Source organism: Oncorhynchus masou, chromosome 8, assembly GCF_036934945.1.
Source record: "Oncorhynchus masou masou isolate Uvic2021 chromosome 8, UVic_Omas_1.1, whole genome shotgun sequence".
Lineage (NCBI taxonomy): Eukaryota > Metazoa > Chordata > Actinopteri > Salmoniformes > Salmonidae > Oncorhynchus > Oncorhynchus masou.
This window is the reverse complement of record NC_088219.1, coordinates 390,592-447,995: the sequence shown is the minus strand read 5'-3', so window position 1 is coordinate 447,995 and position 57,404 is coordinate 390,592. Positions and strand designations below refer to the sequence as shown.

The 57,404-nt window shown below is 47.0% G+C and overlaps 2 protein-coding genes across 2 annotated transcripts; one reads left to right on the top strand and one right to left on the bottom strand.

Moving 5' to 3' along the window:
* The first annotated feature begins 7,067 nt into the window (after positions 1–7,067).
* Positions 7,068–36,086, top strand: LOC135543695 (DNA polymerase theta-like). Its single transcript, XM_064971062.1, has 9 exons — positions 7,068–7,102; positions 9,931–10,013; positions 10,293–10,394; positions 10,587–10,698; positions 10,992–11,112; positions 11,201–11,402; positions 18,217–18,346; positions 34,303–34,409; positions 34,925–36,086. Exons 1-9 carry the CDS (start codon positions 7,075–7,077, stop codon positions 35,036–35,038), a joined length of 999 nt encoding a protein of 332 aa, XP_064827134.1. The 5' UTR covers positions 7,068–7,074; the 3' UTR covers positions 35,039–36,086.
* Positions 36,087–37,361: 1,275 nt separating this feature from the next.
* Positions 37,362–47,097, bottom strand: LOC135543694 (inhibitor of apoptosis protein-like). Its single transcript, XM_064971061.1, has 5 exons — positions 47,033–47,097; positions 45,868–46,175; positions 45,273–45,425; positions 42,062–42,103; positions 37,362–37,634 (listed from the first exon to the last, which is right to left on the bottom strand). Exons 1-5 carry the CDS (start codon positions 47,095–47,097, stop codon positions 37,441–37,443), a joined length of 762 nt encoding a protein of 253 aa, XP_064827133.1. The 3' UTR covers positions 37,362–37,440.
* Positions 47,098–57,404: the final 10,307 nt, after the last annotated feature.

Here is a 57,404-nt window from a genome sequence, read left to right as displayed (position 1 = left end):
TGGGTGGGAATAACTATCTATAACTACTAACCCCAACCTTGACAAGATGGGTGCCGGACTGGGTGGGAATAACTATCTATAAATACTAACCCTAACCTTGACAAGATGGACGCTTCGGACTATGTATTGGGTACGTAACACAGGTGGGAAAAGTACCCAATAGTCCCACTGTAGTAGGGTCAGGTATAGGAACCATGTATTGGGTACGTAACACATTAGCAGTGGTGGGAAAAGTACCCAATAGTCCCACTGTAGTAGGGTCAGGTATAGGAACCATGTATTGGGTACGTAACCCATTAGCAGTGGTGGGAAAAGTACCCAATAGTCCCACTGTAGTAGGGTCAGGTATAGGAACCATGTATTGGGTATGTAACCCATTAGCAGTGGTGGGAAAGTACCCAATTGTCATACTGTAGTAAAGTAAAGATTCCTTAATAGAAAGTTACTCGTAAAAGTCACCCAGTAAAATACTACTTGAGTAAAAGTCCAAAAGTATTTGGTTCTAAATATATTTAACTATCAAAAGTAAATGTAATTGATAAAATCTACTTAAGTATCAAAAGTAAAAGTATAAATAATTTCAAAATCCTTATAATAAGCAAAGCAGACGGCACCATTTTCTTGTTTTAAAATGTACAGATAGTCAGGGGAACACTCCTACACTCAGATATCATTACAGATAGTCAGGGGCACACTCCTACACTCAGATATCATTACAGATAGCCAGGGGAACACTCCAACACTCCTACATCATTACAGATAGTCAGGGGAACACTCCAACACTCAGACATCATTACAGATAGCCAGGGAACACTCCAACACTCAGATATCATTACAGATAGTCAGGGAACACTCCAACACTCAGATATCATTACAGATAGTCAGGGGCACACTCCAACACTCCTACATCATTACAGATAGTCAGGGGAACACTCCTACACTCAGATATCATTACAGATAGCCAGGGGAACACTCCAACACTCCTACATCATTACAGATAGTCAGGGGAACACTCCTACACTCAGATATCATTACAGATAGTCAGGGGCACACTCCTACACTCAGATATCATTACAGATAGCCAGGGGACACTCCAACACTCAGATATCATTTACAGATAGCCAGGGTACACTCCAACACTCAGATATCATTACAGATAGTCAGGGGAACACTCAACACTCAGACATCATTACAGATAGCCAGGGAACACACTAACACTCAGACATCATTACAGATAGTCAGGGGAACACTCCAACACTCAGACATCATCTACAGATAGCCAGGGGAACACTCCAACACTCAGACATCATTACAGATAGTCAGGGGAACACTCCAACACTCAGCCAGGGGAGACACTCCAACACTCAGATATCATTACAGATAGCCAGGGGAACACTCAGATATCATTACAGATAGCCAGGGGAACACTCCAACACTCAGCCAGGGAACACTCCAACACTCAGATATCATTACAGATAGTCAGGGAACACTCCAACACTCAGATATCATTACAGATAGCACAGGGAACACTCCAACACTCAGACATCATTACAGATAGCCAGGGAACACTCCAACACTCAGATATCATTACAGATAGCCAGGGGAACACTCCAACACTCAGACATCATTACAGATAGCCAGGGGAACACTCCAACACTCAGACATCATTACAGATAGCCAGGGGAACACTCCAACACTCAGACATCATTACAGATAGCCAGGGGAACACTCCAACACTCAGACATCATTACAGACAGCCAGGGGCCACTCCAACACTCATATATCATTTGACAGATAGCCAGAGGAACACTCCAACACTCAGACATCATTACAGATAGCCAGGGAACACTCCAGCACTCAGACATCATTTACAGATAGCCAGGGGAACACTCCAACACTCAGACATCATTATAGACAGCCAGGGGAACACTCCAACACTCACATATCATTACAGATAGCCAGGGGAAACACTCAGACATCATTACAGATAGCCAGGGGAACACTCCAACACTCAGACATCATTACAGACAGCCAGGAGAACACTCCAACACTCAGACATCATTACAGATAGCCAGGGGAACACTCAGATATCACTACAGATAGCCAGGGGAACACGCCAACACTCAGATATCATTACAGATAGCCAGGGGAACACTCCAACACTCAGACATCATTACAGATAGCCAGGAGAACACTCCAACACTCAGACATCATTACAGATAGCCAGGGGAACACTCCAACACTCAGATATCATTATATTATTATCATTCCTGTCCTAAGCATTCAAAATGTAACGAGTACATGTCCACTCACTGACTCACCCAATGACATGTCCATTCACTGACTCACCTAATGACATGTCCACCCCACCCAATGAGCATGTCCACTGACTGACTTCACCCAATGACATGTCCACTGACTGACTCACCCAATGACATGTCCACTCACTGACTCACCCAATGACATGTCCACTTACTGACTCACCCAATGACATGCCCACTCACTGACTAACCCAATGACATGTCCATTCACTGACTCACCCAATGACATGTCCACTCACTGACTCACCCAATGACATGTCCACTCACTGACTCACCCAATGACATGTCCACTCACTGACTCACCCCTAATGACATGTCCACTCACTGACTCACCCAATGACATGTCCACCTCACTGACTCACCCAATGACATGTCCACTCACTGACTCACCCAATGACATGTCCACTGACTGACTCACCCAATGACATGTCCACTCACTGACTCACCCAATGACATGTCCACTCACTGACTCACCCAATGACATGTCCACTCACTGACTTCACCCAATGACATGTCCACCTTCACTGACTCACCCAATGACATGTCCACTGACTGACTCACCCAATGACATGTCCACTCACTGACTCACCCAATGACATGTCCACTCACTGACTCACCCAATGACATGTCCACTCACTGACTCACCCAATGACATGTCCACTCACTGACTCACCCAATGACATGTCCACTCACTGACTCACCCAATGACATGTCCACTCACTGACTCACCCAATGACATGTCCACTCACTGACTCACCCAATGACATGTCCACTCACTGACTCACCCAATGACATGTCCACTCACTGACTCACCCAATGACATGTCCACTCACTGACTCACCCAATGACATGTCCACTCACTGACTCACCCAATGACATGTCCACTCACTGACTCACCCAATGACATGTCCACTCACTGACTCACCCAATGACATGTCCACTCACTGACTCACCCAATGACATGTCCACTCACTGACTCACCCAATGACATGTCCACTCACTGACTCACCCAATGACATGTCCACTCACTGACTCACCCAATGACATGTCCACTCACTGACTCACCCAATGACATGTCCACTCACTGACTCACCCAATGACATGTCCACTCACTGACTCACCCAATGACATGTCCACTCACTGACTCACCCAATGACATGTCCACTCACTGACTCACCTAATGACATGTCCACTCACTGACTCACCCAATGACATGTCCACTCACTGATTCACCCAATGACATGTCTTAATGACATGTCCATTCACTGACTCACCCAATGTCCACTCACTGACTCACCCACATGTCACTGACTCACCCAATGACATGACTGACTGTCCACTCACTGACTCACCCAATGACATGTCCACTCACTGACTCACCCAATGACATGTCCACTCACTGACTCACCCAATGACATGTCCACTCACTGACTCACCCAATGACATGTCCACTCACTGACTCACCCAATGACATGTCCACTCCACTGACTCACCCAATGACATGTCCACTCACTGACTCACCCAATGACATGTCCACTGACTGACTCACCCAATGAATGTCCACATGACTCACCCAATGACATGTCCACTGACTCACCCAATGACATGTCCACTCACTGACTCACCCAATGACATGTCCACTCACTGACTCACCCAATGAATGACATGTCCACTCACTGACTCACCCAATGACATGTCCACTCACTGACTCACCCAATGACATGTCCACTCACTGACTCACCCAATGAATGACATGTCCACTCACTGACTCACCCAATGACATGTCCACTCACTGACTCACCCAATGACATGTCCACTCACTGACTCACCCAATGACATGTCCACTCACTGACTCACCCAATGACATGTCCACTCACTGACTCACCCAATGACATGTCCACTCACTGACTCACCCAATGACATGTCCACTCACTGACTCACCCAATGACATGTCCACCCAATCCACTCACCCAATGACATGTCCACTCACTGACTCACCCAATGACATGTCCACTCACTGACTCACCCAATGACATGTCCACTCACTGACTCACCCAATGACATGTCCACTCACTGACTCACCCAATGACATGTCCACTCACTGACTCACCCAATGACATGTCCACTCACTGACTCACCCAATGACATGTCCACTCACTGACTCACCCAATGACATGTCCACTCACTGACTCACCCAATGACATGTCCACTCACTGACTCACCCAATGACATGTCCACCACTGACTCACCCAATGACATGTCCACCACTGACTCACCCAATGACATGTCCACTCACTGACTCACCCAATGACATGTCCACTCACTGACTCACCCAATGACATGTCCACTCACTGACTCACCCAATGACATGTCCACTGACTGACTCACCCAATGACATGTCCACTCACTGACTCACCCAATGACATGTCCACTCCACACTGACTCACCCAATGACATGTCCACTCACTGACTCACCCAATGACATGTCCACTCACTGACTCACCCAATGACATGTCCACTCACTGACTCACCCAATGACATGTCCACTCACTGACTCACCCAATGACATGTCCACTCACTGACTCACCCAATGAATGACATGTCACCCAATGACATGTCCACACTGACTCACCCAATGACATGTCCACTCACTGACTCACCCAATGACATGTCCACTCACTGACTCACCCAATGACATGTCCACTCACTGACTCACATGTCCAATGACATGACATTTCCACTCACACATGACTCACCCAATGACATGTCCACTCACTGACTCACCCAATGACATGTCCACTCACTGACTCACCCAATGACATGTCCACTCACTGACTCACCCAATGACATGTCCACACTGACTCACCCAATGACATGTCCACTCACTGACTCACCCAATGACATGTCCACTCACTGACTCACCCAATGACATGTCCACTCACTGACTCACCCAATGACATGTCCACTCACTGACTCACCCAATGACATGTCCACTCACTGACTCACCCAATGACATGTCCACTCACTGACTCACCCAATGACATGTCCACTCACTGACTCACCCAATGACATGTCCACATGTCCACTGACTCACCCAATGACATGTCCACTCACTGACTCACCCAATGACATGTCACCCACATGTCCACCCACTGACTCACCCAATGACATGTCCACTCACTGACTCACCCAATGACATGTCCACTCTGACTCACCCAATGACATGTCCACTCACTGACTCACCTAATGACATGTCCACCACTCACTGACTCACCCAATGACATGTCCACTCACTGACTCACCCAATGACATGTCCACTCACTGACTCACCCAATGACATGTCCACTCACTGACTCACCCAATGACATGTCCACTCACTGACTCACCCAATGACATGTCCACTCACTGACTCACCCAATGACATGTCCACTCACTGACTCACCCAATGACATGTCCACTCACTGACTCACCCAATGACATGTCCACTCACTGACTCACCCAATGACATGTCCACTCACTGACTCACCCAATGAATGACATGTCCACTCACTGACTCACCCAATGACATGTCCACTCACTGACTCACCCAATGACATGTCCACTCACTGACTCACCCAATGACATGTCCACCCACTGACTCACCCAATGACATGTCCACTCACTGACTCACCCAATGACATGTCCACTCACTGACTCACCCAATGACATGTCCACTCACTGACTCACCCAATGACATGTCCACTCACTGACTCACCCAATGACATGACATGTCCACTCACTGACTCACCCAATGACATGTCCACTCACTGACTCACCCAATGACATGTCCACTCACTGACTCACCAATGACATGTCCACCACTGACTCACCCAATGACATGTCCACTCACTGACTCACCCAATGACATGTCCACTCACTGACTCACCCAATGACATGTCCACTCACTGACTCACCCAATGACATGTCCACTCACTGACTCACCCAATGACATGTCCACTCACTGACTCAATGACATGACTCACCCAATGACATGTCCACTCACTGACTCACCCAATGACATGTCCACATGTCCACTCATGACTCACCCAATGACATGTCCACCACACTGACATGTCACCCAATGACATGTCCACTCACTGACTCACCCAATGACATGTCCACTCACTGACTCATGACATGTCCACTCACTGACTCACCCAATGACATGTCCACTCACATGACTCACCCAATGACATGACATGTCACCCAATGACTGACATGTCCCCACTGACTCACCCAATGACATGTCCACCCACTGACTCACCCAATGACATGTGCTTAAAGACAATCCGCAGAATAAGCTCATCAAATCAAATCAAATGTATTTATATAGCCCTTCGTACATCAGCTGATATCAGGCAATGTGTGGTGGCCAGTCCTCTTCTGGCTTTACCTAGCTGAGCATTCAGAGTTAGACTGGGTGCTTAAAGACGATCTGCAGAATAAGCTCATCAAATCAAATCAATACTAGCTGAGCATTCAGAGTTAGACTGGGTGAATAAGCTCATCAAATCAAATCAATCCTAGCTGAGCATTCAGAGTTCGACTGGGTGAATAAGCTCCATCAAATCAAATCAATCCTAGCTGAGCATTCAGAGTTCGACTGGGTGAATACATGTCCACTCACTGTTCTTCCTTCTCAGTCGGGTCCGTTCCAGACTCCAGACATGTCCACTCACTGACCTCCTGAAGGGACGTGGCCTTCTCCGTCAGCATGAGACACGCCTTTGTACCTTTCACAGGTACCTCCTCCACCTAACACCTTTCACAAGTAACTCCTCCACCTAACACCTTTCACAGGTAACTCCTCCACCTAACACATTTCACAGGTAACTCCTCCACCTAACACCTTTCACAGGTCTACACTAATGGTACCATGTCAGACAGGCCACAGAGAGTCTATACTAATGGTACCATGTCAGACAGGCCACAGAGAGTCTATACTAATGGTACCATGTCAGACCGCTTACTGCCAGGCCACAGAGAGTCTATACTAATGGTACCATGTCAGACTGCTTACTGCCAGGCCACAGAGAGTCTATACTAATGGTACCATGTCAGACAGGCCACAGAGAGTCTATACTAATGGTACCATGCCAGACAGGCCACAGAGAGTCTATACTAATGGTACCATGTCAGACAGGCCACAGAGAGTCTATACTAATGGTACCATGTCAGACAGGCCACAGAGAGTCTATACTAATGGTACCATGTCAGACAGGCCACAGAGAGTCTATACTAATGGTACCATGCCAGACAGGCCACAGAGAGTCTATACTAATGGTACCATGTCAGACAGGCCACAGAGAGTCTATACTAATGGTACCATGTCAGACAGGCCACAGAGAGTCTATACTAATGGTACCATGTCAGACAGGCCACAGAGAGTCTATACTAATGGTACCATGTCAAACAGGCCACAGAGAGTCTATACTAATGGTACCATGTCAGACAGGCCACAGAGAGTCTATACTAATGGTACCATGTCAGACAGGCCACAGAGAGTCTATACTAATGGTACCATGTCAGACCGACTGCCAGGCCACAGAGAGTCTATACTAATGGTACCATGTCAGACCGCTTACTGCCAGGCCACAGAGAGTCTATACTAATGGTACCATGTCAGACAGGCCACAGAGAGTCTATACTAATGGTACCATGTCAGACAGGCCACAGAGAGTCTATACTAATGGTACCATGTCAGACAGGCCACAGAGAGTCTATACTAATGGTACCATGTCAGACAGGCCACAGAGAGTCTATACTAATGGTACCATGTCAGACAGGCCACAGAGAGTCTATACTAATGGTACCATGCCAGACAGGCCACAGAGAGTCTATACTAATGGTACCATGTCAGACAGGCCACAGAGAGTCTATACTAATGGTACCATGCCAGACAGGCCACAGAGAGTCTATACTAATGGTACCATGTCAGACCGCTTACTGCCAGGCCACAGAGAGTCTCTACTCCCTCTCTCTCTCATCTCTACCTCTCCCAAGAGAGTCTATACTCTCTCCTTACCTCTCCTCTCTCTTCTCTCTCCTCTCCTCTCTCTCTCCTTACCTCTCTTCTCTCTCCTCTCTCCTCTCTCCTTACTCTCTCCTCTCTCTCCTTACCTCTCCTCTCTCTGGTACCTCTCCATCTCCAGACAGGCCACAGAGAGTCTCTCCTCCTCCCCTTACCTCTCCTCTCTACCATTACCTCTCTCTCTCTCTCCTTACCATGTCAGACAGGCCACAGAGAGTCTCTCATGTCTCCTTACCAGAGAGTCTCCTCTCTCTCCCTCTCTCCTCTCTCTAATCTCTCCTTACCTCTCCTCTCTCCCCTTACCTCTCCTCTCTACCTCTACCTCCTCTCTCCTTACCTCTCTCTCCTCTCTCTCTCCTTACCTCTCTCTCCCCTTACTCTCCCTCTCTCTCCTTACCTCTCCTCTCTCTCCAGGCCTCTCCCTCTCTCCTCTCCTCTCTCCTCTCTCTACCTCTCTCCTCTCTCCTTACCTCTCCTCAGGCCTCTCTCCTCTCTCTCTCCTTACTACCTCTCTCCTCTCTCTCCTCTCTCCTCTCTCTCCTTACCTCTCAGACAGGCCACTCTCTCTCCTCTCTCTCTCCTTACCTCTCCTCTCTCTCCTTACCTCTCCTCTCTCCCCTTACCTCTCTCTCTCTCCTTACCTCTCTCTCTCCTCCTTACCTCTCCTCTCCTCTCTATCCTCTCTCTCCTTACCTCTCTCTCTCTCTCCTCTCTCTCCTTACCTCTCCTCTCTCTCCTAATGGTACTCTCCTCTCTCTCCTTGCCTCTCCTCTCTCTCCCCTTACCTCTCCTCTCTCTTCTCTCTCCTCTCTCTCTCTTCTCTCTCCTCTCCTCTCTCTCCTTACCTCTCTCTCTCTCTCTTCTCTCTCCTCACCTCTCCTCTCTCCTTACCTCTCTCTCTCTCCTTACCTCCTCTCCTCCCTTACCTCTCCTCTCTCTCCTTACCTCTCCTCTCTCCCTCTCCTCTCTCCTTACCTCTCTCTCTCCTTACCTCTCTCTCTCTCTCCCTTACCTCTCTCTCTCTCTCCTTACCTCTCCCTCTCTCCTTACCCTCCTCTCTCTCCTTACCTCTCCCTCTCTCTCCTTACCTCTCCCTCTCCTCTCTCTCCTTCCTCCTCTCTCTCTCTCTCCTTACCTCTCCTCTCTCTCCTTACCTCTCCTCTCTCTCCTTACCTCTCCTCTCTCTCCTCTCCTCTCTCTCCTTACCTCTCCTCTCTCTCCTTACCTCTCCTCTCTCTCTCCTTACCTCTCCTCTCTCCTTACCTCTCCTCTCTCTCCTTACCTCTCCTCTCCTCTCTCTCTCCTCTCTCTCCTTACCTCTCCTCTCTCTCCTTACCTCTCCTCTCTCTCCTCTCCCTCTCTCTCTCCTTACCTCTCCTCTCTCTCCTTACCTCTCCTCTCTCTCCTTACCTCTCCTCTCTCTCCCTCTCCTCTCTCTCTCCTTACCTCTCCTCTCTCTCCTTACCTCTCTCTCTCTCCTCTCTCTCCTTACTCTCTCTCTCTCTCTCCTTTCTCCTCTCCTCTCTCTCCTTTCTCCAGGAGGGATGGTATTAGCAGCAGATTATTCCCAGTTGGAGCTCAGAGTGTTGGCTCACCTCTCTAAGGACCGACGTCTGCTACAGGTCACACACACATGGACACACACGGACACACACGGACACACACACGGACACACACACACACACGGACACACACACGCACACATGGACACACACGGACACACACACACGGACACACGGACACACACACGGACACACACGGACACACACACGGACACACACGGACACACACACGGACACACACACAGACACATGGACACACACGGACACACACACACGCACACACAGACACACGGACACACACACACTACTTTCATCTGACCTTGTCCAAACGTGTGTCAGGTGTTGAATGGAGGAGCTGATGTGTTCCGCTGCATCGCTGCTGAGTGGAAGAACATTGAACTGGAGACTGTAGACGACACCCTGAGACAGCAGGCTAAACAGGTACACACAACATGTGTTTTACCTTGTGGGGACCTAACATTGTGGACATTCATCCTGTTTCCATTAAACCCAACCCCAAAGCAGCCATTGTGGGCATCTGGGAGATGTCCCCACTAGGGTAGTAACACGCACTGCATTTGTTTCCAACTTGATGTTTGTTCATTATATGTGTGTGTGTGTGTGTGTGTGTAGATATGTTATGGTATAATCTATGGGATGGGAGCCAAATCTCTGGGGGAGCAGATGGGGATCGAGGAGGACGATGCAGGTGCTTATATCGAGAGCTTCAAGGACCGATACACAGGTACACACACTGATCTGGCTGGGTGAGTGAGTGTGTGAGAGTGAATGTGTGAGTGTGTGTGTGTGTGAGAGTGTGTGTGACTACAGCAACATACATATTTCCATGTATATTAGCTTTTCTGCTTGATGAAAATGGAGCTGTGTGATTTACTGTGTGTCTGTCCAGGTATCCACAGGTTCCTGAAGGAGACAGTGTGTAGCTGTGTGTGATTTACTGTGTGTCTGTCCAGGTATCCACAGGTTCCTGAAGGAGACAGTGCGTAGCTGTGTGTGATTTACTGTGTGTCTGTCCAGGTATCCACAGGTTCCTGAAGGAGACAGTGCGTAGCTGTGTGAAGAAGGGTTTTGTCCAGACTCTACTGGGGAGGAGGGATACCTACCTAACATCAACAGCAACGGCTACAACAGGAAACAGGTAGTTAACATCACACACTAGGAAACAGGTAGCTAACATCACACACTAGGAAACAGGTAGCTAACATCAACAGCAACGGCTACAACAGGAAACAGGTAGTTAACATCAACAGCAACGGCTACAACAGGAAACAGGTAGTTAACATCAACAGCAACGGCTACAACAGGAAACAGGTAGTTAACATCAACAGCAACGGCTACAACAGGAAACAGGTAGTTAACATCAACAGCAACGGCTACAACAGGAAACAGGTAGTTAACATCAACAGCAACGGCTACAACAGGAAACAGGTAGCTAACATCACACACCAGGAAACAGGTAGTTAACATCACACACCAGGAAACAGGTAGCTAACATCACACACCAGGAAACAGGTAGCTAACATCACACACCAGGAAACAGGTAGCTAACATCACACACCAACACCAGGAAACAGGTAGTTAACATCACACACCAGGAAACAGGTAGCTGACATCACACACCAGGAAACAGGTAGCTAACATCACACACCAGGAAACAGGTAGCTGACATCACACACCAACACCAGGAAACAGGTAGCTAACATCACACACCAGGAAACAGGTAGCTGACATCACACACCAGGAAACAGGTAGCTAACATCACACACCAACACCAGGAAACAGGTAGCTAACATCACACACCAACACCAGGAAACAGGTAGCTGACATCACACACCAGGAAACAGGTAGTTAACATCACACACCAACACCAGGAAACAGGTAGCTAACATCACACACCAGGAAACAGGTAGCTAACATCACACATCAACACCAGGAAACAGGTAGCTGACATCACACACCAGGAAACAGGTAGTTAACATCACACACCAACACCAGGAAACAGGTAGCTAACATCACACACCAGGAAACAGGTAGCTGACATCACACACCAACACCAGGAAACAGGTAGCTAACATCACACACCAGGAAACAGGTAGTTAACATCACACACCAGGAAACAGGTAGCTAACATCACACACCAGGAAACAGGTAGCTAACATCACACACCAACACCAGGAAACAGGTAGCTGACATCACACACCAACACCAGGAAACAGGTAGTTAACATCACACACCAGGAAACAGGTAGCTAACATCACACACCAGGAAACAGGTAGCTAACATCACACACCAGGAAACAGGTAGCTGACATCACACACCAACACCAGGAAACAGGTAGCTGACATCACACACCAGGAAACAGGTAGCTAACATCACACACCAGGAAACAGGTAGCTAACATCACACACCAGGAAACAGGTAGCTAACATCACACACCAACACCAGGAAACAGGTAGCTAACATCACACACCAGGAAACAGGTAGCTGACATCACACACCAACACCAGGAAACAGGTAGTTAACATCACACACCAGGAAACAGGTAGCTAACATCACACACCAGGAAACAGGTAGCTAACATCACACACCAGGAAACAGGTAGCTAACATCACACACCAGGAAACAGGTAGCTGACATCACACACCAGGAAACAGGTAGCTAACATCACACACCAGGAAACAGGTAGCTAACATCACACACCAACACCAGGAAACATGTAGCTAACATCACACACCAGGAAACATGTAGCTAACATCACACACCAGGAAACAGGTAGCTGACATCACACACCAGGAAACAGGTAGTTAACATCACACACCACACCAGGAAACAGATAGCTAACATCACACACCAGGAAACAGGTAGCTGACATCACACACCAGGAAACAGGTAGCTAACATCACACACCAACACCAGGAAACAGGTAGCTAACATCACACACCAACACCAGGAAACAGGTAGCTGACATCACACACCAGGAAACAGGTAGCTAACATCACACACCAACACCAGGAAACAGGTAGCTAACATCACACACCAGGAAACAGGTAGCTAACATCACACACCAACACCAGGAAACAGGTAGCTAACATCACACACCAGGAAACAGGTAGCTAACATCACACACCAACACCAGGAAACAGGTAGCTAACATCACACACCAGGAAACAGGTAGCTAACATCACACACCAGGAAACAGGTAGTTAACATCACACACCAGGAAACAGTAGCTAACATCACACACCAGGAAACTAACATCACACACCAGGAAACAGGTAGCTAACATCACACACCAGGAAACACTAACCAACACCAGGAAACAGGTAGCTGACATCACACACCAACACCAGGAAACAGGTAGTTAACATCACACACCAGGAAACTAGCTAACATCACACACCAGGAAACAGGTAGCTAACATCACACACCAGGAAACAGGTAGCTAACATCACACACCAACACCAGGAAACAGGTAGCTAACATCACACACCAGGAAACAGGTAGCTGACATCACACACCAACACCAGGAAACAGGTAGCTGACATCAACATCACTAACATCACACACCAGGGTAGCTGAAACATCACACACCAACACCAGGAAACAGGTAGCTAACATCACACACCAGGAAACAGGTAGCTAACATCACACACCAACACCAGGAAACAGGTAGCTGAAATCACACACCAGGAAACAGGTAGCTAACATCACACACCAGGAAACAGGTAGTTAACATCACACACCAACACCAGGAAACATGTAGCTAACATCACACACCAGGAAACATGTAGCTAACATCACACACCAGGAAACAGGTAGCTGACATCACACACCAGGAAACAGGTAGCTAACATCACACACCAACACCAGGAAACAGGTAGCTAACATCACACACCAACACCAGGAAACAGGTAGCTGACATCACACACCAACACCAGGAAACAGGTAGCTGACATCACACACCAGGAAACAGGTAGCTAACATCACACACCAGGAAACAGGTAGTTAACATCACACACCAACACCAGGAAACAGGTAGCTAACATCACACACCAGGAAACAGGTAGCTAACATCACACACCAGGAAACAGGTAGCTGACATCACACACCAGGAAACAGGTAGCTGACATCACACACCAGGAAACAGGTAGCTGACATCACACACCAGGAAACAGGTAGTTAACATCACACACCAGGAAACAGGTAGCTAACATCACACACCAGGAAACAGGTAGCTAACATCACACACCAGGAAACAGGTAGTTAACATCACACACCAGGAAACAGGTAGTTAACATCACACACCAGGAAACAGGTAGCTAACATCACACACCAAGAAACAGGTAGCTAACATCACACACCAGGAAACAGGTAGCTAACATCACACACCAACACCAGGAAACAGGTAGCTGACATCACACACCAGGAAACAGGTAGCTGACATCACACACCAGGAAACAGGTAGCTGACATCACACACCAGGAAACAGGTAGCTAACATCACACACCAGGAAACAGGTAGCTAACATCACACACCAGGAAACAGGTAGCTAACATCACACACCAGGAAACAGGTAGCTAACATCACACACCAGGAAACAGGTAGTTAACATCACACACCAGGAAACAGGTAGCTAACATCACACACCAGGAAACAGGTAGCTAACATCACACACCAGGAAACAGGTAGCTAACATCACACACCAACACCAGGAAACAGGTAGCTAACATCACACACCAGGAAACAGGTAGCTAACATCACACACCAACACCAGGAAACAGGTAGTTAACATCACACACCAGGAAACAGGTAGCTAACATCACACACCAGGAAACAGGTAGCTAACATCACACACCAGGAAACAGGTAGCTGACATCACACACCAGGAAACAGGTAGCTGACATCACACACCAGGAAACAGGTAGCTGACATCACACACCAGGAAACAGGTAGCTAACATCACACACCAGGAAACAGGAAACAGGTAGCTGACATCACACACCAGAAAACATTAATCTCTATTGATATCACATTATCAAGCATTTCATACATGTTATCCAGATACTGACTGTTAGCACTTGGTGGTCTATAGCAGCTTCCCACCAGAATGGGCTTTAGGTGAGGCAGAGGAACCTGTAACCAGATTACTACAACAGTATTTAACATTATCCAGATAGTGACTGTCTATAGCAGCTTCCCACCAGAATGGGCTTTAGGTGAGGCAGAGGAACCTGTAGCCATATTACGACAACAGGATTTGACATAAGTTGTGTGTAGTTCTAAGTTGTGTGATACTAAGTTGTGTGTTACTACAGTAGAAGTCAGAAGTTTACATACATCTTAGCCAAATACATTTAAACTCAGTTTTTAAAAATTCCTGACATTTAATCATCGTAAAAATTGCCTATTTTAGGTCAGTTAGGATCACCACTTTATTTTAAGAATGTGAAATGTCTAAATAATAGTAGAGAGAATGATTTATTTCAGCTTTTATTTCTTTCATCACATTCATCACTGTATACATCAATGATGTCGTTCTTGCTGCTGGTGATTCCCTGATCCACCTCTACGCAGACGACACCATTCTGTATACTTCTGGCCCTTCTTTGGACACTGTGTTAACAACCCTCCAGACAAGATTCAATGCCATATAACTCTCCTTCCGTGGCCTCCAATTGCTCTTAAATACAAGTAAAACTAAATGCATGCTCTTCAACTGATCACTGCCCACACCTGCTCGCCCATCTAGCATCACTACTCTGGACGGTTCTGATTTATAATATGTGGACTACAACTACAAATACTTAGGTGTCTGGTTAGACTGTAAACTCTCCTTCCAGACCCATATCAAATATCTCCAATCCAAAGTTAAATCTAGAATTGGCTTCCTATTTCGCAACAAAGCATCCTTCACTCATGCTGCCAAACATACCCTTGTAAAACTGACCATCCTACCAATCCTCGACTTTGGCGATGTCATTTACAAAATAGCCTCTAATACCCTACTCAACAAATTGGATGCAGTCTATCACAGTGCAATCCGTTTTGTCACCAAAGCCCCATATACTACCCACCACTGCAACCTGTACGCTCTCGTTGGCTGGCCCTCGCTTCATACTCGTCGCCAAACCCACTGGCTCCATGTCATCTACAAGACCCTGCTAGGTAAAGTCCCCCCTTATCTCAGCTCGCTGGTCACCATAGCATCTCCCACCTGTAGCACACGCTCCAGCAGGTATATCTCTCTAGTCACCCCCAAAACCAATTCTTTCTTTGGCCACCTCTCCTTCCAGTTCTCTGCTGCTAATGACTGGAACGAATTACAAAAAGCACTGAAACTGGAAACACTTATCTCCCTCTCTAGCTTTAAGCACCAACTGTCAGAGCAGCTCACAGATTACTGCACCTGTACATAGCCCACCTATATTTTAGCCCAAACAACTACCTCTTTCTCTACTGTATTTAATTTATTTATTTATTTTGCTCCCCATTATTTTTATTTCTACTTTGCACTTTCTTCCATTGCAAATCTACCATTCCAGTGTTTTACTTGCTATATTGTATTTACTTTGCCACCATGGCCTTTTTTTTGCCTTTACCTCCCTTATCTCACGTCATTTGCTCACATCGTATATAGACTTGTTTATACTGTATTATTGACTGTATGTTTGTTTTACTCCACGTGTAACTCTGTGTCGTTGTATGTGTCGAACTGCTTTGCTTTATCTTGGCCAGGTCGCAATTGTAAATGAGAACTTGTTCTCAACTTGCCTACCTGGTTAAATAAAGGTGAAATAAAAATAAATAAAATAAAATCACCCAGTGAGTCAGAAGTTCACATACACTCAATTAGTATTTGGTAACATTGCCTTTAAATTGTTTAACTTGGGTCAAACATTTCGGGAAGCCTTCCACAAGCTTCCCACAATAAGTTGTGTGAATGTTGGCCCATTCCTCCTGGCAGAGCTGGTGTAACTGAGTCAGGTTTGTAGGCCTTCCTGCTCACACACACTTTTTCAGTTCTGCCCACAAATTTTCTATAGGATTGAGGTCAGGGCTTTGTGATGGCCACTCCAATACCTTGACATTGTTGTCCTTAAGCCATTTTGACACAACTTTGGAAGTATGCTGGGGTCATTGTCCATTTGGAAGACCCATTTGCGACCAAGCTTTAACTTCCTGACTGATGTCTTGAGATGTTGCTTCTGTATATCCACCTAATTTTCCAGCCTCATGATGCCATCTATTTTGTGAAGTGCAACAGTCCCTCCTGCAGCAAAGCACCCCCACAACATGATGCTGCCACCCCTGTGCTTCATGGTTGGGATGGTGTTCTTCAGCTTGCAAGCCTCACCTTTTTCCTCCAAACACAACGATGGTCATTATGGCCAAACAGTTCTATTTTTGTTTCATCAGACCAGAGGACATTTCTCCAAAACGTACGATCTTTGTCCCCATGTGCAGTTGCAAACCGTAGTCTGGCTTTTTTATGGCGTTTTTGGAGCAGTGGCTTCTTCCTTGCTGAGCGGCCTTTCAGGTTATGTCGATATAGGACTCGTTTTACTGTGGATATAGATACTTTTGTACCTGTTTCCTCCAGCATCTTCACAAGGTCCTTTGCTGTTGTTCTGGGATTGATTTGCACTTTTCTCACCAAAGTACATTCATCTCTAGAAGACAGAGCGCATCTCCTTCCTGAGCGGTATGACGGCTGCGTGGTCCCATGGTGTTTATACTTGCGTACTATTGTTTGTACAGATGAACTTGGTACCTTCAGGCGTTTAGAAATTGCTCCCAAGGATGAACCAGACTTGTGGAGGTCTACACATTTTTTTCTGAGGTCTTGGCTGATTTCTTTGGATTTTCCCATGATGCCAAGCGAAGAGGCACTGAGTTTGAAGGTAGGCCTTGAAATACATCTTCAGGTTCACCTCCAATTGACTCAAATTATGTAAATTAGCCAATCAGAAGCTTCTAAAGCCATGACATCATTTTCTGGAATTGTCCAAGCTGTTTAAAGGCACAGTCAACTTAGTGTATGAAAACTTCTGACCCACTGGAATTGTGATATATTATTTAATTTATAATTCACTGTGTCTCTTAGCAATTGTTGGAAAAATTGTTTGTGTCATGCACAAAGTAGATGTCCTAACCGACTTGCCAAAACTATAGTTTGTTAACAAGACATTTGTGGAGTGTTTGTACATTTCTGCCTCCAACTGTAAGTTGTGTGTGTCTTCAGGCGGAGCGGCAGGCTGTTAACACGACAGTCCAAGGGTCAGCCGCTGACATCGTTAAACTGGCTACTGTCAACATCCAGCAATGTCTTAGAAACACCTACCCTGCTGCTCCTCTCTCACACCAACACACAGGTAACACACACACCTACCCTGCTGCTCCTCTCTCACACCAACACACAGGTAACACACACACCTACCCTGCTGCTCCTCTCTCTCACCAACACACAGGTAACACACACACCTACCCACACACACACACAGGTAACACACACACCTACCCTGCTGCTCCTCTCACACCAACACACAGGTAACACACACACACCTACCCTGCTGCTCCTCTCTCACACCAACACACAGGTAACACACACACCTACCCTGCTGCTCTCTCTCACACCAACACACAGGTAACACACACACCTACCCTGCTGCTCCTCCTCTCACCAACACACAGGTAACACACACACCTACCCTGCTGCTCCTCTCTCACCAACACACAGGTAACACACACACTACCCTGCTGCTCCTCTCTCACACCAACACACAGGTAACACACACCTACCCTGCTGCCTCTCACACCAACACACAGGTAACACACACACCTACCCTGCTGCTCCTCTCTCACACCAACACACAGGTAAACACACACACCTACCCTGCTGCTCCTCTCTAACACCAACACACAGGTAACACACACACCTACCCTGCTGCTCCTCTCTCACACCAACACACAGGTAACACACACACCTACCCACACACACACAGGTAACACACACACCTACCCTGCTGCTCCTCTCTCTCACCAACACACAGGTAACACACACCTACCCTGCTGCTCCTCTCTCACCAACACACAGGTAACACACACACCTACCCACACACACACACAGGTAACACACACACCTACCCTGCTGCTCCTCTCTCACACCAACACACAGGTAACACACACCTACCCACACACACACACAGGTAACACACACACCTACCCTGCTGCTCCTCTCTCACACACACACAGGTAACACACACCTACCCTGCTGCTCCTCTCTCACACCAACACACAGGTAACACACACACCTACCCACACACACACACAGGTAACACACACACCTACCCTGCTGCTCCCCTCTCTCACCAACACACAGGTAACACACACCTACCCTGCTGCTCCTCTCTCACACACACACACAGGTAACACACACACCTACCCTGCTGCTCCTCTCTCACACCAACACACAGGTAACACACACACCTACCCTGCTGTTCCTCTCTCACACCAACACACAGGTAACACACACACCTACCCTGCTGCTCCCTTCTCACACCAACACACAGGTAACACACACCTACCCTGCTGCTCCTCTCTCACACCAACACACAGGTAACACACACACCTACCCTGCTGCTCCTCTCACACCAACACACAGGTAACACACACACCTACCCTGCTGCTCCTCTCTCACCAACACACAGGTAACACACACACCTACCCACACACACACAGGTAACACACACACCACCCTGCTGCTCCTCTCACACCAACACACAGGTAACACACACACCTACCCCACACACACAGGTAACACACACACCTACCCTGCTGCTCCTCTCTCACCAACACACAGGTAACACACACACCTACCCACACACACACAGGTAACACACACACCTACCCTGCTGCTCCTCTCTCACCAACACACAGGTAACACACACACCTACCCACACACACACAGGTAACACACACACCTACCCACACACACACAGGTAACACACACACCTACCCTGCTGTTCCTCTCTCACACCAACACACAGGTAACACACACACCTACCCCTGCTGCTCCTCTCTCTCACCAACACACAGGTAACACACACACCTACCCTGCTGCTCCTCTCTCACACCAACACACAGGTAACACACACACCTACCCCACACACACACAGGTAAACACACACCTACCCTGCTGCTCCCTCTCTCACCAACACACAGGTAACACACACACCTACCCTGCTGCTCCTCTCTCTCACCAACACACAGGTAACACACACCTACCCTGCTGCTCCTCTCTCACCAACACACAGGTAACACACACACCTACCCTGCTGCTCCTCTCTCACACCAACACACAGGTAACACACACACCTACCCACACACACACACAGGTAACACACACACCTACCCTGCTGCTCCTCTCTCTCACCAACACACAGGTAACACACACCTACCCTGCTGCCCTCTCACCAACACACAGGTAACACACACACCTACCCACACACACACACAGGTAACACACACACCTACCCTGCTGCTCCTCTCTCACCAACACACAGGTAACACACACACCTACCCACACACACACACAGGTAACACACACACCTACCCTGCTGCTCCTCTCTCACCAACACACAGGTAACACACACCTACCCTGCTGCTCCCTCTCTCACACACACACAGGTAACACACACCTACCCTGCTGCTCCTCTCTCACACCAACACACAGGTAACACACACACCTACCCACACACACACACAGGTAACACACACACCTACCCTGCTGCTCCCTCTCTCACCAACACACAGGTAACACACACCTACCCTGCTGCTCCTCTCTCACACACACAGGTAACACACACACCTACCCTGCTGCTCCTCTCTCACACCAACACACAGGTAACACACACACCTACCCACACACACACACAGGTAACACACACGCCTACCCTGCTGCTCCTCTCTCACCAACACACAGGTAACACACACACCTACCCTGCTGCTCCTCTCACACCAACACACAGGTAACACACACACCTACCCACACACACACACAGGTAACACACACACCTACCCTGCTGCTCCTCTCTCACACCAACACACAGGTAACACACACCTACCCTGGAGCACCAGTGCGACTATAAGAAAATGGCCCAGATAATTGTTGTAATAACTGTACCACAGCCTCTAGGTATCATAGTGAATACACTGAGCTCTGGGTGTCATAGTGAAAACACTGAGCTCTGGGTGTCATAGTGAAAACATTGAGGGAGGGGTATCATAGTGAAAACATTGAGGGAGGGGTATCATAGTGAAAACACTGAGCTCTGGGTGTCATAGTGAATACATTGAGCTCTGCTGTACCACAGCCTCTAGGTGTCATAGTGAATACACTGAGCTCTGGGTGTCATAGTGAATACACTGAGCTCTGGGTGTCATAGTGAATACACTGAGCTCTGGGTGTCATAGTGAATACACTGAGCTCTGGGTGTCATAGTGAATACACTGAGCTCTGGGTGTCATAGTGAATACACTGAGCTCTGGGTATCATAGTGAATACACTGAGGGAGGGGTACATATTGATGTATATATTATATATTATAGAGAGTCATGACATTGAGGAGTACATATTGGTGTATATATTATAGAGAGTCGTGGTAGTGAGGGGTACATATCGGTGTATATATTATAGAGTCGTGGTAGTGAGGGGTACATATTGATGTATATATTATATATTATAGAGAGTCATGGTAGTGAGGGGTACATATTGATGTATATATTATATATTATAGAGAGTCATGGTAGTGAGGGGTACATATTGATGTATATATTATATATTATAGAGAGTCATGGTAGTGAGGGGTACATATTGATGTATATATTATATATTATAGAGAGTCATGGTAGTGAGGGGTACATATTGGTGTATATATTATAGAGAGTCATGGTAGTGAGGGGTACATATTGATGTATATATTATAGAGTCATGGTAGTGAGGGGTACATATTGATGTATATATTATATATTATAGAGTCATGGTAGTGAGGGGTACATATTGATGTATATATTATAGAGAGTCATGGTAGTGAGGGGTACATATTGATGTATATATTATATATTATAGAGAGTCATGGTAGTGAGGGGTACATATTGGTGTATATATTATAGAGAGTCATGGTAGTGAGGGGTACATATTGATGTATATATTATAGAGTCGTGGTAGTGAGGGGTACATATTGATGTATATATTATAGAGAGTCATGGTAGTGAGGGGTACATATTGATGTATATATTATATATTATAGAGAGGCATGGCAGTGAGGGGTATATATTGATGTATATATTATATATTATAGAGAGTCATGGTAGTGAGGGGTACATATTGATGTATATATTATATATTATAGAGAGTCATGGTAGTGAGGGGTACATATTGGTGTATATATTATAGAGAGTCATGGCAGTGAGGGGTACATATTGATGTATATATTATATATTATAGAGAGTCATGGTAGTGAGGGGTACATATTGGTGTATATATTATAGAGAGTCATGGCAGTGAGGGGTACATATTGATGTATATATTATATATTATAGAGTCATGGTAGTGAGGGGTACATATTGATGTATATATTATATATTATAGAGAGTCATGGTAGTGAGGGGTACATATTGATGTATATATTATATATTATAGAGAGCCATGGTAGTGAGGGGTACATATTGATGTATATATTATATATTATAGAGAGCCATGGTAGTGAGGGTTACATATTGGTGTATATATTATAGAGAGTCGTGGTAGTGAGGGGTACATATTGATGTATATATTATATATTATAGAGAGTCGTGGCAGTGAGGGTTACATATTGGTGTATATATTATAGAGAGTCGTGGTAGTGAGGGGTACATATTGATGTATATATTATATATTATAGAGAGTCGTGGTAGTGAGGGGTACATATTGATGTATATATTATATGTGGTAGTGAGGGGTACATATTGATGTATATATTATATATTATAGAGTCGTGGCAGTGAGGGGTACATATTGATGTATATATTATATATTATAGAGAGTCATGGTAGTGAGGGGTACATATTGATGTATATATTATAGAGTCGTGGCAGTGAGGGGTACATATTGGTGTATATATTATATATTATAGAGAGTCGTGGTAGTGAGGGGTACATATTGATGTATATATTATATGTGGTAGTGAGGGGTACATATTGATGTATATATTATATATTATAGAGTCGTGGCAGTGAGGGGCACATATTGGTGTATATATTATATATTATAGAGAGTCATGGCAGTGAGGGGTACATATTGATGTATATATTATATATTATAGAGAGCCGTGGTAGTGAGGGGTACATATTGATGTATATATTATAGAGAGCCGTGGCAGTGAGGGGTACATATTGATGTATATATTATATATTATAGAGAGTCGTGGCAGTGAGGGGTACATATTGATGTATATATTATAGAGAGTCATGGTAGTGAGGGGTACATATTGATGTATATATTATATATTATAGAGAGTCATGGTAGTGAGGGGTAGATATTGATGTATATATTATAGAGAGTCATGGCAGTGAGGGGTACATATTGATGTATATATTATATATTATAGAGAGCCGTGGCAGTGAGGGTTACATATTGGTGTATATATTATATAGAGTCATGGTAGTGAGGGGTACATATTGATGTATATATTATATGTGGTAGTGAGGGGTACATATTGATGTATATATTATATATTATAGAGAGTCATGGTAGTGAGGGGTACATATTGATGTATATATTATATATTATAGAGAGCCGTGGCAGTGAGGGTTACATATTGGTGTATATATTATAGAGAGTCGTGGTAGTGAGGGGTACATATTGATGTATATATTATAGAGAGTCGTGGTAGTGAGGGGTACATATTGATGTATATATTATATGTGGTAGTGAGGGGTACATATTGATGTATATATTATATATTATAGAGTCGTGGCAGTGAGGGGTACATATTGATGTATATATTATATATTATAGAGAGTCATGGTAGTGAGGGGTACATATTGATGTATATATTATATATTATAGAGAGCCATGGTAGTGAGGGGTACATATTGATGTATATATTATATATTATAGAGAGTCATGGTAGTGAGGGGTACATATTGATGTATATATTATATATTATAGAGAGTCGTGGCAGTGAGGGGTACATATTGGTGTATATATTATAGAGAGTCATGGCAGTGAGGGGTACATATTGATGTATATATTATATATTATAGAGAGTCGTGGCAGTGAGGGGTACATATTGGTGTATATATTATAGAGAGTCATGGTAGTGAGGGGTACATATTGATGTATATATTATATATTATAGAGTCATGGTAGTGAGGGGTACATATTGATGTATATATTATATATTATAGAGAGTCATGGTAGTGAGGGGTACATATTGATGTATATATTATAGAGAGTCATGGTAGTGAGGGGTACATATTGATGTATATATTATATATTATAGAGAGTCATGGTAGTGAGGGGTACATATTGATGTATATATTATAGAGAGTCATGGTAGTGAGGGGTACATATTGATGTATATATTATAGAGAGCCATGGTAGTGAGGGGTACATATTGATGTATATATTATATATTATAGAGAGTCGTGGTAGTGAGGGGTACATATTGATGTATATATTATATATTATAGAGAGCCATGGTAGTGAGGGGTTACATATTGGTGTATATATTATAGAGAGTCGTGGTAGTGAGGGGTACATATTGATGTATATATTATATATTATAGAGAGTCGTGGCAGTGAGGGTTACATATTGGTGTATATATTATAGAGAGTCGTGGTAGTGAGGGGTACATATTGATGTATATATTATATATTATAGAGAGTCGTGGTAGTGAGGGGTACATATTGATGTATATATTATATGTGGTAGTGAGGGGTACATATTGATGTATATATTATATATTATAGAGTCGTGGCAGTGAGGGGTACATATTGATGTATATATTATATATTATAGAGAGTCATGGTAGTGAGGGGTACATATTGATGTATATATTATAGAGTCGTGGCAGTGAGGGGTACATATTGGTGTATATATTATATATTATAGAGAGTCGTGGTAGTGAGGGGTACATATTGATGTATATATTATATGTGGTAGTGAGGGGTACATATTGATGTATATATTATATATTATAGAGTCGTGGCAGTGAGGGGCACATATTGGTGTATATATTATATATTATAGAGAGTCATGGCAGTGAGGGGTACATATTGATGTATATATTATATATTATAGAGAGTCGTGGTAGTGAGGGGTACATATTGATGTATATATTATAGAGAGTCGTGGCAGTGAGGGGTACATATCGATGTATATATTATATATTATAGAGTCGTGGTAGTGAGGGGTACATATTGATGTATATATTATAGAGAGTCATGGTAGTGAGGGGTACATATTGATGTATATATTATATAGAGTCATGGTAGTGAGGGGTACATATTGATGTATATATTATATAGAGTCATGGTAGTGAGGGGTACATATTGATGTATATATTATATATTATAGAGAGCCGTGGCAGTGAGGGTTACATATTGGTGTATATATTATAGAGAGTCGTGGTAGTGAGGGGTACATATTGATGTATATATTATATGTGGTAGTGAGGGTACATATTGATGTATATATTATATATTATAGAGAGTCATGGCAGTGAGGGGTACATATTGATGTATATATTATATATTATAGAGAGCCGTGGCAGTGAGGGTTACATATTGGTGTATATATTATAGAGAGTCGTGGTAGTGAGGGGTACATATTGATGTATATATTATAGAGAGTCGTGGTAGTGAGGGGTACATATTGATGTATATATTATATGTGGTAGTGAGGGGTACATATTGATGTATATATTATATATTATAGAGTCGTGGCAGTGAGGGGTACATATTGATGTATATATTATATATTATAGAGAGTCATGGTAGTGAGGGGTACATATTGATGTATATATTATAGAGTCGTGGCAGTGAGGGGTACATATTGATGTATATATTATATATTATAGAGAGTCGTGGCAGTGAGGGGTACATATTGATGTATATATTATATATTATAGAGAGTCATGGTAGTGAGGGGTACATATTGATGTATATATTATATATTATAGAGAGCCGTGGCAGTGAGGGGTACATATTGATGTATATATTATATGTGGTAGTGGGGGGTACATATTGATGTATATATTATAGAGTCGTGGCAGTGAGGGGTACATATTGATGTATATATTATATATTATAGAGAGCCGTGGTAGTGAGGGGTACATATTGATGTATATATTATATATTATAGAGAGCCATGGTAGTGAGGGTTACATATTGGTGTATATATTATAGAGAGTCGTGGTAGTGAGGGGTACATATTGATGTATATATTATATATTATAGAGAGTCGTGGCAGTGAGGGTTACATATTGGTGTATATATTATAGAGAGTCATGGTAGTGAGGGGTACATATTGATGTATATATTATATATTATAGAGTCATGGTAGTGAGGGGTACATATTGATGTATATATTATATGTGGTAGTGAGGGGTACATATTGATGTATATATTATATATTATAGAGAGCCGTGGTAGTGAGGGGTACATATTGATGTATATATTATATAGAGTCATGGTAGTGAGGGGTATATATTATATATTATAGAGAGTCGTGGCAGTGAGGTGTACATATTGATGTATATATATATATGTGGTAGTGGGGGGTACATATTGATGTATATATTATATATTATAGAGAGCCGTGGTCATGGCAGTGAGGGGTACATATTGATGTATATATTATATATTATAGAGAGTCATGGCAGTGAGGGGTACATATTGATGTATATATTATATATTATAGAGAGCCGTGGTCATGGCAGTGAGGGGTACATATTGATGTATATATTATATATTATAGAGAGCCGTGGTAGTGAGGGGTACATATTGATGTATATATTATATAGAGTCATGGTAGTGAGGGGTATATATTATATATTATAGAGAGTCGTGGCAGTGAGGTGTACATATTGATGTATATATTATATGTGGTAGTGAGGGGTACATATTGATGTATATATTATATGTGGTAGTGAGGGGTACATATTGATGTATATATTATATATTATAGAGAGCCGTGGTAGTGAGGGGTACATATTGATGTATATATTATATATTATAGAGAGTCATGGCAGTGAGGGGTACATATTGGTGTATATATTATATATTATAGAGAGCCGTGGTAGTGAGGGGTACATATTGATGTATATATTATATATTATAGAGAGTCATGGTAGTGAGGGGTACATATTGATGTATATATTATATATTATAGAGAGTCATGGTAGTGAGGGGTACATATTGATGTATATATTATACATTATAGAGAGTCATGGTAGTGAGGGGTACATATTGATGTATATATTATATATTATAGAGAGCCGTGGTAGTGAGGGGTACATATTGATGTATATATTATAGAGAGTCGTGGCAGTGAGGGGTACATATTGATGTATATATTATATATTATAGAGAGTCATGGTAGTGAGGGGTACATATTGATGTATATATTATATGTGGTAGTGAGGGGTACATATTGATGTATATATTATATATTATAGAGAGTCGTGGCAGTGAGGGGTACATATTGATGTATATATTATATATTATAGAGAGTCGTGGCAGTGAGGGGTACATATTGATGTATATATTATATATTATAGAGAGCCGTGGTAGTGAGGGGTACATATTGATGTATATATTATATGTGGTAGTGAGGGGTACATATTGATGTATATATTATATATTATAGAGAGTCATGGTAGTGAGGGGTACATATTGATGTATATATTATAGAGAGTCATGGCAGTGAGGGGTACATATTGATGTATATATTATATATTATAGAGAGCCGTGGTAGTGAGGGGTACATATTGATGTATATATTATATATTATAGAGAGCCGTGGTAGTGAGGGGTACATATTGATGTATATATTATATATTATAGAGAGTCGTGGTAGTGAGGGGTACATATTGATGTATATATTATATATTATAGAGAGTCATGGTAGTGAGGGGTACATATTGATGTATATATTATATATTATAGAGAGCCGTGGTAGTGAGGGGTACATATTGATGTATATATTATATATTATAGAGAGCCGTGGCAGTGAGGGGTACATATTGATGTATATATTATAGAGAGCCGTGGTAGTGAGGGGTACATATTGGTGTATATATTATATATTATAGAGAGCCGTGGTAGTGAGGGGTACATATTGATGTATATATTATATATTATAGAGAGTCATGGTAGTGAGGGGTACATATTGATGTATATATTATATATTATAGAGAGTCATGGTAGTGAGGGGTACATATTGATGTATATATTATACATTATAGAGAGTCATGGTAGTGAGGGGTACATATTGATGTATATATTATATATTATAGAGAGCCGTGGTAGTGAGGGGTACATATTGATGTATATATTATAGAGTCGTGGCAGTGAGGGGTACATATTGATGTATATATTATATATTATAGAGAGTCATGGTAGTGAGGGGTACATATTGATGTATATATTATATGTGGTAGTGAGGGGTACATATTGATGTATATATTATATATTATAGAGAGTCGTGGTAGTGAGGGGTACATATTGATGTATATATTATATGTGGTAGTGAGGGGTACATATTGATGTATATATTATATATTATAGAGTCATGGTAGTGAGGGGTACATATTGATGTATATATTATAGAGAGTCATGGGAGTGAGGGGTACATATTGATGTATATATTATATATTATAGAGAGCCGTGGTAGTGAGGGGTACATATTGATGTATATATTATATATTATAGAGAGCCGTGGTAGTGAGGGGTACATATTGATGTATATATTATATATTATAGAGAGTCGTGGTAGTGAGGGGTACATATTGATGTATATATTATATATTATAGAGAGTCATGGTAGTGAGGGGTACATATTGATGTATATATTATATATTATAGAGAGCCGTGGTAGTGAGGGGTACATATTGGTGTATATATTATATATTATAGAGAGTCATGGTAGTGAGGGGTACATATTGATGTATATATTATAGAGAGTCATGGCAGTGAGGGGTACATATTGATGTATATATTATATATTATAGAGAGCCGTGGTAGTGAGGGGTACATATTGATGTATATATTATAGAGAGCCGTGGCAGTGAGGGGTACATATTGATGTATATATTATATATTATAGAGAGCCGTGGTAGTGAGGGGTACATATTGGTGTATATATTATATATTATAGAGAGTCATGGTAGTGAGGGGTACATATTGATGTATATATTATAGAGAGTCATGGCAGTGAGGGGTACATATTGATGTATATATTATATATTATAGAGAGTCATGGCAGTGAGGGGTACATATTGATGTATATATTATATATTATAGAGAGCCGTGGTAGTGAGGGGTACATATTGATGTATATATTATATATTATAGAGAGCTGTGGTAGTGAGGGGTACATATTGATGTATATATTATATAGAGTCATGGTAGTGAGGGGTATATATTATATATTATAGAGAGTCGTGGCAGTGAGGTGTACATATTGATGTATATATTATATGTGGTAGTGAGGGGTACATATTGATGTATATATTATATGTGGCAGTGAGGGGTACATATTGATGTATATATTATATATTATAGAGAGCCGTGGTAGTGAGGGGTACATATTGATGTATATATTATATATTATAGAGAGTCATGGCAGTGAGGGGTACATATTGGTGTATATATTATATATTATAGAGAGCCGTGGTAGTGAGGGGTACATATTGATGTATATATTATATATTATAGAGAGTTATGGTAGTGAGGGGTACATATTGATGTATATATTATATATTATAGAGAGTCATGGTAGTGAGGGGTACATATTGATGTATATATTATACATTATAGAGAGTCATGGTAGTGAGGGGTACATATTGATGTATATATTATATATTATAGAGAGCCGTGGTAGTGAGGGGTACATATTGATGTATATATTATAGAGTCGTGGCAGTGAGGGGTACATATTGATGTATATATTATATATTATAGAGAGTCATGGTAGTGAGGGGTACATATTGATGTATATATTATATGTGGTAGTGAGGGGTACATATTGATGTATATATTATATATTATAGAGAGTCGTGGCAGTGAGGGGTACATATTGATGTATATATTATATATTATAGAGAGTCGTGGCAGTGAGGGGTACATATTGATGTATATATTATATATTATAGAGAGCCGTGGTAGTGAGGGGTACATATTGATGTATATATTATATGTGGTAGTGAGGGGTACATATTGATGTATATATTATATATTATAGAGAGTCATGGTAGTGAGGGGTACATATTGATGTATATATTATAGAGAGTCATGGTAGTGAGGGGTACATATTGATGTATATATTATATATTATAGAGAGCCGTGGTAGTGAGGGGTACATATTGATGTATATATTATATATTATATGTGGTAGTGAGGGGTACATATTGATGTATATATTATATATTATAGAGAGTCGTGGTAGTGAGGGGTACATATTGATGTATATATTATATATTATAGAGTCATGGTAGTGAGGGGTACATATTGATGTATATATTATATATTATAGAGAGCCGTGGTAGTGAGGGGTACATATTGATGTATATATTATATATTATAGAGAGCCGTGGCAGTGAGGGGTACATATTGATGTATATATTATATATTATAGAGAGTCATGGCAGTGAGGGGTACATATTGATGTATATATTATATATTATAGAGAGCCATGGTAGTGAGGGGTACATATTGATGTATATATTATAGAGAGCCGTGGTAGTGAGGGGTACATATTGGTGTATATATTATATATTATAGAGAGCCGTGGTAGTGAGGGGTACATATTGATGTATATATTATATATTATAGAGAGTCATGGTAGTGAGGGGTACATATTGATGTATATATTATATATTATAGAGAGTCATGGTAGTGAGGGGTACATATTGATGTATATATTATATATTATAGAGAGTCGTGGCAGTGAGGGGTACATATTGATGTATATATTATATATTATAGAGAGCCGTGGTAGTGAGGGGTACATATTGATGTATATATTATATGTGGTAGTGAGGGGTACATATTGATGTATATATTATATATTATAGAGAGTCATGGTAGTGAGGGGTACATATTGATGTATATATTATAGAGAGTCATGGCAGTGAGGGGTACATATTGATGTATATATTATATATTATAGAGAGCCGTGGTAGTGAGGGGTACATATTGATGTATATATTATATATTATAGAGAGCCGTGGTAGTGAGGGGTACATATTGATGTATATATTATATATTATAGAGAGTCGTGGTAGTGAGGGGTACATATTGATGTATATATTATATATTATAGAGAGTCATGGTAGTGAGGGGTACATATTGATGTATATATTATATATTATAGAGAGCCGTGGTAGTGAGGGGTACATATTGATGTATATATTATATATTATAGAGAGCCGTGGCAGTGAGGGGTACATATTGATGTATATATTATATATTATAGAGAGTCATGGCAGTGAGGGGTACATATTGATGTATATATTATATATTATAGAGAGCCATGGTAGTGAGGGGTACATATTGATGTATATATTATAGAGAGCCGTGGTAGTGAGGGGTACATATTGGTGTATATATTATATATTATAGAGAGTCATGGTAGTGAGGGGTACATATTGATGTATATATTATAGAGAGCCATGGTAGTGAGGGGTACATATTGATGTATATATTATATATTATCGAGAGTCGTGGTAGTGAGGGGTACATATCGGTGTATATATTATAGAGCCGTGGTAGTGAGGGGTACATATTGATGTATATATTATATATTATAGAGAGTCGTGGTAGTGAGGGGTACATATTGATGTATATATTATATGTGGTAGTGAGGGGTACATATTGATGTATATATTATAGAGTCATGGTAGTGAGGGGTACATATTGATGTATATAATATATATTATAGAGAGTCATGGCAGTGAGGGGTACATATTGATGTATATAATATATATTATAGAGAGCCGTGGTAGTGAGGGGTACATATTGATGTATATATTATATATTATAGAGAGCCGTGGTAGTGAGGGGTACATATTGATGTATATATTATATATTATAGAGAGTCGTGGTAGTGAGGGGTACATATTGATGTATATATTATATATTATAGAGAGTCATGGCAGTGAGGGGTACATATTGATGTATATATTATATAGAGTCATGGTAGTGAGGGGTATATATTATATATTATAGAGAGTCGTGGCAGTGAGGTGTACATATTGATGTATATATTATATGTGGTAGTGAGGGGTACATATTGATGTATATATTATATGTGGCAGTGAGGGGTACATATTGATGTATATATTATATATTATAGAGAGCCGTGGTAGTGAGGGGTACATATTGATGTATATATTATATATTATATAGAGTCATGGCAGTGAGGGGTACATATTGGTGTATATATTATATATTATAGAGAGTCATGGTAGTGAGGGGTACATATTGATGTATATATTATATATTATAGAGAGTCATGGTAGTGAGGGGTACATATTGATGTATATATTATACATTATAGAGAGTCATGGTAGTGAGGGGTACATATTGATGTATATATTATATATTATAGAGAGCCGTGGTAGTGAGGGGTACATATTGATGTATATATTATAGAGAGTCGTGGCAGTGAGGGGTACATATTGATGTATATATTATATATTATAGAGAGTCATGGTAGTGAGGGGTACATATTGATGTATATATTATATGTGGTAGTGAGGGGTACATATTGATGTATATATTATATATTATAGAGAGTCGTGGCAGTGAGGGGTACATATTGATGTATATATTATATATTATAGAGAGTCGTGGCAGTGAGGGGTACATATTGATGTATATATTATATATTATAGAGAGCCGTGGTAGTGAGGGGTACATATTGATGTATATATTATATGTGGCAGTGAGGGGTACATATTGATGTATATATTATATATTATAGAGAGCCGTGGTAGTGAGGGGTACATATTGATGTATATATTATATGTTATAGAGAGTCGTGGTAGTGAGGGGTACATATTGATGTATATATTATATATTATAGAGAGCCGTGGTAGTGAGGGGTACATATTGATGTATATATTATATATTATAGAGAGCCGTGGTAGTGAGGGGTACATATTGATGTATATATTATATATTATAGAGAGCCGTGGTAGTGAGGGGTACATATTGATGTATATATTATATATTATAGAGAGTCATGGTAGCGAGGGGTACATATTGATGTATATATTATATATTATAGAGAGCCGTGGTCATGGCAGTGAGGGGTACATATTGATGTATATATTATATATTATAGAGAGTCATGGCAGTGAGGGGTACATATTGATGTATATATTATATATTATAGAGAGCCATGGTAGTGAGGGGTACATATTGATGTATATATTATATATTATAGAGAGCCGTGGTAGTGAGGGGTACATATTGGTGTATATATTATATATTATAGAGAGTCATGGTAGTGAGGGGTACATATTGATGTATATATTATAGAGAGTCATGGCAGTGAGGGGTACATATTGATGTATATATTATATATTATAGAGAGCCGTGGTAGTGAGGGGTACATATTGATGTATATATTATAGAGAGCTGTGGCAGTGAGGGGTACATATTGATGTATATATTATATATTATAGAGAGCCGTGGTAGTGAGGGGTACATATTGATGTATATATTATAGAGAGCCGTGGTAGTGAGGGGTACATATTGATGTATATATTATATATTATAGAGTCATGGTAGTGAGGGGTACATATTGATGTATATATTATATATTATAGAGAGTCATGGTAGTGAGGGGTACATATTGATGTATATATTATATTTGGCAGTGAGGGGTACATATTGATGTATATATTATATGTGGTAGTGGGGGGTACATATTGATGTATATATTATATATTATAGAGAGTCATGGTAGTGAGGGGTACATATTGATGTATATATTATATATTATAGAGAGTCATGGTAGTGAGGGGTACATATTGATGTATATATTATATATTATAGAGAGCCGTGGTCATGGCAGGGCTGTTAAACGTCATCGTGGGGCGTTTTTCATCCTGCAGCTTCATGATGAACTCATCTATGAGACCGCAGAGGAGGACCTCATACAGGTAACACTCTGACCTTTAACCCCTGACCTCATACAGGTAACACTCTGACCTTTAACCCTTGACCTCATACAGGTAACACTCTGACCTTCAGCCCCTGACCTTATACAGGTAACACTCTGACCTTTAACCCTTGACCTCATACAGGTACCACTCTGACCTTCAACCCTTGACCTCATACAGGTAACACTCTGACCTTTAACATCATACAGGTAACACTCTGACCTTCAGCCCCTGACCTTATACAGGTAACACTGACCTTTAACCCCTGACCACATACAGTGTTAGGTTCTAAACAAACAGTAAAAACTACCGGACAACTAGGACAAGCTCAAACCAAGTGTATTCACCCAATGGGCCAGACATGCTCCCTCCAGCACCAGTATATAAACCCCCCTTCTTCCCTCTAAACCTGACATCTGTGTTGCTAGACAGGAAGTTAAGTGATGTGGGTAATAAACTGTTCCTTCAATGGGGAGGTCTGGTAAATTCTGTGTTTGTACTGTCTTTCTGTCTAGGTGGCTCAAATAGTGAAAAGAGAGATGGAGAGTGCTGTGAAGCTCTATGTTAAGCTGAAAGCCAAGGTCAAGGTGGGACCCAGCTGGGGGAACCTGCAGGACCTGGACATCTGAACAATGTCCCAATGATCTCCCCTTCCTCCCAATGATCTCCCCTTCATCCAAAAGGGCCTGAACAACGTCCCAATGATCTCCCCTTCCTCCCAATGATCTCCCCTTCATCCAAAAGGGCCTGAACAACGTCCCAATGATCTCCCCTTCCTCCCAATGATCTCCCCTTCCTCCCAAAGGGCCTGAACAACGTCCCAATGATCTCCCCTTCCTCCCAAAGGGCCTGAACAACGTCCCAATGATCTCCCCTTCCTCCCAAAGGACCTGAGCAATGTCCCAATGATCTCCCCTTCCTCCCAAAGATCTCCCCTTCCTCTCAAAGGGCCTGAACAACGTCCCAATGATCTCCCCTTCCTCCCAAAGATCTCCCCTTCCTCTCAATGATGTCCCCTTCCTCTCAAAGGACCTGAACAACGTCCCAATGATCTCCCCTTCAAGAGGAAGGAGGTGTTATTGGGACCTGTTGGTGACAGAGCAGAGGCACAGTATTTATGAATATCTCAAGGAGTTCCACAGTGTGTGACTTTGTGGGTTTAATGTTTGTCTTGAACATATTTTTTAACCAGCGTACTGAATTTAATGTAACGAGGAGGACTTTAGTGGGTCCACATCAACCTGCTGAGATGAAGGGGAAATGTGATGTTTTGATCCCAATAATATTGATATAACGGTGTGGTTACTGTCCACTATAAATACTATTGATAACATGGTGTGGTTACTGTCCACTATATATACTATTGATAACATGGTGTGGTTACTGTCCACTATAAATACTATTGATAACATGGTGTGGTTACTGTCCACTATAAATACTATTGATAACATGGTGTGGTTACTGTCCACTATATATACTATTGATAACATGGTGTGGTTACTGTCCACTATATATACTATTGATAACATGGTGTGGTTACTGTCCACTATATATACTATTGATAACATGGTGTGGTTACTGTCCACTATATATACTATTGATAACATGGTGTGGTTACTGTCCACTATATATACTATTGATAACATGGTGTGGTTACTGTCCACTATATATACTATTGATAACATGGTGTGGTTACTGTCCACTATATATACTATTGATAACATGGTGTGGTTACTGTCCACTATAAATACTATTGATAACATGGTGTGGTTACTGTCCACTATAAATACTATTGATAACATGGTGTGGTTACTGTCCACTATAAATACTATTGATAACATGGTGTGGTTACTGTCCACTATAAATACTATTGATAACATGGTGTGGTTACTGTCCACTATATATACTATTGATAACAGTGTGGTTACTGTCCACTATAAATACTATTGATAACATGGTGTGGTTACTGTCCACTATAAATACTATTGATAACATGGTGTGGTTACTGTCCACTATAAATACTATTGATAACAGTGTGGTTACTGTCCACTATAAATACTATTGATAACATGGTGTGGTTACTGTCCACTATATATACTATTGATAACATGGTGTGGTTACTGTCCACTATAAATACTATTGATAACATGGTGTGCGTTATAGTAGAGATAAACCAATATTACTGTTATGAAGAATAAATGACTTCTTCTGTGAAATTGTAACTTAAGATGTTTGGTTTCTACAGTGGGCTGTTACCCTGACTGAGAATGGTTTCTACAGTGAGCTGTTATCCTGACTGAGAATGGTTTCTACAGTGGGCTGTTACCCTGACTGAGAATGGTTTCTACAGTGGGCTGTTATCCTGACTGAGAATGGTTTCTACAGTGGGCTGTTATCCTGAGAATGGTTTCTACAGTGGGCTGTTATCCTGACTGAGAATGGTTTCTACAGTGGGCTGTTATCCTGACTGAGAATGGTTTCTACAGTGGGCTGTTATCCTGACTGAGAATGGTTTCTACAGTGGGCTGTTATCCTGACTGAGAATGGTTTCTACAGTGGGCTGTTATCCTGACTGAGAATGGTTTCTACAGTGGGCTGTTATCCTGACTGAGAATGGTTTCTACAGTGGGCTGTTATCCTGACTGAGAATGGTTTCTACAGTGGGCTGTTATCCTGACTGAGAATGGTTTCTACAGTGGGCTGTTATCCTGACTGAGAATGGTTTCTACAGTGGGCTGTTATCCTGACTGAGAATGGTTTCTACAGTGGGCTGTTACCCTGACTGAGAATGGTTTCTACAGTGGGCTGTTACCCTGACTGAGAATGGTTTCTACAGTGGGCTGTTATCCTGACTGAATGGTTTCTACAGTGGGCTGTTATCCTGACTGAATGGTTTCTACAGTGGGCTGTTAATGTCACGTTTGAGTTGAAGAAAATGGTTCTAATTACATCCTGAGGAGAATGATATTTTTATTTTATTTCACACACATCTACCAGTGCCTAACATCAAGCCTGGTTCCTCTTCGGTCTTCTAGGAGAGGAAGGTTCGGACGGTGCCCTTCACCAGTCCTCTGCAGATGGGGCATTTCCTCAGAGAGGGAGCACACTCCTTACAGACCACCAGGTGACCACACGGGATGAAGACAATGTTCACCTCCTTGTCCATACACACCTTACAGGTCCGCTCCTCCTGCAGGCGCCGTAGCTGCTCCTCCATCGGCAGTTCTGGAGGGGAGGAGGGGGAGAGGAGGAGGAGAGGAGAGAAGGAGGAGGGGGAGTGGGGGAAGAGGAGGAGGAGAGGGAGAGGAGGAGGAGGGGGAGGAGAGGAGGAGGGGGAGAGGAGTGGGGGAAGAGAGGAGGAGGGGAGAGGAGTGGGGGAAGAGAGGGAGGGGGGGAGGGGAGGAGGAGGAGGGGGAGAGGAGTGGGGGAAGAGAGGAGGAGGGGAGAGGAGTGGGGGAAGAGAGGAGGGGGGAGGAGAGGAGGAGGAGGGGGAGGAGAGGAGGAGGGGGAGAGGAGGAGGGGGAGAGGAGGAGGGGGGAGAGGAGGAGGAGTGGGGGAAGAGGAGGAGGGGGAAGAGAGGAGGGGGGAGGAGGAGAGGAGGGGGAGAGGAGGAGGGGGAGAGGAGTGGGGGAAGAAAGATGCAAAGTGAAAAACAACAGTAGACGAAACAGGATGCCTCAGCAGTTCAACTGAAATGTGTCTTCCTGAATCAGGGGCCAGAATCAACGTCATCGGCGCCCAGGGAACAGTTGTTGTTGGTTAACTGCTCCCCTTGGGGCCATCAGTGATGCAGCGCTCCCCCTTGGGGCCATCAGTGATGCAGCGCTCCCCTTGGGGCCATCAGTGATGCAGCGCTCCCCCTTGGGGCCATCAGTGTAATTTTGTAAATGATGGCGCTGGTGCATAAAACCAATTCAGACAGAGGTGAACCTACCTGAGGTGAACCTACCAATTCAGACAGAGGTGAACCTACCAATTCAGACAGAGGTGAACCTACCAATTCAGACAGAGGTGAACCTACCAATTCAGACAGAGGTGAACCTACCAATTTAGACAGAGGTGAACCTACCAATTCAGACAGAGGTGAACCTACCAATTCAGACAGAGGTGAACCTACCAATTCAGACAGAGGTGAACCTACCAATTCAGACAGAGGTGAACCTACCAATTCAGACAGAGGTGAACCTACCAATTTAGACAGAGGTGAACCTACTAATTCAGACAGTGGTGAACCTACCTGAGGTGAACCTACCAGTTCAGACAGAGGTGAACCTACCAATTTAGACAGAGGTGAACCTACTAATTCAGACAGTGGTGAACCTACCTGAGGTGGACCTACCAGTTCAGACAGAGGTGAACCTACCTGTTCAGACAGAGGTGAACCTACCTGAGGTGAACCTACCAGTTCAGACAGAGGTGAACCTACCTGAGGTGAACCTACCAGTTCAGACAGAGGTGAACCTACCTGAGGTGTAATGGGTTCGCACTCAAGTATGTCGCAGAAATCTGTCTTTATTATTTTAAAAATAGTTTTTACTGCATCTTGGATATTGTACATAGATGCATTATTCATCCAAGTTTTGTCAAAATCGGGCAGTGGTGTCTGTGATATCACGTGGGTTAGCTGGACTCATATCCTGAGAATGTGCCAAATGTAATTACTGAGAAACTGGTACAGAGCATTCATAAGATATTCAGACCCCTTCACTCTTTCCACATTTTGTTACGTTACAGCCTTATTCTAAAACGGATTAAATAAATACAAATCCTCAGCAATCTACACACTATCACATAATGACAAAACAAAAACAAGTTTTTGGAAATTTTAGCAATTGTATTAAAAATAAAAAACCGATACATTAAGTACACAGACCCTTTGCTATGAGACTCGAAATTGAGCTCAGGTGTATCCTGTTTCCATTGATCGTCCTTGAGATGTTTCTACAACTTGATTGGAATCCACCTGTGGTAAATTCAATTGATTGGACATGATTTGGAAAGGCACACACCTGTCTATATGAGGTCCCACAGCTGACCGTGCACATCAGAGCAAAAACCAATCCATGAGGTCGAAGAAATTGTCTGTAGAGCTCAGAGACAGGATTGTGTCGAGGCACAGATCTGGGGAACGTTGCCAAAAAACGTCTGCAGCTTTGAAGGTCCCCAAGAACACAGTGGCCTCCATCATTCTTAAATGGAAGAAGTTTGGAACCACCAAGACTCCTAGAGCTGGCCGCCCGGCCAAACTGAGCAATCGGGGGAGAAGGGCCTTGGTCAGGGAGGTGACCAAGAACCCAATGATAGACACTGATAAAACTCCAGAGTTCTTCTGTGGAGATGGGAGAACTTTCCAGAAGAACAAACATCTCTGCAGCACTCCACTAATCAGACCTTTATGATAGAGTGTTCACACAGAAGTTGCTCCTCAGTAAAAGGAACATGACAGCCCGCTTGGAGTTTGCCAAAAGACACCTAAAGACTCTCTGGAAGAATCCTTACGGTGAAGCATGGTGGTGGCATGTCCAGCTTCAAAGTATCTCCCCAAATACAGCAGAAGAAAAGAAAGTCCAATAAGACACATATACTGGTCGGGTCCATCCCTGAGCTCGCTCTTTTGAGAAGGACAAAAATAACAGGAGTGACAAAAAAAATTCAGCAGCAGGGAGACTAGTCAGGATTGAAGGAAAGATGAACAGAGCAATGTATAGAGAGATCCTTGATGATAAACCTGCTCAAGAACGCTCAGGACCTCAGACTGGGGCGAAGGTTCACCTTCCAACAGGACAATAATCCTAAACACACAGCCAGGACAATAATCCTAAACACACAGCCAGGACAATAATCCTAAGCACACAGCCAAGACAATGCAGGAGTGGCTTCGGGACAAGTCTCTGAATGTCCCAGCCAGAGCCCGGACTTGAACCCAACATCTCTGGAGAGAACTGAAAATAGCCGTGCAGCGACGCCTCCCCCCATCAAACCTGACAGAGTTTGAGAAGATCTACAGAGAAGAATGGGTGAAACTCCCCAAATACAGGTGTGCCAAGCTTGTAGCATCATACCCAAGAAGACACGAGGCTTTAATCGCTGCCAAAGGTACTTCAACAAAGTACTGAGTAAAGGGTCTGAATACTTATGTCAATGTGATCTTATTTTTTTTTTATAAATTAGCAAACATGTCTGAAGACCTGTTTTTGCTTTGTCATTGTGGGGTATTTTGTGTAGATTGAAGGTAAAAAAAAATGATTTAATCCATTTTAGAATAAGGCTGTAACGTAACAAAATGTGGAAAAAGTCAAGGGGTCTGAATACTTTACGAAGGCCCTGTATATAAGAGATACGCATGTGGCTATTATAGCGCCACCGTGTGGTCGATATCAATGTCCTCGCATATGTTGAGTCTTGACAGTGGTTGCAGCATGTGTACCAAATTTAGTTACAATACGAATATCGTTGACTGATTTATATGCCAGCCCACGTCGTTTTAGGGACTAGTCTGGAAAGTATTGCGTTGAGAGACCATTATCCATAGATGCCGCAGATCATTAATTCGGTGCCAGATGAGTAGTGTTGTCATTTTTATTTCCCCAAATTCTAAATTCCGTTGAATCCATCTTGGTGGACCCGAGGAAAATGTGTTCCTTGTGAAGAGAGGGTCCTATGTGCTGAATTTCACGATTTTGGATCAAACTGGGTTAGGGGCGTCGCCTTTCAAAGTTAGCATTTTCAACTGATGGTTATAGCGCCACCATCTGGCAAATGAGTGTAATTTTCTAAATGACAGATCTCTATGGCAAACGCATCTCTCACCCTTGTTTCATCAAAAATCAGACCAGTGCTGTCTGACATATCGCGTGTGTTGAGCATACAAACGGACGGAGACAAATCCACACAAACACCGACTGACACATGGTAACACCTCTCTCTTACTAGTGCAGGGTAGAGCAAGGTAATGAGGCCTCAGGACCACCCACTCAATCACTGCTGACAGCCAATAGCAGCTCTCAGGAGATTAAACCCCTCCCATAGGATGACACTTCTGACCCCGCCCATCCATCCCAGTTCCAAGGCCTCATTCCACAGGCCAGCAGGTCTCCAAGCCAAAGCAACAAGCAGAAAAAAGCCCTGTATGTAGAGATGTGTGTGTGTGTATATAGCCAGGCAGAGTGTGTGTGTGTCTATAGCCAGGCAGAGTGTGTGTGTCTATCGCCAGGCAGAGTGTGTGTGTGTGTCTATAGCCAGGCAGAGTGTGTGTGTCTATCGCCAGGCAGAGTGTGTGTGTGTGTGTCTATAGCCAGGCAGTGTGTGTGTGTGTGTGTGTGTGTGTGTGTGTGTGTGTGTGTGTGTGTGTGTGTGTGTCTATAGCCAGACAGTGTGTGTGTGTGTGTCTATAGCCAGGCAGTGTGTGTGTGTGTGTGTGTGTCTATAGCCAGGCAGTGTGTGTGTGTGTGTGTGTGTCTATAGCCAGGCAGTGTGTGTGTGTGTGTGTGTGTGTGTGTGTGTGTGTGTGTGTGTGTGTGTGTGTGTCTATAGCCAGGCAGTGTGTGTGTGTGTGTGTGTGTGTGTGTCTATAGCCAGGCAGTGTGTGTGTGTGTGTGTGTGTGTGTGTGTCTATAGCCAGGCAGTGTGTGTGTATATATATATATATATACCTGAGAGATCTTGACTTGGTGATGAGGCTTCATTTGCCTGGGCTGAAAGGGTCATTGAGAACAAGAATTAAACATATGTTTGAAATTAAACTGAACTGAGCTGGGTGAAGTGGGACTAACTGAACTGGGTGAAGTGGGACTAACTGAATTGAGCTGGGTGAAGTGGGACTAACTAGACTGAACTGAGCTGGGTGAAGTGGGACTAACTAGACTGAGCTGGGTGAAGTGGGACTAACTGAACTGAGCTGGGTGAAGTGGGACTAACTAAACTGAGCTGGGTGAAGTGGGACTAACTGAACTGAGCTGGGTGAAGTGGGACTAACTAGACTGAGCTGGGTGAAGTGGGACTAACTGAACTGAACTGTGTGAAGTGGGACTAACTGAACTGAGCTGGGTGAAGTGGGACTAACTAGACTGAGCTGGGTGAAGTGGGACTAACTGAACTGAGCTGGGTGAAGTGGGACTAACTGAACTGGGTGAAGTGGGACTAACTGAACTGAACTGGGTGAAGTGGGACTAACTAGACTGAGCTGGGTGAAGTGGGACTAACTGAACTGAACTGGGTGAAGTGGGACTAACTAGACTGAACTGGGTGAAGTGGGACTAACTGAACTGAGCTGGGTGAAGTGGGACTAACTGAACTGGGTGAAGTGGGACTAACTGAATTGAGCTGGGTGAAGTGGGACTAACTGAATTGAGCTGGGTGAAGTGGGAGTAACTGAATTGAGCTGGGTGAAGTGGGAGTAACTGAATTGAGCTGGGTGAAGTGGGACTAACTAGACTGAATTGAGCTGGGTGAAGTGGGAGTAACTGAATTGAGCTGGGTGAAGTGGGACTAACTAGACTGAACTGAACTGGGTGAAGTGGGACTAACTGAATTGAGCTGGGTGAAGTGGGAGTAACTGAATTGAGCTGGGTGAAGTGGGAGTAACTGAATTGAGCTGGGTGAAGTGGGACTAACTAGACTGAATTGAGCTGGGTGAAGTGGGACTAACTAGACTGAACTGAGCTGGGTGAAGTGGGACTAACTGAATTGAGCTGGGTGAAGTGGGACTAACTGAATTGAGCTGGGTGAAGTGGGACTAACTGAATTGAGCTGGGTGAAGTGGGACTAACTGAGCTGAGCTGGGTGAAGTGGGACTAACTGAATTGAGCTGGGTGAAGTGGGACTAACTGAATTGAGCTGGGTGAAGTGGGACTAACTGAATTGAGCTGGGTGAAGTGGGACTAACTGAATTGAGCTGGGTGAAGTGGGACTAACTGAACTGAACTGGGTGAAGTGGGACTAACTGAACTGGGTGAAGTGGGACTAACTGAACTGAACTGGGTGAAGTGGGACTAACTGAACTGAGCTGGGTGAAGTGGGACTAACTGAACTGAACTGGGTGAAGTGGGACTAACTGAACTGAACTGGGTGAAGTGGGACTAACTGAACTGAGCTGGGTGAAGTGGGACTAACTGAACTGGGTGAACTGGGACTAACTGAACTGGGTGAAGTGGGACTGAACTGAGCTGGGTGAAGTGGGACTAACTGAACTGAACTGAGCTGGGTGAAGTGGGACTAACTGAACTGGGTGAAGTGGGACTAACTGAACTGGGTGAAGTGGGACTAACTGAACTGCGTGAAGTGGGACTAACTAGACTGAACTGAACTGGGTGAAGTGGGACTAACTGAACTGAGCTGGGTGAAGTGGGACTAACTGAACTGAGCTGGGTGAAGTGGGACTAACTAGACTGAACTGAACTGCGTGAAGTGGGACTAACTAGACTGAACTGAACTGCGTGAAGTGGGACTAACTGAACTGAACTGCGTGAAGTGGCACTAACTGAACTGAACTGAGCTGCGTGAAGTGGGACTAACTGAACTGAGCTGGGTGAAGTGGGACTAACTGAACTGAGCTGGGTGAAGTGGGACTAACTGAACTGAGCTGGGTGAAGTGGGACCAACTGAACTAGACTGAACTGAACTGCGTGAAGTGGGACTAACTAGACTGAACTGAACTGCGTGAAGTGGGACTGGGACTGAACTGAACTGCGTGAAGTGGCACTAACTGAACTGAACTGAGCTGAACGTGAAGTGGGACTAACTGAACTGAGCTGGGTGAAGTGGGACTAACTGAACTGAGCTGGGTGAAGTGGGACTAACTGAACTGAAGTGCGTGAAGTGGGACTAACTGAACTGAGCTGGGTGAAGTGGGACTAACTGAGCTGGGTGAAGTGGGACTAACTGAACTGAGCTGGGTGAAGTGGGACTAACTTGACGATACTTTATAACTCAGGCTCAGCATGGCCCTGAGCTGTAAAATAACCTTTCTATATAAGGATGGGTCAATCTGATGGTTTAGTAGGCTGACCTAGATCAGTTGTTTGCCTGACCCCTGATCTACCCACCAATCATTCCCACAGACAAGCTCAGAACGATACAACACATCCCACCATCCTTCCCAAACCCGGACGGCTAGAGCTACACACCCCATGACAAGGGGTTAAGGAGCCGGAGTCCAAAACTAGGGGTTAAGGAGCTGAGGATTCCAAAACTAGGGGTTAAGGAGCCGAGGATTCCAAAACTAGGGGTTAAGGAGCCGAGGATTCCAAAACTAGGGGTTAAGGAGCCGAGGATTCCAAAACTAGGGGTTAAGGAGCCGAGGATTCCAAAACTAGGGGTTAAGGAGCCGAGGATTCCAAAACTAGGGGTTAAGGAGCCGAGGAGTCCAAAACGAGGGGTTAAGGAGCCGAGGAGTCCAAAACGAGGGGTTAAGGAGCCGAGGAGCCCAAAACGAGGGGTTAAGGAGCCGAGGAGTCCAAAACTAGGGGTTAAGGAGCTGAGGAGTCCAAAACTAGGGGTTAAGGAGGTGAGGAGTCCATAACTAGGGGTTAAGGAGGCGAGAAGTCCATAACTAGGGGTTAAGGAGCCGAGGATTCCAAAACTAGGGGTTGAGAGCAGAAGGGACTAGGGGTTAGGGAGCTAGGCATTAGGAAACTAGGGCTTAGGGAGCTAGGGGTCTTAGGAAATTAAGGATTAGGAGCAGAAGAGAGCTAGGGAGTAAAGGGACTAGAAGTTAGGGAGCTAGAAAGTAAAGAGACTAGGAGTTAGGGGACTAGGGCGAGCCACAGTGAGGGATGTTCAAGGTGAAGTGTCTAGCAGGTTAGGTTAAGGGGAAAAGAAGTTAGGGTGTGAGGTAAGAGTTGAAAGGTCAGAAGTAAGGTTTACCCATGAGGTCTCTGAGCAGGTAGACATCGTTCTTCTGGATCCAGTTCCTGAAGACCTCAGCTGCTGCGTTCCCTTTAGTCAGCACCAAGTCTATCAGTCTGGCTGTCTGCTGCTGGGAGGACTGGCCCTGGAGACCACTGTATTCCTCTCCACCTGAAGAGACAGGGGTCAGAGGTCAGCACCAAGTCTATCAGTCCGGCTGTCTGCTGCTGGGAGGACTGGCCCTGGAGACCACTGTATTCCTCTCCACCTGAAGAGACAGGGGGTTAGAGGTCTGCTGCTGGGATGACTGGCCCTGGAGACCACTGTACTCTTCACCTACTGTAGAGATATCATAACATCAATATAGTACTGTAGTAGTAGCTAGTAGTTCAACATGTAGTAGTATATTTGTAATAATAAAGATATACTGATGGGCGCTCCAGGACCGACTAAACATTAATATTGTAGTAGTAGCAGCTTGTAGTATATACCATGTATTAGTAACATACTGATGACGTTCTGTTCCCTGAGGAGGTTCAAGACAGACACTCTTCACAACATAAATAATAATATTCATTAGTACTGTAGTAATATATTAGTAGTATAGACGTACTGATGACGTTCTGTTCTCTGAGGTGCTCCAGGACAGACTCAACACTCTTCAGGCGCTGGACCAACGCTGCCTGGTGTCTCTTCAAGAACGAATTACCATCTGGAGAGACAGGGGAGAGAGCGTTGGCATTCGATTCAGTTGGAGTCTGGCACCAGAAGCTTATTAACTGGGCCAAGCCTGAGGACAACAACTTCTCCCTCAACGTTAGCAAGACAAAGGAGCTGATCGTGGAATACAGGAAACGGAGAGCAAGAGGACAAGGGTGTCTAGTTTGAGAAACAGACACCTCACAAGTCCTCAACTGGCAGCTTCATTAAATAATACCCGCAAAACACCAGTCTCAACGTCAACAGTGAAGAGGCGACTCCGGGAGGCTGGCCTTCGAGGCAGAATTGTAAAGAAAAAGACATATCTCAGACTGGCCAATAAATAGAAAAGGCCATTTGAGCCTGTAATCAAACCCACAAATGCTGATGCTCCAGATTCTCAACTAGTCTAAAGAAGGCCAGTTATATTGCTTCTTTAATCAGCACAAGTTTTCAGCTGTGCTAAAATGATTGCAAAAGGGTTTTCTCATGATCAATTAGCCTTTTAAAATTATAAACTTGGATTACTTAACACAACGTGCCATTGAAACACAGGAATGATGGTTACTGATAGTGGGCCTCTGTACTCCTATGTAGATATTCCATTAAAAATCAGCTGTTTCCCGCTATAATAGTCATTTACAACATTAACAATGTCTACACTGTATTTCTGAATGATGTTATTTTAATGGACAAAAAAAGTATGCTTTTCTTTCAAAAACAGGGAAACTTCTAAGTGACCCCAAACTTTTGAATGGTACTGTACATACCCCTGCACGTTGACTTGGTACTCCGTGTGTATATAGAGCCAAGTTATCATTACTCGTGTATTTATTCAGCTCTTGGTAGCCACCCGCTGTGTAAGCATATGACAAATACAATTTGATTTGAACCCTAGAAACAGACGTCAGCCGTACCAGAAGCCCTCTCCTCGGTCAGCATCTCCCCTCCCTCCCTCCCATCAGCCGTACCAGAAGCCCTCTCCTCGGTCAGCATCTCCCCCCCCTCCCTCCCATCAGCCGTACCAGAAGCCCTCTCCTCGGTCAGCATCTCCCCTCCCTCCCTCCCATCAGCTGTACCAGAAGCCCTCTCCTCGGTCAGCATCTCTCCTCCTCTCCCTCATATCAGCCGTACCAGAAGCCATCTCCTCGGTCAGCATCTCCTCTCCCTCCCTCCTCCCATCAGCTGTCCAGAAGCCATCTCCTCTCCCATCTCCCCATCTCCCTCCCTCCCTCCCATCAGCTGTACCAGAAGCCATCTCCTCGGTCAGCATCTCCCCTCCCTCCCTCCCTCCCTCCCATCAGCTGTACCAGAAGCCATCTCCTCGGTCAGCATCTCCCCTCCCTCCCTCCCTCCCTCCCATCAGCTGTACCAGAAGCCATCTCCTCGGTCAGCATCTCCCTCCCTCCTCCCTCCCTCCCATCAGCTGTACCAGAAGCCATCTCCTCGGTCAGCATCTCCCTCATCTCCCTCCCTCCCTCCCTCCCATCAGCTGTACCAGAAGCCATCTCCTCGGTCAGCATCTCCCCTCCCTCCCTCCCTCCCTCCCATCAGCTGTACCTGAAGCCCTCTCCTCGGTCAGCATCTCCTCTCCCCTCCCATCAGCTGTACCTGAAGCCCTCTCCTCGGTCAGCATCTCTCCCTCCCTCCCTCCCTCCCATCAGCTGTACCTGAAGCCCTCTCCTCGGTCAGCATCTCCTCTCCCCTCCCATCAGCTGTACCTGAAGCCCTCTCCTCGGTCAGCATCTCCCTCCCCTCCCTCCCATCAGCTGTACCTGAAGCCCTCTCCTCGGTCAGCATCTCCCCTCCCTCCCTCCCTCCTCCCATCAGCTGTACCTGAAGCCCTCTCCTCGGTCAGCATCTCCCCCCTCCCTCCTCCCTCCCTCCCATCAGCTGTACCAGAAGCCCTCTCCTCGGTCAGCATCTCTCCCTCCCTCCCTCCCTCCCATCAGCTGTACCCCTCTCCTCGGTCAGCATCTCCCCTCCCTCCCTCCCATCAGCTGAAGCCCTCTCCTCGGTCAGCATCGCCCCTCCCTCCCTCCCTCCCATCAGCTGTACCAGTCAGCATCTCCCTCCCTCCCTCCCTCCCTCCCATCAGCGTACCAGAAGCCCTCTCCTCGGTCAGCATCTCTCCCTCCCTCCCTCCCATCAGCCGTACCAGAAGCCCTCTCAGCTCGGTCAGCACCACCAGAAGCCCTCTCCTCGGTCAGCATCCCTCCCCTCCCATCCGTACCAGAAGCCCTCTCCTCCCATCTCCCTCCCTCCCTCCCATCAGCTGTACCAGAAGCCCTCTCCTCGGTCAGCATCTCCCCTCCCTCCCTCCCTCCCATCAGCTGTACCAGAAGCCCTCTCCTCGGTCAGCATCTCCCCCTCCCTCCCCTCCCATCAGCCGTACCAGAAGCCCTCTCCTCGGTCAGCATCGCCCCTCCCTCCCTCCCTCCCATCAGCTGTACCAGAAGCCCTCTCCTCGGTCAGCATCTCCCCTCCCTCCCTCCCTCCCATCAGCCTCCCTCCCATCAGCGGTCAGCACCTGAAGCCCTCTCCTCGGTCAGCATCCCATCAGCCGTACCAGAAGCCCTCTCCTCGGTCCCTCCCATCTCCCTCCCATCACCAGAAGCCCTCTCCTCGGTCAGCATCTCCCCTCCCTCCCTCCCTCCCTCCCTCCCTCCCATCAGCTGTACCAGAAGCCCTCTCCTCGGTCAGCATCTCCCTCCCTCCCTCCCTCCCTCCCATCAGCTGTACCAGAAGCCCTCTCCTCGGTCAGCATCTCTCCCTCCCTCCCTCCCTCCCTCCCTCCCATCAGCTGTACCAGAAGCCCTCTCCTCGGTCAGCATCTCCTCCCTCCCTCCCTCCTCCCTCCCTCCCATCAGCATCGTCCCAGAAGCCCTCTCCCTCCTCCCTCCCTCCCTCCCTCCTCCCTCCCTCCTCCCTCCCATCAGCTGTACCAGAAGCCCTCTCCTCGGTCAGCATCTCCTCCCTCCCTCCCTCCCTCCCTCCCATCAGCCGTACCAGAAGCCCTCTCCTCGGTCAGCATCTCTCCCTCCCCCTCCCTCCCTCCCTCCCATCAGCTGTACCTGAAGCCCTCTCCTCGGTCAGCATCTCCTCTCCCTCCCTCCCTCCCTCCCTCCCTCCCATCAGCTCCCATCAGCTGTACCAGAAGCCCTCTCCTCGGTCAGCATCTCTCCTCCCTCCCTCCCTCCCTCCCTCCCATCAGCTGTACCAGAAGCATCTCCCTCCCTCCTCGGTCAGCCATCTCCTCCGGTCCTCCCTCCCTCCCTCCCTCCCATCAGCTGTACCAGAAGCCCTCTCCTCGGTCAGCATCTCTCCCCTCCTCCCTCCCTCCCATCAGCTGTACCTCTCCCTCCCCTCCCTCCCATCAGCTGTACCAGAAGCCCTCTCCTCGGTCAGCATCCCTCTCCCTCCCTCCCATCAGCTGTACCAGAAGCCCTCTCCTCGGTCAGCATCTCCCTCCCTCCCTCTCCCTCCCATCAGCTGTACCAGAAGCCCTCTCCTCGGTCAGCATCTCCCCTCCCTCCCTCCCTCCTCCCCTCCCTCCTCCCGGTCCCTCCCATCAGCTGTACCAGAAGCCATCTCCTCGGTCAGCCTCTCCCTCATATCAGCTGTACCAGAAGCCCTCTCCTCCCTCTCCTCCCTCCCATCAGCTGTACCAGAAGCCCTCTCCTCGGTCAGCATCTCCCTCCCCCTCCCTCTCCCTCCCTCCCATCAGCTGTACCAGAAGCCCTCTCCTCGGTCAGCATCTCCTCCCTCCTCCCCTCCCATATCAGCTGTACCAGAAGCCCTCTCCTCGGTCAGCATCTCCCTCCTCCTCTCCCCCTCTCCCTCCCATCAGCTGTACCAGAAGCCATCTCCTCGGTCAGCATCTCCCTCCCTCCCTCCCTCCCATCAGCTGTACCCTCCCCCTCTCCATCAGCCGTACCAGCCTCTCCTCGGTCAGCATCTCCCCTCCCCTCCCTCCCATCAGCTGTACCAGAAGCCCTCTCCTCGGTCAGCATCTCTCCTCCCTCCCTCCTCCTCCCTCAGCAGCTGTACCAGAAGCCCTCCTCGGTCAGCCTCTCCCTCCCTCCCATCAGCTGTACCAGAAGCCCTCTCCTCTCCCTCCATCTCCCCTCCCTCCCCTCCTCCCATCAGCTGTACCAGAAGCCCTCTCCTCGGTCAGCATCTCCCTCCCTCCCTCCCATCAGCTGTAGAAGCCCCAGAAGCCATCTCCCGGTCAGCCTCCCTCCCTCCCATCAGCTGTACCAGAAGCCCTCTCCTCGGTCAGCATCTCCCCTCCCTCCCATCAGCTGTACCAGAAGCCTCTCCTCGGTCAGCATCTCCTCTCCCTCCCTCCCTCCCTCCCTCCCTCCCTCCCATCAGCTGTACCAGAAGCCCTCTCCTCGGTCAGCATCTCCCCTCCCTCCCTCCCTCCCATCAGCCGTACCAGAAGCCCTCTCCTTGGTCAGCATCTCCCCTCCCCCCTCCCATCAGCTGTACCAGAAGCCCTCTCCTCGGTCAGCATCCCTCCCTCCCATCAGCCGTACCAGAAGCCCTCTCAGCATCTCCTCCCTCCCATCAGCTGTACCAGAAGCCCTCTCCTCGGTCAGCATCTCCCTCCCTCCCCCTCCCTCCCTCCCATCAGCTGTACCAGAAGCCCTCTCCTCGGTCAGCATCTCCTCCCTCCCCCTCCCTCCCATCAGCTGTACCAGAAGCCCTCTCCTCGGTCAGCATCTCTCCCTCCCTCCCATCAGCTGTACCAGAAGAAGCCCTCTCCCATCAGCTGTCAGAAGCATCTCCCGGTCAGCATCTCCCTCCCTCTCCCTCCCTCCCATCAGCTGTACCAGAAGCCCTCTCCTCGGTCAGCATCTCCCTCCCTCCCTCCCTCCCATCAGCTCCTCTCCCATCAGCTCCCTCCCTCCCTCCCTGAAGCCCTCTCCTCGGTCAGCATCTCCCCTCCCTCCCATCAGCTGTACCAGAAGCCCTCTCCTCGGTCAGCATCTCCCTCCCTCCCATCAGCTGTACCAGAAGCCCTCTCCTCGGTCAGCATCTCCCTCCCTCCCATCAGCTGTACCAGAAGCCCTCTCCTCAGCTGTCTCCCCTCCCTCCCAGAAGCCCTCTCCTCGGTCAGCATCTCCTCCCTCCCCCTCCATCAGCTGTACCAGAAGCCCTCTCTCGGTCAGCATCTCCCTCCCCCTCCAGCTGTACCAGAAGCCCTCTCCTCGGTCAGCATCTCTCCCCTACCAGAAGCCCTCTCCTCCCCCCCTCCCTCCCTCCCATCAGCTGTACCAGAAGCCCTCTCCTCGGTCAGCATCTCCTCCCTCCCTCCCTCCCTCCTCCCATCAGCTGTCCCTCTCCCCAGAAGCCCTCTCCTCGGTCAGCATCTCCCTCCCTCCCTCCCCCATCAGCTGTACCAGAAGCCCTCTCCTCGGTCAGCATCTCCTCTCTCCCTCCCTCCCATCAGCTGTACCAGAAGCCCTCTCCTCGGTCAGCATCTCCCTCCCTCCCTCCCTCCCATCAGCTGTACCAGAAGCCCTCTCCTCGGTCAGCATCTCTCCCTCCTCCCTCCCATCAGCTGTACCAGAAGCCCTCTCCCCCTCCCTCGGTCAGCCTCTCTCGGTCCTCTCCCCCTCCCTCCCATCAGCTGTACCAGAAGCCCTCTCCTCGGTCAGCATCTCCCTCCCTCCCTCCCTCCCATCAGCTGTACCAGAAGCCCTCTCCTCGGTCAGCATCTCCTCCCTCCCTCTCCCATCAGCTGTACCAGAAGCCCTCTCCTCGGTCAGCATCTCTCCTCCCTCCCATCAGCTGTACCAGAAGCCCTCTCCTCGGTCAGCATCTCCTCTCCCTCCCTCCCTCCCTCCCATCAGCTGTACCAGAAGCCCTCTCCTCGGTCAGCATCTCCTCCCTCCCTCCCTCCCATCAGCTGTACCAGAAGCCCTCTCCTCGGTCAGCATCTCCCTCCCTCCCTCCCTCCCATCAGCTGTACCAGAAGCCCTCTCCTCCGGTCAGCATCTCCCCTCCCTCCCATCAGCTGTACCAGAAGCCCTCTCCTCGGTCAGCATCTCCCTCCCCTCCCCCTCCCATCAGCCGTACCAGAAGCCCTCTCCTCGGTCAGCATCTCTCCCTCCCTCCCATCAGCTGTACCTGAAGCCCTCTCCTCGGTCAGCATCTCCCCTCCCTCCCCATCAGCTGTACCAGAAGCCCTCTCCTCGGTCAGCATCTCCCCCTCCCTCCCTCCCCCTCCCATCAGCTGTACCAGAAGCCCTCTCCTCGGTCAGCATCCCTCCCTCCCTCCCATCAGCTGTACCAGAAGCCCTCTCCTCGGTCAGCATCTCCCCTCCCTCCCTCCCTCCCTCCCATCAGCTGTACCAGAAGCCCTCTCCTCGGTCAGCATCTCCCCTCCCTCCCTCCCTCCCATCAGCTGTACCAGAAGCCCTCTCCTCGGTCAGCATCTCCCCTCCCTCCCTCCTCCCATCAGCTGTACCAGAAGCCCTCTCCTCGGTCAGCATCTCCTCCCCTCCCTCCCAGCCTCCCTCCCATCAGCTGTCCCCCTCTCCTCGGTCAGCCTCCCATCAGCTGTACCAGAAGCCCTCTCCTCGGTCAGCATCTCCCCTCCCTCCCTCCCTCCCTCCCATCAGCTGTACCAGAAGCCCTCTCCTCGGTCAGCATCTCCCCTCCCTCCCTCCCTCCCTCCCATCAGCCGTACCAGAAGCCCTCTCCTCGGTCAGCATCTCCCTCCCTCCTCCCTCCCTCTCCCATCAGCTGTACCAGAAGCCCTCTCCTCGGTCAGCATCTCCCATCTCCCTCCCTCCCATCAGCATCAGAAGCCCTCCTCGGTCCATCTCCCCTCCCTCCCATCAGCCGTACCAGAAGCCCTCTCCTCGGTCAGCATCTCCCCTCCCCTCCCTCCCTCCCCCCTCCATCAGCTGTACCAGAAGCCCTCTCCTCGGTCCATCTCCCCTCCCTCCCTCCCATCAGCTGTACCAGAAGCCCTCTCCTCGGTCAGCATCTCCCCCCCTCCCTCCCATCAGCTGTACCAGAAGCCCTCTCCTCGGTCAGCATCTCCTCCCTCCCTCCCTCCCCCCTCCCTCATATCAGCTACCAGAAGCCCTCTCCTCGGTCAGCATCTCCCTCCCTCCCATCAGCTGTACCAGAAGCCCTCTCCTCGGTCAGCATCCCCTCCCTCCTCCCATCAGCTGTACCAGAAGCCCTCTCCTCGGTCAGCATCTCCCTCCCTCCCTCCCTCCCATCAGCTGTACCAGAAGCCCTCTCCTCGGTCAGCATCTCCCCTCCCTCCCTCCCTCCCTCCCATCAGCTGTACCAGAAGCCCTCTCCTCGGTCAGCATCTCCCCTCCCTCCCTCCCTCCCATCAGCTACCTGAAGCCCTCTCCTCGGTCAGCATGTACCTGAAGCCCTCCCTCCCTCCCTCCCTCCCATCAGCTGTACCAGAAGCCCTCTCCTCGGTCAGCATCTCCCCTCTCCCTCCCATCAGCTGTACCAGAAGCCCCTCCTCTCCCCCTCCCTCCCTCCCATCAGCTGTACCAGAAGCCCTCTCCTCGGTCAGCATCTCCCTCCCTCCCTCCCATCAGCTGTACCAGAAGCCCTCTCCTCGGTCAGCATCTCCCCCCCCTCCCTCCCTCCCATCAGCTGTACCAGAAGCCCTCTCCTCGGTCAGCATCCTCCTCTCCCTCCCTCCCCTCCCTCCCTCCCTCTCCCATCAGCTGTACCAGAAGCCCTCTCCTCGGTCAGCATCTCCTCCCTCCCTCCCTCCCTCCCCATCAGCTGTACCAGAAGCCCTCTCCTCGGTCAGCATCTCCCCCTCCCTCCCATCAGCTGTACCAGAAGCCCTCTCCTCGGTCAGCATCTCCCTCCCCTCCCTCCCTCCCATCAGCTGTACCAGAAGCCCTCTCCTCGGTCAGCATCTCCCTCCCTCCCTCCCATCAGCTGTACCAGAAGCCCTCTCCTCGGGCATCTCCTCTCCCTCCCTCCCTCCCTCCCTCCCTCCCTCCCATCAGCATCTCCCCTCCCTCCCTCCCTCCCTCCCTCCCATCAGCTGTACCAGAAGCCCTCTCCTCGGTCAGCATCTCCCCTCCTCCCTCCCTCCCATCAGCTGTACCAGAAGCCCTCTCCTCGGTCAGCATCTCCCCTCCCTCCCTCCCATCAGCTGTACCAGAAGCCCTCTCCTCGGTCAGCATCTCCCTCCCTCCCTCCCTCCCATCAGCTGTACCAGAAGCCCTCTCCTCGGTCAGCATCTCCCCTCCCTCCCTCCCCCATCAGCTGTACCAGAAGCCCTCTCCTCGGTCAGCATCTCCTCTCTCCCCTCCCTCCCATCAGCTGTACCAGAAGCCCTCTCCTCGGTCAGCATCTCCTCTCCCCCTCCCTCCCATCAGCTGTACCAGAAGCCCTCTCCTCGGTCAGCATCTCCCTCTCTCCTCCCTCCCTCCCTCCCTCCCATCAGCTGTACCAGAAGCCCTCTCCTCGGTCAGCATCTCTCCTCCCTCCCTCCCATCTACCCCGGTCAGCATCCCTCCCTCCCATCAGCTGTACCAGAAGCCCTCTCCTCGGTCAGCATCTACCAGAAGCCCCCCTCTCCATCTCCCTCCCTCCCTCCCATCAGCTGTACCAGAAGCCCTCTCCTCGGTCAGCATCTCCTCTCCCTCCCTCCCATCAGCTGTACCAGAAGCCCTCTCCTCGGTCAGCATCTCCTCCCTCCCTCCCTCCCTCCCTCCCATCCCATCCGTACCTGAAGCCCTCTCCTCGGTCAGCATCTCTCCCTCCCTCCCTCCCTCCCATCAGCTGTACCAGAAGCCCTCTCCTCGGTCAGCATCTCCTCCCTCCCTCCCTCCCATCAGCTGTACCAGAAGCCCTCTCCTCGGTCAGCATCTCTCCTCCCTCCCATCAGCTGTACCAGAAGCCCTCTCCTCGGTCAGCATCTCTCCTCCCTCCCATCAGCTGTACCAGAAGCCCTCTCCTCGGTCAGCATCTCCCCTCCCTCCCTCCCTCCCATCAGCTGTACCAGAAGCCCTCTCCTCGGTCAGCATCTCCTCTCCCTCCCTCCCTCCCTCCCATCAGCTGTACCAGAAGCCCTCTCCTCGGTCAGCATCTCCCCTCCCCCTCCCTCCCCTGTACCAGAAGCCCTCTCCCTCAGCATCTCCCCTCCCCCATCAGCTGTCCCATCAGCTCTCCTCGGTCAGCCTCTCTCTCGGTCCTCCCTCCTCCCTCCCATCAGCCGTACCAGAAGCCCTCTCCTCGGTCAGCATCTCCCCTCCCTCCCTCCCATCAGCCGTACCAGAAGCCCTCTCCTCGGTCAGCATCTCCCCTCCTCCCTCCCTCCCATCAGCTGTACCAGAAGCCCTCTCCTCGGTCAGCATCTCCCCTCCCTCCCTCCCATCAGCTGCAGAAGCCCTCTCCTCGGTCAGCAGCCCTCCCTCCCATCAGCCGTACCAGAAGCCCTCTCCTCGGTCAGCATCTCCCTCCTCCCTCCCTCCCTCCCATCAGCTGTACCAGACGCCCTCTCCTCGGTCAGCATCTCCTCCCTCCCTCCCTCCCATCAGCTGTACCAGAAGCCCTCTCCTCGGTCAGCATCTCCCTCCCTCCCATCAGCTGTACCAGAAGCCCTCTCCTCGGTCAGCATCTCCTCCCTCCCTCCCATCAGCTGTACCAGAAGCCCTCTCCTCGGTCAGCATCTCCCCTCCCTCCCTCCCATCAGCTGTACCAGAAGCCCTCTCCTCGGTCAGCATCTCCCCTCCCTCCCATCAGCTGTACCAGAAGCCCTCTCCTCAGCATCTCCCTCCCCCTCCCATCAGCTGTACCAGAAGCCCTCTCCTCGGTCAGCATCTCCCCCTCCCTCCCTCCCTCCCTCCCCATCAGCTGTACCAGAAGCCCTCTCCTCGGTCAGCATCTCCCTCCCCCTCCCTCCCATCAGCTGTACCAGAAGCCCTCTCCTCGGTCAGCATCTCCCCTCCCTCCCTCCCTCCCATCAGCCGTACCAGAAGCCCTCTCCTCGGTCAGCATCTCCCTCCCTCCCTCCCTCCCTCCCATCAGCTGTACCAGAAGCCCTCTCCTCGGTCAGCATCTCTCCCCTCCCCTCCCTCCCTCCCTCCCATCAGCTGTACCAGAAGCCCTCTCCTCGGTCAGCATCTCCCCTCCCTCCCTCCCTCCCATCAGCTGTACCAGAAGCCCTCTCCTCGGTCAGCATCTCCTCCCTCCCTCCCTCCCATCAGCTGTACCAGAAGCCCTCCCTCAGCCCTCCCTCCCTCCCATCAGCTGTACCAGAAGCCCTCTCCTCGGTCAGCATCTCTCCCTCCCTCCCATCAGCTGTACCAGAAGCCATCTCCTCGGTCAGCATCTCCCTCCCTCCCTCCCTCCCTCCCTCCCTCCCTACCAGAAGCCCTCTCCCGGTCAGCATCTCCCCTCCCTCCCATCAGCTGTACCAGAAGCCTCTCCTCGGTCAGCATCTCCCTCCTCCCTCCCTCCCTCCCCATCCCATCAGCTGTACCAGAAGCCCTCTCCTCGGTCAGCATCTCCCCTCCCTCCCTCCCTCCCATCAGCTGTACCAGAAGCCCTCTCCTCGGTCAGCATCTCCCCTCCCTCCCTCCCTCCCATCAGCTGTACCAGAAGCCCTCTCCTCGGTCAGCATCTCCCTCCCTCCCCCTCCCTCCCATCAGCTGTACCAGAAGCCCTCTCCTCGGTCAGCATCTCCCTCCCTCCCTCCCTCCCATCAGCTGTACCAGAAGCCCTCTCCTTGGTCAGCATCTCCTCTCCCTCCTCCCTCCCTCCCATCAGCTGTACCAGAAGCCCTCTCCTTGGTCAGCATCTCCCCTCCCTCCTCCCTCCCTCCCTCCCATCAGCTGTACCAGAAGCCCTCTCCTCGGTCAGCATCTCTCCTCCCTCCCTCCTCCCCCTCCCATCAGCTGTACCAGAAGCCCTCTCCTCGGTCAGCATCTCCCTCCCTCCCTCCCTCCCATCAGCTGTACCAGAAGCCCTCTCCTCGGTCAGCATCTCCCCTCCCCCTCCCATCAGCTGTACCAGAAGCCATCTCCTCGGTCAGCATCTCCCCCTCCCCCTCCCTCCCTCCCATCAGCTGTACCAGAAGCCATCTCCTCAGCAGTATCAGAAGCCCTCTCCTCGGTCCTCCCTCCCTCCCATCAGCTGTACCAGAAGCCCTCTCCTCGGTCAGCATCTCCCCCTCTCCCCTCCCATCAGCTGTACCAGAAGCCCTCTCCCGGTCAGCATCTCCCCTCCCTCCCATCAGCTGTACCAGAAGCCCTCTCCTCGGTCAGCATCTCCCCTCCCTCCCTCCCATCAGCTGTACCAGAAGCCCTCTCCTCGGTCAGCATCTCCTCCCTCCCTCCCCCATCAGCTGTACCAGAAGCCCTCTCCTCGGTCAGCATCTCCCCTCCCTCCCTCCCATCAGCTGTACCAGAAGCCCTCTCCTCGGTCAGCATCTCCCCTCCC

Excerpts from the sequence above, each read along its gene's own strand:
- LOC135543695 (XM_064971062.1), top strand. The coding sequence starts at position 7,075 with ATGAGACACGCCTTTGTACCTTTCACAG. Across the intron at positions 10,014-10,292 it reads AGGACCGACGTCTGCTACAG|GTGTTGAATGGAGGAGCTGA; the intron begins GTCACACACACA and ends AACGTGTGTCAG. Across the intron at positions 10,395-10,586 it reads TGAGACAGCAGGCTAAACAG|ATATGTTATGGTATAATCTA; the intron begins GTACACACAACA and ends GTGTGTGTGTAG.
- LOC135543694 (XM_064971061.1), bottom strand. The coding sequence starts at position 47,097 with ATGGCTTCTGGTACGGCTGATATGAGGGAGAGGAGGAGAGATGCTGAC. Across the intron at positions 46,176-47,032 it reads GACCGAGGAGAGGGCTTCTG|CTGCCAGTTGAGGACTTGTG; the intron begins GTACAGCTGATG and ends TATTTAATGAAG. Across the intron at positions 42,104-45,272 it reads CCTGCTCAGAGACCTCATGG|CCCAGGCAAATGAAGCCTCA; the intron begins GTAAACCTTACT and ends TGACCCTTTCAG.